At 45.9% G+C, this 69551-nt stretch overlaps 1 protein-coding gene across 1 annotated transcript; it reads right to left on the bottom strand.

Annotated features, from left to right (window-relative positions):
- Window positions 1–36399: 36399 nt before the first annotated feature.
- SPRTN (SprT-like N-terminal domain) lies at window positions 36400–69105 on the bottom strand. The gene is made up of 5 exons (XM_088474462.1): window positions 68728–69105; window positions 57568–57667; window positions 54600–54728; window positions 51233–51500; window positions 36400–37181 (listed from the first exon to the last, which is right to left on the bottom strand). Exons 1-5 carry the CDS (start codon window positions 69018–69020, stop codon window positions 36565–36567), a joined length of 1407 nt encoding a protein of 468 aa, XP_088330588.1. The 5' UTR covers window positions 69021–69105; the 3' UTR covers window positions 36400–36564.
- Window positions 69106–69551: the final 446 nt, after the last annotated feature.

The raw sequence follows: 69551 nt of genomic DNA, 5'->3' as shown, positions 1-69551 counted from the left end.
TTATTTCCGGACATCCACTTCAAAGGGCATGGTCAGTGATCAATTTGAACTTTCTTCCAACCAAGTAGTACCTGAGAGCCTCTAACGCCCACTTTATGGCCAACGCCTCCTTCTCCACTGTGGCATCGGGTAGGCATCGAATTTTGAAACACTGTTCAACTTTCGGAAGTCATTGCAGAAACGCACACTCCCGTCGGGCTTTGGAATCAACACAATGGGACTTGACCATTCACTATGTGATACTTCAATAATAACCCCTAACTCTAGCCTAGTTTGAATTTCTTTCGACACCGATGCTCTTGGTGCTTCTGGTAACCTATAGGGCTTTAGATTAACTTTAACCCCTGGGTCAGTGATGATGTCATGTTTAACGACCGAGGTTTTCCCAGGTACGTCAGAGAACAGCACCCTATTTCTGACCAGAAACTCCTTGACCTCTTGTTGTTGAATTGCCGACAGGGTTTTTGCCACTGTCACTTCGGGAACTAAGGGCTCTGGACTTACTGGAGGGGCTCGGACGGCCGACAGTACCGTTCTATCTTTCCAGGGCTTTAACAGATTTATATGGTATATCTGTTCCGGCTTTCTTTTCCCCGGCTGGTAAACTTTGTAATTGACCTGTCCCACTCTTTCTAAGATTTCAAAGGGCCCTTGCCATTTAGCCAAAAGTTTATTTTCCACAGTGGGAACCAACACTAACACTCTGTCCCCAGGAGCAAAGCTGCGTAACCGAGCATTGCGGTTGTATACCCTCTGCTGTGCCTGTTGAGCCTGTTTCAGGTGCTCTCTCACTACCGGCACCTCTATAATAGGCAATGGAACTAGTGGTCCCTTAAAACGTGGTCTGGGAGTATGATACTGACACTCAGGGCAGGATGCGCAAAAGTCAGATACCTCTTTATGAAGCCCGGGCCAGAAAAACCTCTGCATTATTTGCTCAGTGGTTTTCTCTACCCCTAGATGGCCTGCCGTTATATGACCATGGGCCAGATCCAACACTGTTCTTCTGTAGGCTTTGGGAACTATTAGTTGTTCCACAATATCTTCCCCCTTCTTAGTCACCTGACATAACAAATCCTGACACATTACCATGTGGGGATAGGACAAAGGACTATCAGGGTCTATGGGTTTACCATCAACTACTTTTACATTCTCCCTGGCTTTTACCAAAGTAGGGTCATTCAACTGCTCCATGGCAAAGACCTCTCTTCTGACCTCTAAATCAGGCAGACGATCCACTGGCCCAACAACAATTCCCACCTTAATGGGAGGCACATCAGTTGGCGGGAAACCGTCACGCTCCGCATTCTCTAGTTCGCCAACCATAGTAGGAAAAGGGAATAACTCTGACTCAGAAGAAACTCCCTCCTCCACTATATCGACAACCTTCTCAAGTGGACCGGGGTTGTTCACTTCTGGAACAAAACGGCTTTCCCACAATTTCCAGAAGTGAGCAAAGTCTCTCCCCAATATTGCATCGTACATCAGACCAGGCACCAAACCCACAGAAACTATAGCAGAGCCACATGGTGTCTGGATGTTCACCTCGGCAGTAACAATATCGATTATCCCCATGTATGCAGATCACACCAACAGTTTTCCCCTTATGCCTCAAGGGGTTCACCAGCTCAGCTTTTATAAGTGTCACCAAGCTACCAGAGTCTAACAGTGCCTCTACTCGGTTGCCATCTACAGTGAGTACACACATGTGCTTATCAGTCTCAGCCTTCCGGTCAGCCGTACAGGCTGTCTGTGCAAAGAAAGACCCCCTGCGGTAGACATGAGCAGTATCACATTGCATAGGTTCAGTTGTAAGTGAACAATTAGCGGAAATATGGCCGAAGTCACCACACCGGAAACACTGAATCATATTAATGTCTAGTCATTTACGGGGCAAGAACCTTCCTGGCCTGGCAGGCCTGTCTCCAGGTTCTACACCCTCAGTCTTAGGTACATCCCACCGCCCAGCACCCTTCTCCCCTGGAACAGTCTTACCAGTGTCTGTGGGAGTTCGCCGGTGCGCCATCTGGGCTTGGTGGGGCATACTCAGCTGCCACGTACCTCTCCACTAGCTCGACCAACTGGTCCGCGGTCTTAGGGTCTGCATGGCTCACCCACTTGCGCAGAGTCGCGGGTAATGATCGCAGGTACCGGTCCATCACAACCCTTTCCACGATCTGTGGCCCCGTCAGCGTCTCGGGCTGTAGCCATTTTGAGGACAGATGGACGAGGTCATGCATCTGTGAACGTGGAGGCTTGTCCATATGGAACTCCCAGCGGTGAACGCGTTGGGCACGAACAAAGGTGGTGACTCCCAAGCGAGTTAGGATCTCCTGTTTTAGTTTGTTAGTCTCCTGCTGAGCCCTGGTAGCTTCCTGCTGAGCTGCTGTAGCTTGGAGCAAGGCCTTAATAATTTCCTCCATTTTGTCCTGGGGTGTAGATTGGAAGCTGAACCTTGCCTCTCTGAGCATTGGCTGATGCCTCCTCTATGGGACTCCAAGGACACAGTGTTATTTCCACTCACAAATTGGGTGTCTGTCCCTTTAATTTTTAAATGGAAACTTTTCCTCTTGCTGCAAGTTCAGTGTGTGTGGGTGCCCGCATTCTCCACCATATTGTGACAGTCAGATTAGGGGTTCCCTCTCCTGGGTAGAAGGACTCCTTTCTTACACACACCCACAGCAGCAGGGAAGCAGCACACCAGTCTGGATGCAAGTACAAGCTGGTCGGCGCCAGTCTTTATTGTACAATGTCAGAAACAACATAAAGAAAACATAAACATAAATCCTAGCCCTGTCAGGGCACTAACTTCACAGGTAGTTCCCTCACTACCAGAACCTGACAGGGCCTAATGCCCTCACCAGCAACCAAGGCACAGCACAACACTTACAGATAGGTTTTCAAGTGTCTCTGAGCAAACTCCCTGCCTGCTCTCCCAGGTGAGACAATCAGCCCTCAACACACTAGGCTTATATTGGCCACTCTCAGGTGGAAACCCTAACAACCTGTTACCAGGCTGCGAGAACCAAAACCTGGAGTGGCTGTGGGTGGAGGTCCCAAACCGGCTTTTCAAAAAAGCCGAGACTCAAGCCTGCTACACTGCAGACTTTCTCCTGGGGATTTAAAACACATAAGACAGGAATCTGGGATAAATATCCCTGTCACAGACCACTTTACCAGTGATCCTATCACAATATATATATATATATAATATATTTTACAGTGTGTAATTTATAGTCTCAATATAGCATTTAATGTAGGGACGGGCAATTAGTGGATCCCCAGCTGTTGTAGAACTACACATCCCAGCATGCATTGCCATAGTTTTGCTATTTGGCCATGCTAAAACTGTTGCAAGGCATGTGATGTGTAGTTCAGCAACAGCTGGAGGGATGCTTATTGCCCACCCCTGATTTAATATGGTGCAACCTGGTATTATATGGCAGATTGTTTCTCCAACCCCATCTTTTTTTATTTTTGGCTGCAGGAGGAGTGTCTCTGTGATAGTACAGAGCTTCACGCCTGTAATCAGGGTTGCTGTCTATCAATTGTGTGCTCAGTTGGTGAGGTCACACTGGAGCTGCACATATCCGTAAAGTGACTAATAGTGGAGGACGCATGAGCAGGATATAGTATGTGAGGAGATACCACTGGGATCAGTCATGATACGTTGGATATGTTCCTGTAGCAGTGGGGGGAGTATGATGACACCTCAGAGCATCATAAAGGAAGTGATGGGAGCCATTAGCAGGGGCTCCTACTCTCACTGCGCATGTCAAGGACAAACATTTGAACTCAAAATTATAGACTTCCAGCTCTATTTCACTCAACTTTGTCTTGGCCTCATTATTAGTCACAATTTTCAACAGAGTAGGGATTAAGATGCATTCACTTTTATTTAATAAGTTGCACTTTTGCATTAAATGGTATGACTTATAATGTCTGCTTCTTTTAAGAGATGTATAAAAACAGTTTCTTCAGGGTCCACAGGAACTACCTTGGGGGATATGTGGTTTGGAGGAAACCTGGCACCAAACAGTCAACTCTTTCCGATCCCAGGATGCACTGGGTCCTCCCCCATACATACCCCGTCTCCAGCCACAGGTCCTCAGTTTGTAAACAAGCCCATTGGCAGGAGAATGAAATTGGAGTAGAAAGTACATATTACACTAGAAACACTCATACAATAATGAGGGAATTGGTGACAAGAAGGAGCAGATCTCACTGAAGCCAGGTGCGTCAGGGAGGGTGCTCTGTGGACCTCGAAGAAAGAGTTATCAAAGGTAAGTCTACAATAACTTATTTTCTTCAGGGTCCACAGAAACTACCTTGGGGATGTCCTAAAGCAGTTCCCTTTAAGGGCGGCTACGCTCCTGAGCAGACAAGAGGATCCACCGCCCAAAGGAAGCATCCTGGGAGGCAAAAGTATCAAATGCATAGAATTTGATAAAGGTATGGAAGGAAGACCAAGTGGGTGCCTTGCACAGCTGTTCAGCTGAGGTACCATGCCTAACCGCCCACGAAGGTCCTACAGACCTAGTTGAATGTGCTGTCACCCTGCTGGGAACAGGGAGATCAGCCTGCATATAAACTTGAGAAATAGTCATACGTAGCCACCGAGCTAGAGTCGTCTTGTTACCTGGCCAACCACATTTGTGAAAGCTATACAAAACAAAAAGTGCATGTGATTTCCTGATGGAGTTTGCACAATCCACGTAGATCCGAAGGGCCCCATCCACACGCAATGAAGCTTCACCAGCAGAAACACCTGAAGACTTGAAAGCCGGTACAAAAATGTCTTCATTATATGAAAACAGGATATCACTTTTGTAAGATAGCCTGCCTGCGTACAAAATACAGCTCTATCTTTGTGGAAGATCAAATATTGGGGTGACACGAAATGCTGCCAAATGAGACCGCGAGCTGAGGAAATAGCGAGGAGAAAGTGTCTTCGCTGTCAACCACTTGAGGTCCGCTGTAGTCAAAGAGGGAGGGGGAGCCTGTAGCACCCTGAGAACCAAAGACATCCCACCGTGCCACCGGAGGAATAAATGGTGGTTGCAGATGGAGAACACCTTGCAAAAACATTCTAACATCCAGCAAGGGAGCAATTCTACGCTGAAACCAATCTGACCAGCGCAGAAACCTGTACTCTGTGACCACATGGAGACCAATGTCTAAACCAGCATGGATAAAAGCCAGAACTTGAGAGACCCTAAAAACTTTATGATCAACTTTTCTATGGAAACACCATAGAAAGAAAGAGACAAATTCTGTAATAGTGCAGGAGACGCAGCGTTATAACAGCGGGACTGACGCAATCCCAAGTTTTCTTTCTTTTTACTCCATGAGTCTAGTAGCAGGGCGTCTGTGCTGCGACTCAAATCTACCCCTTCCGGTGCCGCAACACCAATAATCTGTGTGGCTTGGTGATTTCGGCAGGGTCATGGCAGAGCTTGCTAGCTGCGATGCTGTGACCTGGACTGCAACCAGAGGACACGGGGAAGTCTGGTAAGAGCGAGGCAATGGGAGATGCAATGGAAGCTGCTGCAGTGAGCCCGGTTCTGTCCGCTCCCAAATTAGACCACCAGGGCCATATTGCCTGGCGATGGGGACAAGCTTCAGACACATTCTGTTGCTGGGAGGCCAGCATTCCTGATTGGTTGTGCAGCATAGGGGAAGTAAGCTCTCACCCCGGCAGCCCCGACCCAGGCACTGGGCTATGGGTTGCTCCGCCCACCTTTGTATATGAGACGCTCACTGAACACGTTTCTGTGCCCTGTGAAAACTGTTTGGTCTCGGGAGGTGTTGAGATGTCCCTGTAAACCTCCCCCCAGGGGCCAGGTATAAAACGATCTATATCCTGTCAATCAACTCTGTTAGGGTTTTGAGTAGTTGATTCAGAGCCCATTTGCAACTAAAGGTTGTATCTGCATTGTATGTGACTTTGTGCTAGCACTGCTGTGTTCTACTGTCAGTTATTTCTATCACATGATTTTTCCTCATCCCTCTGCACACATGGTGGAGTTGGTTTTCTATGAAGTTTCAATATCAAAAGGAAAAAAGTCGCATTTGCATTACTTTGTAACTTTGCACCTTATATGTCTAAGGCCAAAGAGAAACATGAGGCCCCAGTGCTGGTATCATGTAAATTTTGTCAGGCTGGCTTGTCTCCTCAGGATTTCATACAGGATGGTTTGTGTATTTCTTGTTATGAGATTCCATCACATCAACTTAGTGTACCAGCTCCTGTGCAAGAGCCACTGTGGTTATCCTCTTTTTTTTGTAGGTTCCAATGCATTTAGTGGACCATTTGGTGACACCTATACTGCCTCCTACTATGGGATTTCCACAACAGTTGCAACCTGTTGTGTGTACCCCCTATACATCCATCCTAGGTGGATGCTTATGCTCATTCTTCATAGTATGGTTCAACAGTTCAACCTAGACAAGCGGATAGATTGGTAACCGCTAAGGTTCAGGGACAGAAGAGGTCATCTCGTCATTCCGCCCAGCCTTTAGACTCAGATGCATCATCCGATGAATCGGATGTTGCACATGGTTCCTCCTCGGAATCTATCTGAGGAGGAGGATTGTCATGCCTCCATGGATGTTCCCTCTCTGGTGAGAGCAGTTAAATCCGTATTAAATTTAGAGGATGAAAAGGCACCTAGGTCTAAAGCTGTGCTCTATAGACGACAGAGGGTGGTTAAGGATGAGTTCCCTCAGTCTGAACAGCTTTCAGAACGCATGGCTTGAGGCATGGAGTACTCCAGATAGACTGTTCCATGCTACAAATAATTTATCCTCATATCCATTTCCAGTTAAGTGAATGTGATAAGTGGGAGGTCTCTCCTACAGTGGATGCTCATGTGTCTCATTTAATTAAGAGTTTCACGTTGCCCATTCCGTACGCATCCTTTCTTAAGGATGCTACTGATTAAAGATTGGAAACCTGTTTGAGATCAGTTTTTTCTTAATCTGGTGCAATTACGTGCCCGGCTATGGCAACAGCCTGGGTAGCCACGGCCATGGATGGCAGCATTAGAAGAGACTATGCCAGATGCTACAAGAGAACTATCATCTTATTTCTCTCTTATGCGGGAGGCAGCATCTTACATTGGGGATGCGGCATTGGACGCAGAAATTATGGCGTCTAGGGCATCAGCAGCCTCAATTGTGGCACTCAGAGCTCTCTGGTTAAGGTCCTGGATGGCGGATGTGGGTTCCAAGAAAGTTCTGCAATCCCTGCCTTTGTCGGGTAAAAGATTGTTTGGTCCAGAGTTGGAGTTGTGGCTACATTTGCAGCTTCAAAATCTGCTGGGTTGCCATCAACAAACACTTATAAGAGGCAGTTTTCCTTTTGGTCCTTTCGCCCTCAGGGAAGGGCAAAAGGGACAGTCCTTTTCCAGGCAGTGTAATTCCCATAGGACTACCAAGCCACAACAAGGGAAGAAGTCATGGTTAGTCAGACGTCCAGCTGCTAAGCCGGACGACAAACCTTGACGGGGCAGGCCTTCCCCCGGGGGACCTCAGGATGGGGATCTGACGACTTTAGTTTTGCGACACCTGGCATCAGACACAACAGATGCCTGGGTCAGAGAAGTGGTCTCTCAGGGATATTCAATCACCTTCCGTGGACATCCTCCCCAGAAAATATTTTGTACAAATCCCCCATCAAGCTCTGTCAAAGCCCTGGCCCTCCCGGAAGCTATTCAGACTTTGCTGGATTCAGGTATTATCATTTCGATTCCCTTGGCTCAACAGGGAAGCTGATATTATTCATATCTGTTCTTGATTCAGAAACCGATTGGGTCTCATCGCCCTATACTGAATCTAAAGCATCTCAACAAATTGATTCATGTATCCAAATTCCGTATGGAAGCCCTACAGTCAATTTGTGCTGGCAATGGAACCTAGGGATTTTATAGTTTCCCTAGACATTCAGGACGCATACCTGCATGTGTCTATAGCAAAATCCCATCAACGGTTTCTATGATTTGCTGTTTGTCAGCAACATAACCAATTTCAGGCTCTACCCTTTGGTCTGTCCACAACTTCTCGGGTGTTTACCAAGATAATGGCAGTCGTGACTGCTCATCTCAGACAACAAGGGTTCAGAATACTGCCATACTTGGATGATCTAATATTGGCACAATCTCAGGATGTTTTACATCATCTCCAACTGACAGTGGCCTGCCTAAAGGAGCACGGCTGGATGGTCAATTGGAAAAAGTTGTCACTTTTTCCAACTCAGTGGATGATACATCTGGAAGTGTTCATGGATCTTTTTTACCAGTAGAAAAGATTTCAGCTCTACATTTGCTGGTGCACAAATTGCTCCACAATCAGAGTATCAGTCTACGCAGCAATGCAGGTCCTGGGGTCCATGGTTTCCACCTTCGACATGGTGGAATATGCCCAGTTGCACTCCAGGCCCTTGCAGCTATTGGATTCCGTCTTGTTGGAGCGGTCAGTATCAGTGGATAAAGTCTCTCAGATGATAATTCTCTCCCCAGAGGTTCGGCTCTCCCTGGTCTGGTGGCTTCAGACTGCTCCTCTAAACCAAGGTCACCCACTGTGGATCCCAAAGTGTGTACTCCTCGCCACGAATGCCAGTCTTCAAGGATGGGGCGCGGTGACAAGTTATCGCACTTTCCAGGGAAGGTGAACGTCTCAGGAAAGTCACCTGCCCATAAATATCTTGGAACGCCGGGCAGTATACAAGGCGCTAGTTCTAGCACGAGGCCTACTTCAAGGCAGACCTGTCCAGATCCAGGCTGACAATGCGACCGCAATAGCATACCTCAACCATCAGGGGTGGCACGCGAAGCCAGGTAGCCATGCAGGAAGTGAAATACATTCTGACTTTGGCTGTCTGTCATCTTGCGGCAATATTTATCCCATGAGTACACAACTGGGAAGCAGACTTCCTGAGTCATCTGGACATACATGCCGGAGAATGGGCTCTCCACCCAGAGGTCCTCCAGCTCTTAGTGGACAAGTGGAGACTACCAGATGTGGCTCTCATGGCCTCACGGCACAATTACAAGGTCCCCAGGTACAGGTCCAGGACAAGAGACCCCTCAGCTGCCTTCATGGATGCGCTGGCAGTGGGGTAGGATTTCATGTTGACTTACCGGTTTCCTCCATTCTCTCTTCTACCAAGAATTCTTAGAAAATTCAAGCAAGAGGGCGGCAGGGTGATTCTAATAGTTCCGGCTTAGCCCAGATGCCATTGGTTCACCGACCTGATGTGTCTCTCCATAGATACTCCACTCACACTTTCTCTACGACCGGATATGCTAATGCAGGGTCCCTGCCTACATCCGGACTTACCTCGTTGCTTTGACGGCTTGGCTTTTGAGTCTTCCACCCAAAGGGTTTACCAACTCTGATTCATACGATGCTTGCGGCAAGAAAGCCTTCCTCTGTCCACATCTATTACAGGGTTTGGCATTCCTTTTTTCTATGGTGTTCCCATAGAAAAGTTGATCCTAAGGTTTTTAGGGTCTCTCGAGTTCTGGCTTCCCTCTAGGCTGGATTAGACCTTGGTCTCCACCTGGTCACAGAGTACAGTTTCTGCGCTGTCAGTTTGGTTACAGCGTAGAATTGCTCCCTTGTTGGATGTTGGAACTTTTTTGCAAGATGTTCTCTATCTACAACCACCTTTTTGTTCCTCTGGTGGCACCATGGGATTTGTCTTTGTTTCTCAGGGCGCTACAGGCTCCCCCCTCTGAATACAGTGGACCTCAAGTGGTTGACAGCGAAGACACTTTTTTCTCCTCGGCTCGCAGAGTCTCTGATTTGGCAGCACTTTCATATCACCGCCCCCCCCCCTTTATTTGATCTTCCACAAGGATAGAGCTTTCCTTCGTGCGCGGGCAGGCTATCTTCCAAAAGTGGTATCCAGTTTTAATAGAAATAAAAAAAATGTTGTAGGGGGCGTGGCCTGGCAGCTAACCGAGCCGGACGTGTGGAAGAGTGGCTCCAGCTGAGTACTGTGGAAAAGCTAGAGACGCCTGGAAGTGCCCATATATACACAGGAGACCTGGCCCTGCTGATCGGACATACATTCGGAGCCGGGCGGCGTATTGTTTAGCCGTCGCAGGCTGAGGCCTCTACATCCAGGGAAGCCGGGACCTCAATTTCCGCTGGCCGGATCCGCGTCTGTCTGGTAGGGACGCGCTGCACAGCAACGTTGCCGGCGTGAGCCATCCGCTTACCCCGCACGCCCGCTCACCTGCTAACCCGCTCACCCGCTTACCTTTATCTCCGGATCTCCGGTAGGTCTGGAGAGCGGCAGGCATCCTCTGGCATAAAGATTGATTACGGATCCTTGGGGAGCGCGGCGGGTGACGTCATCACGGGAGCTGAGACCCGGGCTGCATACCCAAAACTGGGTGTGCATATAAGGGGACAGAAATTTCATTAAATATTCCCCTGTAATTTACAGCAGTGGAGAAGAGCAGTGTTCATTTAAGTCTTATCCTCTGCTGGCTTTACTCACCATTGTTGATACTCCGGCTCCATCTTGTGGCTGATAGCTATTACTACATGGTGCATTGCTTCTATTATTTACCTTATATTTCTACTGAATGCAGAGGATTTAACCCAATACTATATGATCTAACTACTTTGTTCAGTGGCGGATAATTTCCTCTCAGTGAATTTTCAGATGTAATAGTGCTATATGCATAATTCCCCCCACTACTCCATGATGTCTTACTGAATATCATCGTATGATCGAATCATATAGTTGGTGCCGCCTTTCGTGTTGAGAAGGATAGCGAAATAGGAGATTGAAGTGGTGGCGATGGGTCCTAAACGTCAGAAAGTCCCTACGAAGGTTCCGCAAGTGAGTTTTTTCAAAACGCCTTCCCCGGCACAAGGTTCTAAACATCTTTCCAGTGACGGGGGTCCTAAAACTACCTCCACTACCGAACCAACCACAAAACCCCCGGCACAAATCTCTGCAAATGGGGACTCGTTGGGCGATGATGCACCCCTGACAGTGGGAACCATGAAACTCCTTTTGGCATCCTTTAAATCGGATATATCCTTGGAATTTAACTCTGCACTCCAGACCTGTCAGCAGTCAGTGGATAGCTTGGGAGAAAGGACGGATCACTTAGAAAATAAATTAGAAGAAGTGGTCAAGTCCCACAACGATTTAATTACGCTAAACGAACAACTTCAATCAGAAGTGACTACCCTGAGAGATAAAGTCGGAGACATGGAAGATAGATCCCGACGTAACAATATCAAAATCAGGGGTATTCCAGAGTCCGTGACCAACTCAGATCTCAAAGAGTATGCCACTGATTTGTTTACGAAGCTTCTTCCTACAGTTACCATAACTGACTTTCTGATAGATAGGATTCATCGACTACCCAAATCCAGAAATGCCCAGAGGGCTCATCCAGAGATACACTCATGAGACTCCATTACTTTCATATCAAAGAAGCAGTATTACGAGCAGCAAGATCTTCCGACATCGCAGGACCGATTGTAGGCGACCTTCAAATCTTTGGAGACCTATCAGCTTTCACATTAGCTAAGCGCAGATCTTTTTACTCAGTTTCAAGGGCTCTACGACAAGCTAGTTTCCCCACCAAATTGCTGATTGCTCAAAATGGGTCAACCACAGTAGTGTCATCGCCGGAAGATGGTATCCAGTTGATGGTCGCTTGGAACCTAGAAAATATTTCGGCATCGTTGGTCAAAAGTCCAAGAGTCGAACGTGAATGGACTTAAGTAATATTACAGTATTTGTAATTTTCTTCATATCGCAGGGTGTGTCATAAGTTAATCTAAGAGGCTATGGCGTTTAGTGCTTTTAGATATATAATATATCGTCTTTCTCCAGTTAGTCGGCTCCAACAATATCTGGAAATGTTAGATAAATTGATAAGTATTTCAATTTATTGATAATAGCAGATTGATATTTCCATTTTGAGTGTTTATTATGGAGTGGTGGGGGTGGTCGCTACCCCCACTATATACCTAGTATGTGCCACCTCAGGAGGTGGTCCCAAATAGCTCCCATAAGGTGCTATATTTTTCCTCCCCTAATTTGTTTTCTCCTCCTTTTTTTGCTTTATCTATACAGTTGTTTTTCCGCCTGTTTTGGAAGCGCAATTATTTTTTTATTTTATTTTACTTCTTGCTTTAAAGGTACTATGTATATACACCAGATGTTTTACGTGGTTAAATATGGCATAAGTTATAAATATGGCATTGTGACTCCATGGTTAAGCTATTGTCTTTAAATGTTAAAGGGCTAAACTCGCCCAACAAAAGGCGATTGGCCCTTAACTTTTTCCATAAACATAAAGCCCATATAGTTGCTATCCAAAAGACCCATTTTATTTGCTCAGCTCCCCCGAAATTCACTAATTCTTATTACCCAATAGCGTATTTGTCCAATGGCCCACAAAAAAAAGCTGGGGTGGCTATATTATTTGCAAGCTCCTGTCAATTTATATTAGAGGACCAAATTGTAGACCCGAATGGCCGATACCTTATCTTGATAGGGAAATTAGAAAACAAGATAGTCACATTAGCCACGGTATATGCCCCAAATGCTAAACAAAATGTATTCTGCAGAAAATTCTGTGCCATTCTCCAACAACATAGCAAGGGTCAGGTTATTTTAGTGGGAGACTTTAACATGGTGCTAGATCCTTCTTTAGATAAATCTTCTCCCACTAATAAGCTACAGCCACAGCAGGTTCTAAATCGCTCTAAAGTGTTTAATTAAATAATATCGGAGTATGATATCTATGATATATGGAGGGCAAAAAACCCTACAACCAGACTACACATTCTACTCCCATGTGCATCGATCCTATTCAAGGATTGACTTAGCGTTATCAGATAAGTGGACATTGCGGCAATTTAGGAAAGCTATTATATTGCCTGTTGCATGGTCAGACCACTCGGCCATTGTCTTACATTGGGATGTTGAGTCATATAGGATTCCGCCTAGACCATGGCGTATGGGTGCCTACCTTCTGAATAACCCCACAGCTAGACAGACCATTATGGAATCTACTAAATTGTTCTTGGAAACAAATAACCCTGAAGACACCTCTTTGGATAATCATTGGTGCACCCTTAAGGCGGTGGTGAGAGGATCAGCCATCCAAGCAGCGGTGAGACTTAGGAAAACTTCTATTAAGACTAGAATAGATTTAGAGGTAAAATTAGCTGACCTGAATGCCACACATAAAATTTCACCTCTTAATGATAAAATTTATCGAGAACTTTTAAAAACTAGAGAGGAGTGGAATGTGCTGGCTTTGGAAGCTGTCCATAGAAATATTTTTAAATTAAAACAGAAATACTATATCCATGGCGACAGGGCGGGAAGAATGTTGGCAAGGAAATTAAGGAGCAAAATAGCTAAAGAACGAGTTAAGATGATTTACAATTCCAAAGGAGCTAAAGTAACCGATCCTTTTGAAATAGCAAACGCCTTTGCCGACTATTATTCTAAATTATATAATTTAAAAGATGATCCGTTAACTCCCCAACCGACCACAACAGATATTGATAAATTCCTGAATACCCTACGACTCCCTTCCTTAGATGACACAGCCGTCGCTTCCCTGAATGAGTCATGGTCGATCAAAGAGGTAGATGAAGTGATTAAATCTCTACCCTTAGAAAAAGCTCCGGGACCAGATGGGTTTATCAATAAATTTTATAAAGAATTCAGAGAGTTGCTGAATCCCATATTGGTAAATCTTTTTAATAAAGTTTCAGAATGCGGCTCACTACCCAAGGAAATGTTGGAAGCCAGATTAGTGGCTTTTCCAAAGCCAAACAAGAACCCCTCCCTTATTTCAAATTATCGCCCGATAGCATTATTAAATACGGATATTAAAATCTACGCAAAATTGATTGCAAATAGATTGAAATTACTTTTACCATCCCTGATTCACCAAGATCAAGTGGGGTTTGTCTCGGGCCGCCAAGCCCCCGACAGCACCAGACGAGTAATAGATTTGATTGAGATCTTCTCCGATTCGGGTGAGCCATTGTTGGTGCTTTCCCTGGATGCGGAGAAGGCTTTCGACAGACTCCACTGGGGCTATTTAACGGCGGCGTTACATCGCTTTGGAATAGGCAATAGAGCCTTGTCCTCTATAATGGCCCTGTACTCTAATCCCACAGCCAAAGTGTTTTCAAATGGTATGCTTTCCAATAGGTTTGATATAACTAACGGCACTCGCCAGGGCTGTCCACTATCCCCGCTAATATTTGCGCTAGCTATTGAACCATTGGCAGAGTCTATCAGATCCACATCGGATATTCAAGGACCTATCGTTGCAGGAGTACACAATAAAATATGTTTATTTGCAGACGATGTGCTATTGACCCTCATACATCCCATCTCTAGTTTGTCAAAGCTCCATGACTTACTAGTGAGTTATTCGCATGTATCATATTATAAATTAAACACATCCAAGACTGAAGCTCTCCCGATTAATATTGAACCAAATTTGCTCGCCTTGCTCAAGGCATCTTACTCATATGTTTGGAAAACTAGGAGCATTAAATACTTAGGGATCCAAATTACACCCCAAATTTCTAATATAATATCCAGGAATTACCTCCCTCTATTGAATACGTTATCTTTATTACTGAAAGATTGGATGCTGCAGGAGATTTCTTGGCTGGGACGAATTGCTGTATTAAAAATGATGCTTCTGCCCAAGCTGATGTATCTTTTTAGAACAATTCCGGTGCTGGTTCCAAGATATATATTGGATAAATTTCATAAACTATTTATTACATATGTTTGGAATAGTAAGAAGCCTAGAATAGCTAGAAATATTTTGTCCTTACCAAAACGGAATGGGGGATTGGCATTTCCAAATTTGCAAATATATCAATTAGCCTGTTTGATGAGCCAAATTGGAGATTGGTTCGAATTTGATAAGCCGAAAATATGGGTTATGTTAGAGAGGGACGCAATACTCCCACTACCTTTGACTGATATGCTATGGTTGCCTCAATTCTGTAATATCAACAGTCCAAAGTATTTAACAGCTATCATGTCCACTAGGAAGGCTTGGCTCGAAGTAGTTTCTAGACTGAATGACTTTTCTCTTCCCACTACTAACCTCTCTCTTAGGGGAATTGCGACCCTTATTCCGAATTTGTGTTTTGATAATTGGATAGAAAGGGGGGCACTTTCCCTTGGTGATGTAACTGCTGAAGACAAGTTGAACTCCTTTGCTCAGATTTGTGAGAAGTTTTCTATTCCGACAAAAGATTTCTTAAAATTTTTACAATTACGTCACTGGTTATATAATGTAATTAATGCCCCTCACCATATTAGTAAAATTCCTCAATACTTAAAGAAAAGAATGGATACAATTACATATAAGGGTGGCATAACATGGTGGTACTCTCTTATAACGGAATCCATAAAACCCTCTAAATTCTCCTCCCTGATCAAATGGGAATCAGATCTGTCATGCTCTTTGACTGAAGAAGACTGGCAGTTAGTTTTCCGTAATTGTTTTGCACTCTCAAAATGTGTTTCTCATTTAGAACAGTACTATAAATTACTACATAGATGGTATCTAACCCCAGAGAACCTACATAAGATTTGGCCTTCGGTTTCCAATCTCTGTTGGCGACATTGTGGGATTGTGGGTACACTACCACACGTGTTCTGGACATGTCCCATGGTTCAATCACTTTGGAACCAAGTATTTAATCTCATAACCCGGGTTTTGAAGATTTCTATAGATCCGGATCCTTTAATAGCTATGTTCCATATATATCGGGGTCCCATATCCAAAAGTGATCGTTATGTTTTGGGACATATATTGATCTCTACAAAATTACTAATAGCTCAGCAGTGGAAATCTAATATTATTCCTAATTTACAAGCTATTGAAAATAAAATTCAGGCCCATTACGAATTCGAAACGGCAGGGGCCAAATATTCGTCATCAATCTCTAACCCACTGGTCCGCTGGTTTGTATGGACCGAATACAGAAATCATAAAGGTGGACAGGATGACTGATGTGAATTAAACAATACAATAATATTTTCTAGATTTTATTCGATATAATTTACAATAAGGTTATATGGTAATATTGAGTATTGAGCTGAGTATGGAAAAGCTATTGGATAAGGAAGAGGTCACGACTATGTGAATGAATGTTCCTCATATCTGTACTATATTTTTGGTATTTGTATTTAAGAAGTTATACGGAGGCAAAGATATAATTATACTGTATGTACCTTTCTAAGTGGAGTCAGTTGTTTATGTAATGTAATCTGTTTTTTTTTTTTATTTTATTATTATTAGTTATTATTGTGTTTTTTTTGTTTTTTTTATTATTGTTTATTTTATTTCTATTGTTATTTTGTATTTTTTGTCTGTTTTTATTATATATATGTCCAAAATTTCTCTTTGAAAATCAATAAAAATTGAATATTGAAAAAAAAATAAAAATGTTGTATCGGCTTTCAAGTCTTCAGGCCTTTCTGCTGGTGAAGCTTCATTGGATGTGGTTCGAGCCCTTCAGATCTATGTGGATCGTACCAACTCCACCAAGAAATCAGATGCAGATTTTTGTTTTGTATAGCTTTCACAAACCTGGTTGGCCAGCTAATAAGACTCTGGCTCGGTGGCTGTGTATGACTATTTCTCAAGTTTGTATGCAGGCTGATCTCCCTATTCCCAGCAGGGTGGCAGCACATTCAACTTGGTCTGTAGGACCTTCATTGGTGGTTAGGCATGGTGCCTCGGCTGAACAGCTTTGCAAGGCAGCCACTTGGTCTTCCATCCATACCTTTATCAAATTCTATGCATTTGATACTTTTTGCCTCCCAGGATGCTTCCTTTGGGTGGTGGATCCTCCTGTCTTCTCATGAGCGTCCCCGTCCTTAAGGGAACTGCTTTAGGACATCCCCCAAGGTAGTTTCTTTGGACCGTGCAGAAGAAAATTAGTTATTGTAGACTTGTCTTTTGATAACTCTTTCTTCGAGGTCCACAGGGCACCCTCCCTGACGCACCTGGTTTCAGTGGGATCTGCTCCTTCTTGTCACTGATTTCCCTCTTTATTGTATGAGTGTTTTTAGTGTAATATGTACTTCCTTCTCAACTTTCATTCTCCTGCCAATGGGCTTGTTTACAAACTGAGGATCTGTGGCCGGAGGCAGGGTATATATGAGGACCTAATGCATCTTGGGACCAGAAAGAGTTAACTGTTTGGTGCCAGGTTTCCTCCAAACCACATATCCCCCAAGGTAGTTCCTGTGGCCCCTATGGACCTCGAAGAAAAAGAGTTATCATGTGTAAGTCTACCATAACTCTTATTATTTCTGGTATGTACAGGAATTTTTGTTAAACTGCTGTGTGGCTATATAAAGGTCCAACCAGATACCCTATTTTGTTTCCAAAAGGTGCTATGATCTATATCTGTTCGTATAGAGACAATGAACTTGACTGCAGCATCAGACTTGCTGTTGTGCCGGTCAACCCATCGATCATTCTCTCTGGAAAAGACTGCTACAGGGTAACATGGAGTAGGGCCTGGGGTGTCCTGCTTCTAACATAATCATGCCCTTCTGTTATTTCAAGTGTGAACCCCTTTGATCATCTTCACTCTCTTTGTTGTAAAGGATCCCAGCTACATTGTAGAATTATTTATCTTCATGCTTAACTTGCAATTTATGGTATTTGTATTTTAGTATAATTTTCCTAGGAGTTTTTACCTCTAAACCTAATTAAATAGATGCAGACACAAAAAAAGGAAAGGCCATAAATTAAGACAGGTGCACACCAACAAATTAACATGTGTCTGTGTTTCCTCAAGTTCTCTGACTTCTCCAAGCTAACTACATGAGGAGACCTGTTGTACCATGTTATACAAGGGAACAACCCTTCAATAATTAGGTACCCAATCTGGTCCAGTCATATGTATCGCAGCTGCAGAGAGTCATTAGCTTATTGTCTGGATGCACTTGTCTCAGAGCTATAGCTCTGCGCTGTGGAAGATTGAACTAGTGGCATGTATAGAGTGCTACCTTTTGTTAACATGACCATAATTTATACGGCTGAAGAACCAAGAGCTTGCATGGACTTCACTTTACTGATAAAGTCCCAAATTATATGGAACTCCACGGTTTGAGTTGCCATGGCTGTGGAACAACTGAAGGAAATCCACACAACCAACATGATCATGGACAAGTGTAAGTAGAGGTATTGGACCCCACCCTTCAGTACTGGGCATCCCTTATGGTTTGCTAGCTGCAAACTCTGAGCTACCATATAACATGACTGGCCACAGTTTTGACTTGGATGTAGACAAGTTGAGTTTAGAAGGGCTCAACAGACTGACTCAGCTCATCGGTGCAGCTGACAAACCGAGATGGTTGCACCAGTGGTACTGTATTATGTGGGAGAATAGACTTCTGTACAGGGCTCATCATAAGCCCTGGACCACAACCATTCAATTTGTGCCTAGGAAGTTTTGAGCACAATTGCAAGCATCAGACTAATGATCTCCCAGTAGCTGGCCCCTCTGGGATGCACCAAACCAGCATATGTTTGCAGTATAGTTTATTTTGGCTATGGGTTGCAATGTGTGCCAGTGTCTTTTGCAACCAACAATTATAATTGCTGGGCTTGTTTCACAGACACTGATGGACCTCTTTAGTTTGGTAGGTTTCTCACTGGAAATGGTTAATGGCCTGGGGTCAGAGTTCCTAATACAGCTAATGGAACTGTTTGGGTTAAGACCATTGGGCAGGATCTCTTACCTTCAAGCAGTTGCTTCAAGCATATGACCACACTGTTGGGGATTTGTATCAAACCTTCAAGAGAGATAACTTTGCTCATAGCAACAATTTAGCGTCTAGCTATTTTTCAAGCGCAGTTTATAAAATGACCAGATGATTGGTTGCTATGGGCACTCTCTCTGAAAGGTTTAATATATCTCCATTTGAGGGAGAAGACTGCTGCAGCAGCTTTGTATGCTCTTTGAACTGAGGTGCTGAAGTTATCCACAATGTTCTTCTCATTCTATTGTATGGCCGGAGGGCTTATTTAGTTGATGGAGTTCAACCACTTCAGCCTTCAGGTACCACATGACCAGTGGAAAGATAGTTAGGATAGGTGATCACAGACCTGCAAATTGCCAATAGACCTTTAAAATTAAGTTGCAGGCTCCTAGCTTGGACTATAGACCAATTACACAACGCTGGATACGGCTATACATATATTAACCAGATGAAAACATAACTGGATTTCAAGGTACAGGCAATGGTATTCTGCTGGCTGTTTACAGAAGAGCCTGACACTATCAGTCAATAGGTCAGACAGGTAGACCAAGTGAAGGATACTGTTTAAATAGATGTTGTCTAATCAGTCGCAAAGCAGTCAGATGGGGGAAATGTTAGAGGGCCGGGTCGACCCCCCCCCCCCCCCCTTCCTCCAAGGCACTGTAAATGATTAAGGAGGTGGATGTGATGCTGTCAACTGTGATATTGTGCCTTCATGTAACCTCTGGCAGCAAGTGTTGTGCCAGTACCAAAGGAGGAGACCAGACCTCCTGGATCTTCATACATTACCACAGACTAATTACAGTGAATGCTTATGCAAGGGGTTGCAGTTTCAAACCATCGTACCAGCCAAAGTTGAGGCTGTCCTGGCCCAGACAAAAGTCTGAGCCTTTCTAGGGACTCTGAGTGGCACGATACACACTGATAAACCCTTTGATAAAGGGTGGAATGTTGTATTGTGGCTGAGAAGCATGTGTATTGAGTTACTCAACAAACAATTGAGTGATACCAACTGCTACAAAACAAAATTATTTTAACCCAACCCAAAATTTCCTCAGACAGTGCCAGGTTGGGAGTTTTACTGCCAAACCGTAACGCAGGTGTCCTAAGGCGAGCTCAGGGAGGACAGAAACCTCCCGTGGAGCAGAAGGGCTAAAGCTTGCATGGGCTTCACTTTGCTGATAACAAGGTCCCAAATGAGAAAAAACACCTGTAAACTACACTCAGCTTGTCAGTCTTCATGACAAATATGCTGAGAGGGGTTTACACATCCTAGGGTTTCTCTGCAACCAATTTGGAAAAAAACAGAAACCTGGGGATGAAACTAAAATAAAAGACTTTGCTGCATCCTACAAGATAGAATTTGAATTTCAACAGCCTTTAACCACTTAATTGCCAATTTTTTTTCCCAAAAACCACTCAGAAATTGTCCGTTTTTTATTTATGATTGAATTAGGTCAAGAAGATCTGTTTAAAACTTATCCAATAAGATTTTATTAAAAAAATAAATAAAAATGTTTTATATATATATATGTGTGTGTGTGTGTGTGTGTGTGTGTGTGTGTATATATATATATATATATATATATATATATAATACCAAGGAGAATCTGCGGCACTCCATTCTCCGACTAAACTGCCAACTGTTGGACCAAACAGCGAGCTGAATTGAATAGCTCCGAGAGCATCCTCCCATTGGCCTCAACAGGAAAACAAAAACACACATTGGCCTCAACAGGAACACAAACACAATGGCCCCCTTAGGAAAAACTAAAACACACTGGCCCCGACAAGAGAAAAAGATTGGCCCCCATGGGGAAAAAAACACACAACAGCCCCCAAAGCACACACATTGTCCTACACAGGAAAAACTAAAATACATTGATTCAATGATTGCCCTCACAGGGAAAACAATAAACAACACAAACATTGATTCCCCCGAGGCCCTCAGCACCGCCCTAAGCCCTTGTAAACTCATAACCATCCTCAGCCCCTCAGCACCAACTTCAACCCCTCAGCACCATCTTCAGCCCCTCATCACATTCCACAGCCCCGTGTCTCTTAACATCACCATTCCCCAGCCCCTGTCTCTCAGCCTCTCCATTCCCCATACTCAACATCCCCAGGTTCCCCTCGCCCCCTGTGTATCCAACTACCCCCCCCCCCCTTTAACATTAGTCGGACAGGCAGATTTATTAGATAAAGTTTACTTACTGACTGTCACATTACTGTGACACAGTCAGAATTGACGGGCCGGCGTTGGCTCCTGCTCCTCCTTGACTTCTGTGTACACCGTGGGCTGCTGGCTGCTGCTGCTGTGCGTGCAGGGAAGACTGTGCTGCACTGCAGACGTAGAGGATGCTGGAGGCAGAGCAGTCAGTGGTGTCTGACGGCTCCGCAAAGGCTTATGGGAGGAGCTGCTGTGGGTGGGCACGAGCAGCAGCTCCCCCTTTGGCCATTTTTCTTCAACTACAGTAGCTGCTCGATTGGAGCTAAGCTCTGATCGCAGCAGCGGCCAGCCAGGCCAGCGGAGAAGAGCACTGGAGAATGAAGGGTGGCCGCACAGGGACCGGCGGCCCAATCCACCCCTGGCGGTGAGTACTCGTCAACCGCATGGGGGAGGAGTGGTGCCGCTCGCCACAGGGGGGGCTGGCGAATCAGGACACAGTGCTTTAAAAAAAAACATTTACCAACTGGCCGCTGCTGCAGGGGAGCTGGTAGGCCCCTTGAAGCTTGGGGCCCTTGGGCAACTGCCCAATAAGCCCAATGGAAGAGACAGCCCTGCCGGCCATCAGGTGAGCAATTTATCTGTTCACTCTCCTTCAAATTTAAGTTTATCAGCAGGCTATAAAAGGAGATATACATACATGGGGAGACGCCATACTGATTGACCCAGCCAGATCTCCATTAAACACTGGGACTATATGTGGATCTATAGCTGCATGACATCAACCAGCTTTGAGTGCCCTCAGCCAGCGATCCAGTGCTTAGAGACGGGAACTTTAGTTCCCCTCTAAGTACTTTTGCCATGCTGGGAACTGTGTGCCTGCAGAATGCAGATTGCAAGGCATTCTGGGGCGCAGCAATTACATGTGATGTCGGCGGTCACAGACCGCCGACATCACAGTCCGTCACTGTAGTCTCATACATGGTGTACTGGAGTCCATGCTTGCCGGGAGCATTAACAGATCGGCCGAGGAGCAAAGTCTGCAGTCACAAGGGATGCAGCTGCGGCATGGAAATGGTCCGGCTGGGGCCCTTAACAAGTTGTGGTGCCTGGAGCGTGTGCTCCACTGGCTCCGCCCTTGCTGCGCCCCTGGTTGTATCTGATACGACCATGCCAGGCAAGTGGTTAATAATGGGAACATTTGGAAAAATATATTTGATTTTCTGAAGACCGATAAACCAAAGATACCTACACTGTACCTTCTCCCAAAGATACACAAAGATGATAAAATACAGTCAGACAGACCCACAGGAGCATATTCAATTGGGTGCGAGAATAGCAGGTTTTTCCTGCTGGTGCGGGATTTTTGTTGCTCAAATCGGTGCAGATTTTTTTCTATTTTTACGTGCCGGGAGGATTTTATTCTCGCACCTCCAGAGCAAGTATTCTAAAATTGGGTGCGAGGGACATGAGGTTTTTTCCTCGCCAAACCTCACGCCCAATTGAATACGCCCCATAGAGTAAGAATTAAAAAAATGGGAGAGTTTAGCAGTAATCTCTCACATTGGTTGAGTTTTATCTTCAAAATGGGAAAACATCTGGATGAGAGTTTAAATCGTGAGAGTTTTCTGAGTCTAAAAAAATGCGAGTTTGCATGTTCTCGGATTCTATTACATTGGCCGAGTTTAAAAAATGTCAGAGTTTACTGCTAAACTCTCACCCTATTACATTTGGCCCATAGTCTCTGGTGTAAGGGCTAGAATCTATATAGACCAACACCTACACAAACGTACTCACCTTGCCATCTTATAGCAGAGACCCGATGGACGTGCTCACCAAAATTGGATGGATGGATGTTTAATAGCAGATCACTAAATTCACATATCTCCAGAATATGTTAGATAACATGTACCCGTATTCAATTAGCCGCGAAAAGTCAGAAAAGTTTAGTCTTTCCATCTACATTGTGTGTTTCGGATGCAAAAACTTATAAGGTGTGCCCCCACTATTCGCCGTATTCCATTCCAAAGGACGCGATAACGCATCCCGGCGAAACTTTAATAGGCGAAAAGATCTGTCAAAAATTGGGAAATCAGCCTGACACCCCCGAAAAGATGCACTACATTGGGGATCAATATATATGTCCCCAAATAGCCCTAATGAAGGTATTTGGGGTACTTAAGTGCGGTCAATTGCTTCTAAATAGTGTCTATGCACAAGTGGTGAAGAATAGCATTAAACAGTTTTTTGTGTGAAAATAAGTTCTTGCAGACCCCCAAAAGTCTATTTCGCTACTTTTTATGTTTGTATCCCAACTTTGTACTTTTTCGCCCCCATTTTCAAAGTCATTTTTGGGGTGTTCCTCAATTTTTTTTTTAAAGATTTTTTGATACAGTTATTCTCTGGGGGACTGTCCCAATGGTGCTGAGTGGTTTCCCGACGTTTGCACCCCAAAACTCCAATTCTGTATTTTTTTCCACCTGCTTTCAGAGGCAAATCTTTTCCACCTATTACTTACTATGCATTGACATTCCGCGTACGCGAAAAGTCTTTGAAATTCAATACGGAGATAAGTTTCCGCCTGCCGAAATTACGTCTTTTCGCGTCTAATTGAATACGGCCCATAGTGAGAAGGGGTTACCAAACAATCTTACATTAGACACATCACTGTCTTTTAAACTCACCTTTCTTTATTTTTCCAATAAAATGCTTTATGTCCATGGAAGGGGCAGCAAATATTGGCCTAGTGGACAAATGCAAATAAATTGCCCAAGCCCTTCGACCAGTTTGCCACAATAAAACATGGCGTGATGAAAAATGTAAAGACATGGTTTGTCTTATGTAGGAGTGGATTTTAAATATATAAAAAGAGCTATAATAAAATACAAATGATGGATGGATGGAGTTTTCCTGCAGGTGCAGGATTTTTGGTATTCAATTAGGAGCGGGGTTTTTGATTTTTTTTGAGCGCTGGGAGGTTTTTTTTTTTGCAGACCTCCAGAGCATGACCAATTTTTCCTAAAATCTACAATTTTAGGAAAAATGGTGGGGAAATGCTATGGGACCCGGCGGCATCCCTCCTAATGACTAATTAAGCAATTGGAAGTTTCCAATTAGCTTAGTCAGTAATACTCACCTTCCGAAGTGCTGTCTTCTGCATCCAGTGTCAGGGCCCGGTCTCCTGCAGCAGCGGTGAGTATGTCAGTGTGTGTGTGTCCCCAGTGTAAGTATGCCCCCTCTGTAATGGGTGCTGGGAGAACTACATATCCCAGCAGATCTTGTGCCTCCCTGCAGCCTCCGAGACTCCCAGCAGCTCACTCCCCTGTGAGAAGATGGAGGGGAGGCCACCGGGAGTCGCATAAATCACCGGAGACCACTGGGTGCTGGATTGTGTATAAAAGTGTGGTGCAAAAAATAGATGTAACAATATTGACTTTTGCTGGTGAACTACAGATTCCAACAAGCCTCCCCTGCATCCTGGTACTTGGAGAACCACAAGTACCAGCAATGCGGGGTATTAAGGGCTTCTGGTACCTGTAGTTCACCTGCAAAAGAAATATTAAAATAACCACAAGACACACATACACACCGTGAAAGTAGTTTTATTAAAGCATACATGCACACTCACATTTACACTCACATTCATGCATACTCACTTGTAATTCCTGTAGCCATTCATGTCCACTTATCCAGTAGAATCCACGAAACCTGTAATAAAAAATTCCATACACATCTATTCCTAGCATAGATCACGTCCTCTTCATTCCATGTAGGCATCCACGGTGTTAAAAAAGAAAGTATACCCGAAACCAGTGGACAGGAGAAAAGGTATGTGTTTACACATACCCTTTCTCCCATGTGAGTCCTGTCATCGTAGGAGCCGCCAGCCTCTCAGCTGGCGCCTCCATAGGAGCTGCTCGCTGATTGGTTCTAAGCAGTCAGGCTGCCTGTCAGACCGGATGTAGTTACAATGCCAACCATCGGCATGCCGGGTAATGAAATCCTGGCACTGGAATCCCGAACTGGGGACAAGACACCGACACCAGACAAGAGGTGAGATGCTGACACAGCCGGCATGCCGATGGTAAGTACAGCGGGAGCCCTTAGGTCTTATCCACGGGGGGGGGGGGGGGGGGTGTGTGTTAGGTTTAGGCAGCCCGGGGGGTTTAGGGTTAGGCTACGGGAGGGGGTGAGGTTAAGGTTAGGCTACGGATGAGGAGGTTAGGGTTAGGCACCACTGGGTGGGTTTTAGGGGGGGTAGGTTTAGGCACTAACCGGGAGGGTTAGGGGTTAAAGAGGGAAGATTAGGGTACTTACCTCTCTCCTGTCGTGATTCTCAGCATTGGGATACCGCTGTCGTTCTTTTGACAGCTGGCATCCTGAGTGCCGGGATTTCATAACCAATCCTGTCAGACTTTCCTCCATAGACTGTTAGCCACATTAAAAGGTCTGAGTTTTCATGGGAGAAAACTCACCAAGACTCGCATAATGTAGTATCCTCGAACTCACAAGTTCGCAGGCTATTACATTTGGCCAGTTGTGAGACAAACTCGGACCTTTAAATGTGTGAGAAGGTCCGAGTTTGTCTCACACAAAAAACTCGCACCCTATTACATCTCGCCGTTTGTCTTTGGTTACTGGAGAGACTGTATGGAAGGTGTGTGGAATATGTGGGATTTGGCATGAGGAAGTATCTTGTTGAATAGTGTTAATTTTGTCTTTGAGAAAGTAGGTAAAATCATAGCCCATGAGGGAGGAAGCAGGGAGGAAGTGCAGATGGGCAGAAAAGCAAGATGAAGATGGCAAAAAGTAGATGGGGGTTAAAAGAGTTAGAGAAGCGCAGTATGTAAGTGAATGGGCAGTACTGTAAGAAATAAGGATGATTTAATCGTAGAAGTCAACATAGGAGCGAGATTTCTGCCCATAGCACTCAGCACTGCGGTAGGTCTTTTGCAGGTATTTAATTTTTTTTTTTGTGTGCCATGGAACCGGTTTGGTTTGTCAGAGACTATGGGGCATATTCAATTACCCGCGGGACTTCTCCCGTGAGTAATTGAGGGGTGAAAGTCCCGCGGCGCGGGGTTAAGCTATGTAATAGAATAGCTTTTTCCCTGCATCAAAAAAACAGGACTTTCACGCGAGAACACACTGATTCCGCGAGAACTGCGGAATCAGTGTGTTAGTCATGCTCACGCGAGGTCGAATAGGGTGGCCTCACGCTGATTTTACCTCGCACCTACATGAGGTGCGAGATGAAATCAAACAGCAGGGACTCTCGCGTGGGGACTCAGGGACACCCGCGCGTGGAAACCCCGCTAAATGAATCCCGTCCAGCGCGCCAATTAGCCGCGGGGTAAACCCTGCGGCTAATTGAATATGCCCCAATATATGGTGACTGAAGCTGAGCTGTCTAGGATTGAAGCAAATCTTTTGTAGTAGGAATAGGCAACCAGATCACAACAAGGCATAGTAGTCATAGGTGACTGTATTGAATCTGCGAAGTGGATCGTATCAAGAGTATTTAGAAGTCTGTGTGTGTGTGCATTTTGAACCTGGAGGGGGTATTAAGTAAGGTGAGGGTGAAAGAAAATAGCTTGTGTTCAGAGAGCTGAAAAGCCAAGATGGAGAAATTAACTGTGGGTTGGCATGAAGTCTGCTGGGAGGTACCAAAGGAGGAAGTCAGTGGCAGCAGGGACAGTGAGGTTAACAATCAGAACATTGAAATCCCCAGTATGATACTAGACAGGTCAAAGGATAAGAAATAAGCAAGCCTTTCAAGCAATTGGGACATTGAACTTGGAGGGTGATAAACAACCGGATGCAGGAGAGAATAGATCAGAGGTTCCCAAACATGGTCCTCAAGGCTCCCCAATAGTTCAGGTTTTAAAGATATCCATGGTTGAGCACAGGTGCTTTATTTAGTACAGCAGTCAATTTGACTTAATCACCTGTGCTCAACCATGGATATCTCTAAAATATTAGCTCTTGCAGCCTTTCATCTTTTGGGGCTATTCTGAGGTGTCCCCGCGTTCATCGGCAATCGCCCTGCTGTCTGGGCAAACACCTTATCCAACGGCTCCCTGCCACTGACATTTAGGGTTACAATTACGCATGTCTCCTCACTAGAATCCTGGAATGGTCGAGAACTGACACGCGGAAGCAATGGGTACAGATTAAAATTCAGTCATTAACTGTCCCTATTTTCATAGCTCCGTGGCTTCCCACACACCCCAGTTCGTCCCACACTACCATTGGGCCTATGTTGTCTTGTTTGGAGTCTCTCCAAAAGAACCCTTCCATTTCATCACAGATTTCCCTGTATTTGTCTTTCTTGTCTAATATTCATTTTCCCCCTGTGTTAGATTACAGAGCTTTTGTTGGCTAGATAGGGGTCTTTTTTGAGTCAGACAGTTGATGAGTGGGGACAAAGTTGCATCCTTTGCCGACATACAAGGCAATGGGAACTTACCTCAAGGGGAATTTTGGTGTTACCTACAGGTTCGCCACTTCCTTCACTCACTTGACCTTGCTGGTACCCTCCATACAGCTCCTATACCTTTTGAACTCCTTTGTGCCGGTCCCTGTCCCCCTTCTCATACTATTTCTCTGATTTACAACCTTCTGACGGAGTATGCGAGTATTCATCCTTCACATTTTACTAAAACATGGGACCTGGAGTTGGGTGAAGTGGTGGAGGAGGCCAACTAGTTTAAAATATTTTGTCTAGCTCATGTTTACTCTCCTAGTCTTGGTGTTCGGGAGACCCAATACAAGTTAATATCTCGCTGGTATAGCTCTCCAGATGTCCTGTCCAAGATAGGGATTGGTGTGCCAAATACTTGTTGGCGATGCTTAAATGCCCCTGGAAACCCTATGGGTGCCAGTGCTCTCATCTCCATCAGTTTTGGTCAGAAGTCCTTAAACTTTCTGCAATCAATTTAAGGTGAGCCAGTTCCTTCTGATCCGTTGTTCTGGCTGTTTCACCTATCCACCGCCCATATTTCGAGATATAACAAATCCCTATTGTGCCATTTAAATAATGCTGCTAAGTCTGTTATCCCGGTAAAGTGGCACTCCTCCTCTCCTTCAACGGTTAGAGATTGGTTCGTTAGTATCAATTTCTATATGGAAATGGAAGATATTTTACAGACGATAACTAAAGAAGATACAGAAGATACAGACGATAACTACATAGCTTTCAGAGATACATGGTTCAGTTGGATGGATTACAAGGAATCGAACACCGTTAAGGATATTTTTGCATCCAATTTCTCCTCATTTTCTTGTTGGGTCTCCGGTACCCTTGAGGTCCATGGTCCTTTGTCATTGATTGGGGTTTTGTTTCATTTGACCGGCCTGTGGATTTGATAGAGTGGAGTCTATTTCCTTACTTTTTGCCTTTGCTGAACCCGGAGTTGTATTATTTATTATTTATTTAGATTTCCTCTCTCTCTCCCTCTCTTTTTTACCATTTGCCCCATTGTTTTTATTTTTTTGGTTCACCTCAAAACCTGCAAGTTTATTATCTTTTTATAAATTTATTTATTTATTAGTACTGTAAGGTTTCGTTTTTTTTTTGTTTTCTGCGATTTTATTTTGCTTCTCTATTTTACACAAATGAATCAATAAATACAAATTTGCACTAAAACATGAACTGTTGGGGTGCCTTGAGGACCACGTTTGGGAATAGAGCAGTGGTTCTCAAACTCGATCCCCAGGACCCCACACAGGTTAGGTTTTCCAGGTCACCCAGCAGGTGCACAGGTGTAGTCAATACTCACCGACACATTTTAAAAGATCCACAAGTGGAGCTAATTATCTCACTTGTGATTCTGTGAGGAGACCTTGAAAACATGCACTGTTTGGGGTCCTGAGGACAGGTTTGAGAACCTGTGGAATAAATGAATAATGTAGACTTCAAAGCAACCTGTAGGAGGGAGCTGCAATGAACGGATGCAAGTTAGGTTTTATCAGGGAGTTTTGAGCAGTCCCAAATTGTATTACTAATGCTGGACATACACTATACAATTATCTGTCAGATATCTGTCCAATCTGACTGGTTAGAATGAAAACCTGGTAATGTATGGAAGCAAATGACAGTTGATCATATGGTCTTAAACATCTTTGCTCCAAAATTGAGGGAGGATTGGGAGTCACACCAGGGCATGGATTTATTTGTATTTTCTCTATCGTAAATTAAATGCTTAGGAATACATTATATTTCTGGATAGGTACTATAGACTGTCTTATGTTATACATATAGTTAGAAGTTCAAATAAAATGCCCAAGTCACATTTCCATGATACCGCATATGAATCCAAAACTCGAGCATCATATGATAAATTAGAGACTGTTCCCGAGTGCCCCATGGAATATGTAACAAAAACATTCATTAAAATGATGTGTAAATAAGCACATATTATCCAATACGAATTGGGAATGTATGGAGTGTTGAATACGTTGGTATCAGAAGTAAAGAGACTACGGTATTCCACATTTTTCGTCCATGGTCGCAAAAATTTTGAAGATCTGGGTAAAACATTACATTTTAATAGCTTTGCTTCTAAACCAAGAGCTATAAAATTATTTCTTAAATGACATTCAGAAGAGGGTGTACCTTGCTTGGAATAACTGATGGTGCTCCCTAGTAATCATGGAAATAATATATAGTAGAAATGTGAAGAGAGCATATGAAGCCCACCTGACCTCCCATCTCACCCAGTAATGTACACAGGCCCTGATTCAGAGCTGGATGCTCTGAAAGAGCGCTCGCTCTGAATCAGAGTGTTTTGTTTTGTTTTTGGAGCGGCCTCCTGGCCGCTCGCATAGCTGTGGGTGACCAGGATGATGGTCGCGATGGTCAAGATTGTGGTAGGGTCTCGTGGCCGCAAGCCCCAGAGAGCTTCTGGCTCTAATAAAGCCACGCCTCAAAAATGGTGCGAGCTGTTGATCGCTAAACGGGTCCCGCGCATGCGCACGTCGGAGCCGGCTCCAGCGTGCGCTTGCACGGTGGCCTACCATCGACCCGCTCACGAGCGCATAGCGCTTGCGAGCAGGTCTGAATCAGGCCCACAGTGTGGACCTGATTGAGTTTATGCTAAAAAGCTCCCACAGCAGTGATTTTTGCAGCTGTGGATATGCAAAGGTATTCTAATGCAACAGTGGCTGGGACTTGTACTGAGTACAGATACGCAGCATCGGTCACAGATCAGGCAAATGACTTCCTGAATGACTCCATCGTCACTTGGAGTGGGCGGCGGAGCCATGTTTCCTGTATACAGGATCGCAGTCTGCGGCTGGTACATGCCCCAAAACCTGTTACACCACGCCTGCGTTTTTCTCCCCATTACATCACACAAAATGCCCCTTCTGTCATTCAATTGGAAATAAATCCTGTGAGCCAGTGTATTCATTTTTAATTCACCATGTGTGCGCACGGCGGCTGTCACTCGTGGTGTTTAATGTTTTTAAATGTCACCAGAAAAAAAAAAAAAAAGGAGAGACCCACACGGGAGGGGTGGGTGGGGGGGGGGGGGGGGGTGGAGAGAGAGAGACAGACACACGGGAGGGTTGGGGGGGGGGGGAGAGAGAGAGACAGACACACGGGAGGGTTGGGGGGGGGGGAGAGAGAGAGACAGACACACGGGAGGGGTGGGGGGGAGAGAGAGAGACAGACACACGGGAGGGGTGGGGGGGAGAGAGAGAGACAGACACACGGGAGGGGTGGGGGTGGGGGGGAGAGAGAGAGACAGACACACGGGAGGGGTGGGGGTGGGGGGGAGAGAGAGAGACAGACACACGGGAGGGGTGGGGGTGGGGGGGAGAGAGAGAGACAGACACACGGGAGGGGTGGGGGTGGGGGGGAGAGAGAGACAGACACACGGGAGAGGGGGGGGAGAGAGACAGACACACGGGAGAGGGGGTGAGAGAGACAGACACACAGGAGAGGGGGGGGAGAGAGAGACACACGGGAGAGGGGGGAGAGAGAGACACACGGGAGAGGGGGGAGAGAGACACACGGGAGAGGGGGGAGAGAGAGACACACGGGAGAGGGGGGGAGAGACACACGGGAGAGGGGGTGAGAGAGACAGACACACAGGAGAGGGGGGGGGAGAGAGACAGACACACGGGAGAGGGGGGGGAGAGAGACACACGGGAGAGGGGGGGGAGAGAGACACACGGGAGAGGGGGGAGAGAGAGACACACGGGAGAGGGGGGAGAGAGAGACACACGGGAGAGGGGGGAGAGAGAGACACACGGGAGAGGGGGGGAGAGACACACGGGAGAGGGGGGAGAGAGACACACGGGAGGGGAGGGGGGGAGAGAGAGAGACAGACACACGGGAGGGGTGGGGGGGAGAGAGAGACAGACACACGGGAGAGGGGGGGGAGAGAGAGAGACAGACACACGGGAGAGGGGGGGGAGAGAGAGACAGACACACGGGAGAGGGGGGAGAGAGACACACGGGAGAGGGGGGAGAGAGAGACACACGGGAGAGGGGGGAGAGAGACACACGGGAGGGGAGGGGGGGAGAGAGACAGACACACGGGAGGGGTGGGGGGGAGAGAGACAGACACACGGGAGAGGGGGGGGAGAGAGAGACAGACACACGGGAGAGGGGGGGGAGAGAGAGAGACAGACACACGGGAGAGGGGGGGGAGAGAGAGACAGACACACGGGAGAGGGGGGGGGAGAGAGAGACAGACACACGGGAGAGGGGGGGGAGAGAGAGACAGACACACGGGAGAGGGGGGGGAGAGAGAGACAGACACACGGGAGAGGGGGGGGAGAGAGACAGACATACGGGAGAGGGGGTGAGAGAGACAGACACACGGGAGAGGGGGTGAGAGAGACAGACACACGGGAGAGGGGGTGAGAGACAGACACACGGGAGAGGGGGTGAGAGAGACAGACACACAGGAGAGGGGGGGGAGAGAGACAGACACACAGGAGAGGGGGGGGGAGAGAGACAGACACACGGGAGAGGGGGGGGAGAGAGAGACAGACACACGGGAGAGGGGGGGGAGAGAGAGACAGACACACGGGAGAGGGGGAGAGAGAGACACACGGGAGAGGGGGGAGAGAGAGACACACGGGAGAGGGGGGAGAGAGAGACACACGGGAGAGGGGGGAGAGAGAGACACACGGGAGAGGGGGGAGAGAGAGACACACGGGAGAGGGGGGAGAGAGAGACACACGGGAGAGGGGGGAGAGAGAGACACACGGGAGAGGGGGGAGAGAGACACACGGGAGAGGGGGGAGAGAGAGACACACGGGAGAGGGGGGAGAGAGAGACACACGGGAGAGGGGGGAGAGAGAGACACACGGGAGAGGGGGGAGAGAGACACACGGGAGAGGGGGGAGAGAGACACACGGGAGAGGGGGGGAGAGAGACACACGGGAGAGGGGGGGAGACACACGGGAGAGGGGGGGAGAGAGAGACACACGGGAGAGGGGGGGAGAGACACACGGGAGAGGGGGGAGAGAGACACACGGGAGGGGTGGGGGGGAGAGAGAGACAGACACACGGGAGGGGTGGGGGGGAGAGAGAGACAGACACACGGGAGGGGTGGGGGGGAGAGAGAGACAGACACACGGGAGGGGTGGGGGGGAGAGAGAGACAGACACACGGGAGGGGTGGGGGGGAGAGAGAGACAGACACACGGGAGGGGTGGGGGAGGAGAGAGAGACAGACACACGGGAGGGGTGGGGGGGAGAGAGAGACAGACACACGGGAGGGGTGGGGGGGAGAGAGAGACAGACACACGGGAGGGGTGGGGGGAGAGAGAGACAGACACACGGGAGGGGGGGGGGAGAGAGACAGACACACGGGAGAGGGGGGGGAGAGACAGACACGGGAGAGGGGGGGGAGAGAGAGAGACACAGACACACGTGAGAGGGGGGGGAGAGAGAGACACAGACACGGGAGAGGGGGGAGAGAGAGACAGACACACGGGAGAGGGGGGGGAGAGAGACAGACACACGGGAGAGGGAGGGGGAGAGACAGACACACGGGAGAGGGGGGGAGAGAGAGACAGACACACGGGAGAGGGGGGAGAGAGAGAGACACACGGGAGAGGGGGGAGAGAGAGACACACGGGAGAGGGGGGAGAGAGAGACACACGGGAGAGGGGGGAGAGAGACAAACGGGAGAGGGGGGGGAGAGAGAGACACACGGGAGAGGGGGGGGAGAGAGAGACACGGGAGAGGGGGGGGAGAGAGACACACGGGAGAGGGGGGGAGAGACACCCCCCCTCTGCCGTGTGTCTCTCTTTTCCCCCCTCTGCCGTGTGTGTCACTCTTTCCCCCCCCTCTCTCCTGTGTGTCACTCTCCCCCCCCTCTCTCCCGTGTGTCACTCTCTCCCCCCCCCTCTCTCCCGTGTGTCACTCTCTCCCCCCCCTCTCTCCCGTGTGTGTCGCTCTCTCCCCCCCACTCTCCCACACAGGAGAGGGGGGGGGGAGAGAGAGACACACACGGGAGAGGGGGACAGGGAGGGAGAGAGACAGGGAGGGAGAGAGAGAGACAGGGAGGGAGAGAGAGAGGGGGAGAGTAATTATATATAATTTTTTTTTTTTTAAATATCTACCAATAAATAAAGGGGGGGGGTGGAGGGTATGTCATCCACAACACTTAGCGACCCAGCAAGCACATGTGTTACCCCCACCAGCCACAATAAGATAAAAAGAGATGCAGGGGGTACAGAAAAGACAGAGGGGAGAAAGGAAAAGGATGAGGTAAGAAGCACAGAAAAACAGTAGTAAAAAGGGGCGGAATAGGGGAAGAAATGGAGGAGACAGAAGGAATAGGGAGAGAAATGGAGGAGACAGAAGGAATAGGGGAAGAAATGGAGGAGACAGAAGGAATAGGGGAAAAAATGGAGGAGACAGAAGGAATAGGGGAAAAAATGGAGGAGACAGAAGGAATAGGGAGAGAAATGGAGGAGACAGAAGGAATAGGGGAAAAAATGGAGGAGACAGAAGGAATAGGGTTAGAGAATATGAGAAGACTGGAGGAATAAGGAATGAGGGGAGGAGGGGAGGAATAAGAGCAATAACAGGGGGAGACTGTAGGATTAAGGATAAGAATAGGTGGATATAGGAGGAAAAGGTGCAACAATAGGGAGAGACAGGAGGAATAAGGGAAGATATGAAGGTGGGAAATATCTCCTCCACCTTGTGTCAAATAAAAAAAGTAATTCCTTATTTAATGCAGTAGGTTGTCTAGTTTTTAATATGTCCTCTGAAGATCCACTTCTTTATCAAAGCCTTCCAGCTCTCATCCTAACCCACTGTTTCATACTCCTTGCTTAACACTTAGCGACCCAGCAAGCACATGTGTTACCCCCCACCAGCCACAATAAGAAAAAAAAGAGATGCAGGGGGTACAGAAAAGACAGAGGGGAGAGAGGAAAAGGATGAGGTAAGAAGCACAGAAAAACAGTAGTAAAAAGGGGCGGAATAGGGAGAGAAATGGAGGAGACAGAAGGAATAGGGGAAAAAATGGAGGAGACAGAAGGAATAGGGGGAGACAGAAGGAATAGGGAGAGAAATGGAGGAGACAGAAGGAATAGGGAGAGAAATGGAGGAGACAGAAGGAATAGGAAGAGAAATGGAGGAGACAGAAGGAATAGGAAGAGACAGAAGGAAAAGGGGAAGAAATGTTGGAGACAGAAGGAATAGGGGAAGAAATGTTGGAGACAGAAGGAATAGGGAGAGAAATGGAGGAGACAGAAGGAATAGGGAGAGAAATGGAGGAGACAGAAGGAATAGGGGGAGAAATGGAGGAGACAGAAGGAATAGGGGGAGAAATGGAGGAGACAGAAGGAATAGGAAGAGAAATGGAGGAGACAGAAGGAATAGGAAGAGAAATGGAGGAGACAGAAGGAATAGGAAGAGAAATGGAGGAGACAGAAGGAATAGGAAGAGAAATGGAGGAGACAGAAGGAATAGAAAGAGAAATGGAGGAGACAGAAGGAATAGGAAGAGAAATGGAGGAGACAGAAGGAATAGGAAGAGAAATGGAGGAGACAGAAGGAATAGGGAGAGACAGAAGGAAAAGGGGAAGAAATGGAGGAGACAGAAGGAATAGGGTTAGAGAATATGAGAAGACTGGAGGAATAAGGAATGAGGGGAGGAATAAGAGCAACAACAGGAGGAGACTGTAGGATTAAGGATAAGAATAGGTTGATACAGGAGGAAAAGGTGCAACAATAGGGAGAGACAGGAGGAATAAGGGAAGATATGAAAGTGGGAAATATCTCCTCCACCTTGTGTCAAATAAAAAAGTAATTCCTTATTTAATGCAGTAGGTTGTCTAGTTTTTAATATGTCCTCTGAAGATCCACTTCTTTATCAAAGCCTTCCAGCTCTCATCCTAACCCACTGTTTCATACTCCTTGCTTATACCGGGTACACAAGAGTGTACATGCTTTTACATGTTTTTATTTTTGTTCTACTTTAGTTTGTTGGCGTTTACATTTCTTGTGCAGTTGCTCAAATATAGAATTTACACTGTACTGACAGATAATATAACCTGTATACTCAGCACTTTCTCACTTATCTCAATTACCTGCAGACTTGTTCTGTAAACTAAGAAAGCAGCTTGTTAGAAAAGGGAGCGGTTAGGTTATAGCTTGTGGGCACACGCTAAGACAACATGTCACTCGATCTGGCGGATCGGACAACATATCGTCCACATCAGCCAGTGTGTACCCGCTATGTCGCCGACGATGTGCACTCCTGCTCCCCAAATACAGCATGACCCCCGCTGTCGCTCCCAGCATCGGTAAGTGCGTACACACTTTGGATGGTGGATGGGCAACTAGTTTTGCCCAAACTTGTACTAAGAACCTCACTTAAACTCTACAATTAAAATTGAGTATATCAGTATTATTTTGACATTCATTGTTCTTAGTACTCAGAGTGTGCACCGGTGTTCTTTCTCCCCTGCATTGTACTACAAGTCTCAGCATGGTAGCACATCTTATGTTTAAAATTAGGGTGTGCAGTCTATTTGGGTATTCTAACTGCTGATGCAGCAATCTTGTCCATGTTCTGTACTGCAAGTAACTTTTTTCCTGTTTTGTTAATACGGTTTCTGTACTTTGTAAAGTGCTGCGGACCCCTTATGGTGCCATATAAATAAAGGATAATACTAATAATAAAAGAGAGGGGAAAAACTCTGCAAAATAAGATAGTGACCCGGCAAATGATGGGTCAAAAATACTATTTGCCAATTTTTTGTTGTATGAATTTCACAGCATCTATAAAGGTTGGCCTCATGTCTGCAAAGGACAGTTCAGCATTTACAAAGCAATTGTTTTTGCCTTTGTCCCATACTAATCTACTCCCCCAAAAATCCTGTCTACATCATTGTCTGCGAGGGTAGAGTGCCTGTTGTTAAAATGACCAGCTGAACATTCCATTATATTTTATTGAAATATACACTTAAAAACAACAAACATCCCAATTAAATATTTAAATACAATTCGATCTGTTTTAGATAAAATTATAAAATAAAATCAATGCTATTAAAATATTGATACAAACATATTGCCCTGAGAAAAGTTGATAAAACACTTTATTTTCCTAAGCAACTGTCTAGATGGTCATTTATTTTATGTTCCAATACCTCCAAGTGACATATAGGACAGTTCACTTTCCGTTGGTCATCATTTATAAGTATGACTGGTTTATCACCTGTGGTGTTTGAAAAAAAGTCCTTAATGTTTTTACCATCCAGCCGAGGCCTTTTGGGAGGGTGGCCATGAGGTTTTCCAATGTGTGATCCCTGTAGTGCAGGCGATGCACCCTGAGAGGAGCTGGGCATTTCTAGTACATCGTTACTAAAGTTACCATGTTTCCACATTGGAGAAACTGGTTTTGAAATTTGCTTATTAAGTGGAAGCTTTACTGGGGATCCACTGACATTTATGAATGCCTTTGTATTTGCAACCGACACTTTAGGCATGCTGGGCTTGGAGGCCTTGTTTGTGTTAATTGCATTTGATGAAAAGGTGCTATAGCTCAGAATTGTGTTTTTGGGAGTATTATTTGGCAAAGACTTGGCTGCTGTACTGGAAGAAGTAAAGGCTCTCTGGACTTTCACAGCCGTCGGTGTTTGACTTGATTCCCCAAGTTTATATCCTGTTCCACCAAATGGTATAAATGTACGGATATCAACTCCTTCGCTTTTTCCTGCAGAAAGAAATAAAAAGGATTTATAATATATAAAAGTGTAGAGGCTGCAGATGACTAAAAATAATCCTTTATTTTAAAATATGGGGGTTCAATAATCCTATAATACACAAGTTAGATGTAGCAATTAGACACACAACAAGCTGCTTGTATAAGAGGATACTCATATCCATGGGGGTGATTAGTCTTTTGTGACATTTACACAACACATGGAACAATTTACTCAGGGGGTATTTTGTTATTTGTTTTACACATATATGTCTTACTTCCATGAATTACTTATCTCACACATTGTAACCTATGTAGTGTGCCCAGTAGCGGCTCCAGGCACGGGCAAGCCGGTCTGTCGCCCAGAGCACCATGGGATCCGGCAGGCGCAGAAAAAGCCCTCCCTCCACACGGCGCTATTGTGATAAATGCCCAGGGGGAGGGAGTGGAGGAGGGAAGGGGTGGCAACACAGGACAGCGCTGGGTGTAGCAAAGTGTGCCTGAGTGTGCCCAAGGTGGTACTCTCATGGATAGAATAAACAATGCATGGGTCAGATGTTTTTGTAAAGACCTTCTGTCTCGCTTTAGTATTCTGTAGCTGCCTCGTGATGTATCATCTTGTCCAGGCATTGCCTATTCCGCCCAATGTAACCTATGTAGTGTGCCTAAGATGGCTGCTTTATCTGGTATCTTCGTAGATAGGATGAATAATCCTTGGACTTTATGACCAAAATGGCTGCCTCAACTCTAATATGTTCACGGTATTCTGTATGTTCTGCAAATCTAATCCTTGGTTTTTATCTTCATGGTTTCTTTAAAGCGAACCCCTGTATTATGTATATAGTTTCTGTAACTTCTGCAAAGCTAAAAACCACTGTAATATGTACAAGATTCTGTAAAGCACCTTGAGCCCTTTGGAGTAAAGTGTTATATAAAACAAGAGATATGGTAAGAACTTACCTTTGTTATCTCTGTTTCTACGAAGTCCATAGGGTCCACAGGGTTGACCTTGGGGTATAGGTTGGGAACCAAATCCGGGCACCACGCAGTTAAAGCTTTTAGCTCCCAGGATGCACTTGGGTCCACTCTCCCTATAACCCCGCCCCCCAGCCAGAGGCACCTCAGATTGTAAGTAGCCAAAGGCCGGAGGAGGAGAGAAAAAGAGAGAGAAAACTGGAACACTCTAGAACCATACTCACAGAAAAGGAGACGGGAAGCCGGTGACCAGTAACACAGCCCATATGAAGCCAGGTGCGTCAGGGCGGGCGCCCTGTGGACCCTATGGACTTCGTAGAAACAGAGATAACAAAGGTAAGTTCTTACCATATCTCTTGTTTTCTACTTCAGGGTCCATAGGGGGTCCACAGGGTTGACCTTGGGGATGTCCCAAAGCAGTTCAACCAAGGGTGGGGACGCTCCTGTGCTGAGAGGAGAATCCGTCGCCAAAAAGGAAGCATCCTGAGAGGCAAAGGAAACCAATGCCTAGAACCTTAAAAAGGTATGGACAGAAGACCACGTGGACACCTAGTAAGGCAAAACAGCCGAGGCGCCACGACGAGCCGCCCACGAGGGTTACACGGCCCGAGAAAAAAACAAGCCTCAACGACAGAAATGCCCACCCATGGGTAGGCCCCTGAGGAAGACATACGAGGCCATCCAGTCAACATTTCATTATAGGCCGGCCATCGTTTCCTGTTAAAACCAGAAACCGCAGACCACCAATAAGGAGTCCGCTTACCATAAGGAACTTGAACGGATCACATAAAGCCAAAGAGGCCGGACCACAGTCCATGAGGCCACAACAGCCGAGAGGACTGGGAACTGAATGGCCATACCATAAGTTCCAGAATAATATGGAACCTAAAAACCACTTTAAGAAGAAACACAGGGCGAGAGCAACTCACACCCTGACATGATGCCCTCCAGAAGAGGGAGCCACATGAGAACGCTCCCCATTCAGACACTCTCCTGGTTGATTTAAACACCCTGAGAGAGAGAGAGAGAGAGAGAGAGCTTAAACAATAGACCATGTAATGGCTATCACAACCAGCGGTTCCATTGACTGTCCCCGGAGGGAACAAAGAACCACTACTAACTCCCCAGGAGTCCCTAGGGAGGATAAGTGGAGACATAATCCAGAAAACACTCCAAAGGATGAACTGGATACCAGAGCGGAGCAATTCCATATCTTAACCATACCGACAGTGTAGAGATCCGCACTGTCAGGAAGGCCAGGCCAAGGGTGAAACCCAAGCCAGCTGGAAGGAATGCCAGAATATCTGGAAATCCTGGACACCGGAGGATCGTATCGACAGGTACGATACCATAAGAATTATGTATGCCACAGTCCGTGGCAGATCCCAGCAAAGTCTGGCCTATCTGCTCTAAACATCTCAATGAAGACAGAGCCAGGGAAGCCCGAGGACCACAGTAGGGGCGCAGTTAAAGACAAGCGATCCAGATCCAGGGAAAAACAAGGACCCTGAGACAACAGGTCCAGATAGTGAAGCAGTAGGAACGGAGCATCGAGGAGGAGACTCCGAAAATCTTAGTACCAGTGATGTCTGGGACGACCTGGAGCCCCCAGAAGGAAAGCCCCTCCGTCTCGAATTAAACTTCCGAAGACCTCGAGGAAGAAGGGAGACCGGAGGACACAGGTACACAAAGTGGAAGGACCACTTCACTGACAAAGAGTCACTGAAGGTAGCTTCAGTACTCCTAGAGCTGGACTGTAACACCGGTAATGTGTGATCGAGTCAGAAGGCCATGGGGATCAATCCCCTCAGGGAGGCCCCCTCTGCTCACCAGGAGTTGAAACCTCTCTTGGAGAAGAGACTAGTCCCCGGGATGCACGCCGTGACGGCTGAGGAAGCCCGCTTCCCAATGGAGAGCTCCGGGAATAAACACCGCAGAGTTGGCCAGGAGAAGACCCTTGGACTATGTCAGAATGGGTGACATTCCTAACATTGCCACCCAACTACCAGTGTTGCCTAGATGGAAGCCACTGTTGTGACACTGTCGGACTGAACCTATTCAGGTTAACCGTGACAAATGGGTTAGGCCAGAGTGAAAGTCCAAGACAGCTTAAAGTATCAACAAGGTAAGTGGCAGGGCAGAAGCGACAGACGTCCAACTGCCCCGAAATGAATGCGGACCAGACACTGTCTTTAGCAAAGAACACCCTGGACGAGATGGCCATAGCCACCCGGACAGAGACCAACTCGCCTCCGTAGAAAGTATCATCGTTCGAACAGTGATCCGATGGAAAAAACTCGATCCATCTGGAGGGGAGTCAATTATGGCAAGGCCTGGAATGGAACTGAGCACATTCCACCCTACCAAAAGGTAGACACTCTGGTAGACCGCGCATCACAAAGAGTAATGACATATGTCGACTGCGTAGATATCCGCACCCTCGAAGTTGAAGAGTGGAGATCTTGTCTTACGCCAGAAAAATTCTCAGATTCTGAGAATCCAGCAGTGCTCCCAGATGAAGAAAACCCTGTGAGGGATGCAGGGAGGACTTTTCTGTGACGAGAAGAAGCCCCGGTTATCCTGACCTGGCGGTAAAGTACCTTGGTGATCCTGCTAAAAGTAGGAGACCGTCCAGAGAAAGGAGCATTCGGATACACTGAACAGGTGAACTGTCAGAAAATCCATAAAGCTGGTAAACCCCGGTGGAGTTGAGGACAGCCCCAAAAGGCAGAGCCCGAAACTTACAAGTGTTGCTGTGGCACAGCAAACCTGAACCCATGCTGATGAGAGGGCTCTGTATGTACCCGTAGGTACGTATCCTGAATACTCGGATATACCATAAAATCCCCAGGTTCCAAACATCGGATGATGGAGCATGGACGATTCCACCTGAGTCAAGGCACCGTTGGAATCTGATTCAGGGATTTGAGACAGAGTATAGGCAAAGGAGGACCAGTCGGTCACCGCCCCAAAAAGAAAGTAGAACAACCAGTCCCTCACTGAGATAGTGAGGTTGGCCGAAATAGCTCTGCTTACCACAAAGACTGTATAGCTTTCTGGGATTGTAAGGCCCTGATCAGTTCTGAAGAAGGGCCCGTGTACCAATGCCTGTGAGGAGGCTGCATGAGCAATGAGAGGCCGTTGAGAATCAGTACCTCACTCTGGAAATTCCCCAGATGTAGACCTGTCCCGTCAGGCTGAGGGTATATCCTCAGGTGTAGAAACAGGGTCGTCCGGAAGTCCAGGACTGCTCGGTACTGGATATGGTGGCCCCCGTGGAGGCCGACAGCCTAGGAAAAAACAGGCCTTTAGGCTGACCCTGAGGACAAAAAGACTTAACAGAGTTAGTCCGAATGTAGTGGGAGTAGCTAAAGACGGTATCTCCCCATTAGTGATACTGCCAATGATGCAACGATCTTGTCAAGGTCAGGACCAAACAAGAACTTCCCCCTGGAAGGAGTGTGCACCTCTGCTTTCCCATAACGCAGCCATAGGGTACTGCGGCGGATACAGATGCCGCCGAAACCCTGAAAGTTAGAAGACCGGCATCCCATGAGGTAATCCCACATATGACCACTGCATATTTTGTGAGCGGCAAAAAGATATTTGAACCTCAGACGTGTTGGAGGGGAAAAACGTCACAAAAGCATCACCATGCGATGGCCATGGTAGGACGGGCAACAGGCCCTGAAAACGAGTACATTGATTTCAGGCAAAGTTACCACCTACGGATCCGTAAAATCCGTCCAGGCCGGGATGGGAGGCGTATTAATGCCTGTAACCCGATGATTAACATACAAATCCATCCCAGAAGGGGATTTCCATTACTTGTGAGGACCCTCAGGGAATGGGAAACAGGAGGCCTTTGTGACTCCTCGTATCTGGGGACAGCCAGACTCCCGCTATGAGATCCACCCGCTGGGCAGAAAACGGGAGATGTATGATACAGGTGCAGGATCGACATTCTCTATATCCAGAATGAGCCTGGCTACCAGCCCCAAAGCAGGGATAATAATACTTGAGATCGGCTCCCCCCCATGTGAGAGGGAAAGAGCCGAATATACCATCCAGTTCACGGCAGAGCCACTGGTCAGTAACCACAGGGCGTATATCACGCCAATTAGTATTTCGTATAAAACGACATCCACCAGGGTGGCCGTTGTGGTAATCCCTGCAAGGGGAATGACAGACCGATGTGGTATCGGAGGTAATTCATGTACTGTGAAAAACCCCGGCAGGGAGCGATAGTCTGTGACACAGGGGTAAATTGCAAGAAATTGCGAGATACCCCGAGTTCAAAAGGGCAGTATGGTGAAGTAACTCCAAGCGAGTGACGACAATGGGGCCCGCCCGGCGATCCTCAAAGGAGAGGATCCTGAGAAACAACGCCCTTTAAGGGGGTCGTGCAAGGGGCCCGGCACCAGATGGTGCCGCATACGTAAACCTTTCTGAGTTAAAATCCTCCGCACTAATTCCTGCAGGCTATGACTTGCAGGATAGCAATAATGGGTGCAGTATCGTGTGCAATCTCCTGGTCAGATATATCTGACTATCTTGACGGAAATATTAAGCAGCGCCATACCGGTCCTGACTGACGCTAAGATTAGCTGCAGGAACCCATTATCAGCGTACGCAACTCACAGTTCCATCTAAAATATGGCAACGTGCAGCACGCAACAGTATGTGACAAACCTCACAGATATTAACAAATATATATATGTGAGGTCTCAGAACCACCCCAGGTACACCTGTATTAGGGCAGATAAAGAAAAGGGATAGATATACACTGACAGGTGAGAGAAAAAGCAGACAGTCAGCACTAGCATAAGTCACATACAATGCAGAAAAATATATATACATACATAAGCATGACATATAATATACTGCACAATGTCGCTACATTCAACTGCCCAGATTCAGTGTCTGGGAAGGCTATAGCGCTGTGTACACTCACCCAAAATGGCCAGGTACGCAGGGGGACTGGGCTCACTGACATCCTAAGAGTTCTGCAGCACCACAGAGAGAAAATGGCCGCTGGAGACCTCAGAAGAAGCGTGGCCCGCGGAGGAAGCAGCTCAGCGACGCCAGACTGTATTATTGAAAGGCGCGCTGAGCTGAGGGGAGGAGCCGCTAGACAGGGAAGGCTTCCTCCCCTGGCTAGCAATTAACCCCCCGGGATGCCGGCTCCCGCTGCCGCTATAATCCCTGGTGGGCTGTGGACACGCGGGGTATGCCTCCATGGAGGGGGAGCCCGCCGCCACCGCTAGCGCCTCCGGTCTGTCCCCAGAGACCGGAGGCATAAGGCTGCATGTACACGCGGGTCACCGCAAGCGGTGACCACGCGACTTACCTGTCCCCGTCGATCCGGCAGCAGCCCAGGGATTCCTCCAGAGCCCGGCTAGTACAGACTCTGGGGTCCCGCTGCGATCCCCAGATCTGTACTGGCGTCGCAGCGCCGGCGGGGTGTAGGAGCGGCAGCTCAGACGTCCATTGGACAGTCTGATGCTGCCGCTCTGAAGAGTAGTAAAAAAAAAAAAATAATAAAATAAAACTCTTTTAAGCTTAGGGGCTGCTAAGCAGCCCCCCTGCAGTAATGGTGACCCGACTCCGGCCGGGCACCAACTTAAACTGAGGTGCCTCTGGCTGGGGGCGGGGTTATAGGGAGAGTGGACCCAAGTGCATCCTGGGAGCTAAAAGCTTTAACTGCGTGGTGCCCGGATTTGGTTCCCAACCTATACCCCAAGGTCAACCCTGTGGACCCCCTATGGACCCTGAAGTAGAAATAAACATATTACTATACTTCATCATGGAACACTTCTGACAGGGCTCATGACATCACAGTTCAATATTTTACATATATTCATGACACTTGTGCTTACTGTATGTATATATATATATATATATATATATATATATATCTATCTATCTATATCTATCTATATCAGGCTCAGGGCTAATGTTTTAGCATATGAACAAATGCAGATTCCACTGAAAGTTAACAAAAAAAAAAAACAACAAACGGCAAGTAGTAATTTTGCTTATGATTCGGTGATGGTGCTCATCAATATCACATCTTTTGCCATGATTGCTGCATTATCTGTATAACTCAGGTAAAGTCAAAACGTGAATACAATAAGGGGATACTGGAACACCAAGGAAAAGGGATAGGTGGAGAGGGGGTGCACCCAAATTGAGCTCAGTATTAACTTATAAATAGTAATTTCCTTGGGACATCTGCCTTGCTAACAAACTAGAAGGTGAAAAGCAGCACGGTACAGGAAGAGGAGGGCACAGATACTGGAGGAGGAATGTGGCTTGGCAATGTGTTAGAACCACTGACTCCATTTAACCAGTGGAGACGATAATGATGTTGAGCACCTGAATCCCAGAGTCTTCATATCAGAGCTTCACTGCACATAGGGGACAATTCTGGAAAAGGGGAAACGAGTCAAATTCTTCTAGTACGGAGCAATAAGAGCTCTAGTGGCTACGAGTACAGGACCCTTTAAACATCTGAAAACCAGGAGGGGTAATGCTTCCGATGACCGATTCAATCAGCTGAAAAACATCCAACCACAAATCCTGGAGAGCAGAATAGCTCCGAAATACAGCCCCACCATAGTTCCTCCAGCAAAACAGAGGGGGTGACATGTAGCTTAATAACAATTTTCAAAAGCATTTGTGTGACTCACGCAGACATCCTAAATATGTTATGAAAAATCAACTCCCAGTTTTTGCTGACAAAATAATTCCCAGGTTCGATTCCCACTTAGTTTAGACAGCTAATTAATATCCTCATTCTGGGACTCTATACGATGCTGTAATGCAGGCCCTAGCTGCCTATTCAACTGAGCTTTGTTTGCATCATCCTCTCACCTTTGGGTTATTATTCAATGTGTATGTTACATACCTCCATTTGGGGTCTCCTCTTTCCCCTTATTCTTCCTTACCTTCTTCCCCATCTCCACAACCACATTTCTCTTATTACCGTTTGAGTTATTGTTTTATCTCTGTACACAATTTTGAAAATCAGTAAAAAAAAAAAAAATTGAAAATAAATATTTAAAAATGTTGGATATTAAAACCCATTCAAAATCTTCATACTTTATATTTTGATGGACCCATCTCAAACTTTATAAATATAACATGTCGCAGAAAGTAAGGGTTTGGGTTTATTGATGGATCTATCGTCACCAGACTAATCAGTATGGTTAGATTTAGACAAGGATTAGTTTATTCAATCTTGACCATTCTGACTTTTAGAAGTTAGCCCAAGATCATCAGTATACAAAATCTTTGGGGAATAACCAGGATAATGCCTTCTCAAAATCACCTTTTCTATCCATAATGGGTGAAATACATATAAAAAGTGAAAAACGGGCTTGCCTTTCAAGCAACACAAATATCCACCTAAGCAAGCCTTACACTACAATATTTCCTCAGATGTACCCACAATAAATAACAGGTTCCACATAACAGATTATGACATTTTGCATACATATTGTTTCGAACACATATAGAATTTGACAGGAGATAAGAACCACTTGTCCCATCTAGTCTGCCCCTTTAGATAGATATGTGATCAATAGATACGTGACCGATAAATAGATATGAGATGGACATATAGATAAATCATACCATCCAATCCATGGGCCACAGTGTCCCATAATGAAAGGGGAGCAGGGGGGGTTGGCAAGCCCCACCTTACACGCTGCTGTGCATAGCAGAGCAGCGGTGAATAGATGTAAAACACTGCAACCAGAGTATTACATAATTATATATCTGCAGATCACATCCAGATATATGGTAAGAACTTACCTTTGTTATCTCTTTCTTCGAAGTCCACAGGGAGACCTTGGGGTTTATCTGATGGCAGGACATCCAGGCACCACGCAGTTCATTTTTCTCTACCAGGATGCACTGGGCCTCTCCTTATACCCCACCCCCAGGCACCTCAGTTTGTAACAAGCCAAAGGACGAAGGAGGACAAGAGAGAGAGAGAAGAAAGTCTGGAACACTGAAGAATCACATTCTCACAAAGAAGGATACGGAAAAACAGGTGACTACAACGAAGCCCATCTGAAGCCAGGTGCGTCGGGTGGCTGCCCTGTGGACCCTATGGACTTCGAAGAAAGAGAGATAACTATGGTAAGTTCTTACCATATCTCTAATTTTCTTCTTCAGGGTCCATAGGCTCCACAGGGAGACCTTGGGGATGTCCCAAAGCAGTCCTTTTAAGGGTGGGGATGCTCCTGTGCTGAAAGGAGAATCCGCTGCCCAAAAGGAAGCATCCTGAGAGGCATAGGTATCAAATGCACAGAACCTTAAAAAAAAGGTCTGGACAGAAGACCACGTGGCAGCCTTACAAAGCTGAACAGCCGAGGCTCTATGGGGAGCTGCCCACGAGGGACCCACAGACCAAGTAGAATGAGCGGTAACACAGGGTGGAACAGGAAGGTCCTCCTGAGTGTAAGCCTCAGAGATCGTCATGCGCAGCCATCTAGCCAGTGTGCTTATTGACTGGCCACCCCTTCTTGTGAAATCCATAGAGGACAAACAAGGAGTCTGACTTCCGAAGAGAACTGGTACGGTCCACATAATTCCTGAAGGCCCGCACCACATCCAAAGAGGCCTCACCTGCTGAGATGTCCGGAGACTGAAAGACTGGCACAACAATTTCCTGATTAATGTGGAAACTGGAAACCACCTTAGGAAGGAACCCAGGGCGAGTCCGAAGCACTGCCCTGTCCTGGTGAAATATCAGAAATTGGGAGAGACAGGAGAGTGCCTCAAACTCTGACACTCTTCTGGCAGAAGCTATAGCTAGAAGAAAAACAAACAAACAGTCTTAGCTGTAAGCCATTTGAGATCCACTGAAGCCAGGGGTTCAAATAGAGTGCCCTAAGTACCAAAGCCAAATCCCAAGGAGCCACAAGAGGGACAAAGGGAGGCTGAATCCAGAGAACACCTTGGAGGAAGGTCCAGACATGGAGGTAGAGGAGCAATTTCCTCTTAAACCATATGGACAGAGCCGTGACATGCACCTTCAGCGAGGCTAAACAGAGACCAAGACCCAACCTTCTTGAAGGAAGGCCAAGACTCCGGATATCCGAAATGTCCAGGGATCATAACCTCTGGGATAACACCATTGGAAGTAGGTATGCCACACTCTGTGGTAAACTGGCAGAGGCTGGTTTACGTGCTCTGATCATAGTATCTACAACAGAGCTAGAAAAACCCTTTTAGACCTTAGGAGGGATGTCTCAAGAGCCACGCCGTCAAAGATAGACGACCCAGGTCCGGGTAAAGGCAAGAACCTTGAGAGAGACAACAGGTCCAGACATTGAGGCAACAGCAATGGAGTGTCGATGGAGAGACTCCGCAGTTCCGAGTACCAGTGCCGTCTGGGCCACGCTGGAGTCACCAGCAGGACTGTGCCTCCTTGTTTGAACTTCCGAATGACTCGAGGAAACAGGGAGGCTGGGAGGGAACAGGTACGCAAACTGGTAGGTCCACCATACCGACAGAGCGTCCACCAGAATTGCCTCAGCATCTCTTTTTTTGCTCAGTGCGCCCCAGTACTTGTCCCAGGCTGGTCTAGGTGGAAGCACAGGTTTCCGGGCCTGGCTGTCCGCTAGTAGATTCCAATCTTGAAAATCTTCAGGGGCTGTTAAACAGCCTCACTGCGCAACAGTGACCCGACTCCGGCCGGCCACCAAACAAAATTGAGGTGGCGGGGTATAGGGAGAGGCCCAGTGCATCATGTGTGAATTCCATACAACTTTAAGATACATTTTTAAGTGACCAATAGCGCAAAAAAAATTGTGTAAGTACACACTTTATATATAGACTACGCAATGTTGTCTTTTCTGTGTTTGTATTTCATTTAGCGCTGGATCCACCAGAATCTGTGGTTTAAAGGTACTTTCCATCTGCACAGTAATACACAGTGGAATCAGAAAGCAGTGTTCAGGTGGACTTTTAACATATAAGTTTGGACTATCCGGGTATGAATCACCATTTTTTGAATTTCTACCTATTGATGGAACGTGACTGAGCGCCATTATTTGCATTTGTTTTCAGCATATTATTTACAGACATTTTCGCAGTATTCCTTTATGCAAGTGGCTGCTAGTTTTTGAGCGCCTTGTTACTTTTCCATTTTTTACTTTTCGGATAATTTATTGACGTCAGTACTTTGTAGGTCCACCACGTGCAGTGATTACTGCAGACACCCTTCTTGGTAAACGGTCCACAAGTTCCTGGATAACAGCAGGTGGTATGTTTTGCCATTCCTCCTTAAGTACAGTGACCCACTGTGACACTTAAGTAGGTCGAGTCGGCCTAAAACGCACCCGATGCTCCAATTCATCTCAGAGGTTCACAATGGAGTTAAGATCTGTAGTCTGAGATAGCCAGTCCATCCAGGTTACCTCATTTTCTGTATACCAGTCCAGCGTCGCCATGGAAACATGACAGATGGCATTGCTGTCCTGATAAAAACACATTTGTGGCTTCGTAGGACCGCAAGGCGTCCCTACGAAGTGTTCTTGTCAAAACCGCCAAATTAGTGGCCATTGGAACTTGTGTGCAATGGTATGCATTTCAGTGGTGTCATCACTTTTGTCTACATAGAGTGTGCGCAAGTGTATATATGTGTATATATATATTAGAAACAAAAAAGGTACCGGCGCCAACTTAAGTCAATAGATAAAATTAATGTGGATAGATTTGTGCAAAATTATGGGTGCTACGTTCTCCCTAAATATCAAGGGTGTCAGCTGGACCAAATAGAATGGAGCATTTGGGATTGCACCTTAGAACAGTATGTGTAGGTATATTAGGTCTTAGCGACTGACGTATATAAATAGTGCAAATCAATAAGTCACAAGAGATAAATAAATGTTATAAGAGTGCTGTATAAATCATATAAAACAAAGTGTGTGGAACTAATTTATTACATAAAGCATACACATAAACAAATAGTACGTAATAATTAGCCTGTACGTGCTAGAAAAGGCTCTAACAGTGACCCTTAGGTCTGTAGAAGTACAGCAAGTGTATTTATTGAAGTGCAAAGGTGCTTATAAATAGTTAAAAACTGTCCTTAAGATACACTAAATAAATACATATATAATTCAGAGTTAATATAGAAATAAAAAGCAATTGATAGTATGAGCACAGGAGAATAAATAAAACTTCAACAGGTGTTCTAAAAACACACTAAAAAGGTATAAGAGGTTCTCAAAAATCATATGGTGCTTATCTTAATAGTTTATTAGGCAAGAGGCAGCTTTCCAACACGTTTCATCCACCAGGGACCCCTTGATGAAGTCCCTGGTGGATGAAACGCGTTGGGTTAACTGCTTCTTGCCTAATGAACTATTAAGATAAGCACCATATGATTTTTGAGTCTTTTATACCTTTTAGAGAGTTTTTAGAACACCTGTTGAAGTTTTTATTTATTTCTTCATCTATTATTCTCCTGTGCTAATACTATCAATTGTTTTTTATTGCTATATTAACTCTGAATTATATATGTATTTATTTATCTAGTGTATCTTAAGGACAGTTTTTAACTATTTATAAGCACCTTTGCACTTCGATAAATACGCTTGCTGTACTTATACAGACCTACGGGTCACTGTGAGAGCCTTTTGTAGCACATACAGGCTAACTATTACGTTATTATTGTTTATGTGTATGCTTTATGTAATAAATTATTAGTTCCACACACTTTGTTTTATATGATTTATACAGCACTCATAACATTTATTTTTTTGTGACTTATTGATTTTCACTATATTAGTCAGTCGCTAAGACCTTATATACATACACGTGTATGTATGTGTATATATATGTGTGTATATATATATATATATATATATATATATATACACACATATATATATATATATATACACACATATACATACACACACACACACACACGCATACACACATACATACACACACACACGCTGGTCTCACAGTGCGGTTAGAGCATACATAGGCCCCGTATTCAATTTGAGCTCAGCCGTGATACTTTTTCGCCTCCCGCACTTTTCGCCTGTTTTGCAGGCAAAAGTGTATTGTGCGCGTGCCCGCGTATCGCTGTATTCAATTTGAAGGTAGGCGAAAATAAAACCTGGCGAAACTTAAACAAGCGGAAAGTACTGTCAGTTTTGGGGAAATCAGCCGGAGACCCCCCCCAAATGATGCTCTGACATGGGGGTTCACTATGGTACCCCCCGATTTGGCTTGCTGAAGGTATTTGGTGTTTTTAAACGGGCTCAAAGTGTTTTTAAACGGGCTCAATAGCTGCTAAATAGTGTTTTTGTACAAGTGGTGAAGAATAGTATTCTGGGGTTTTTTTTTGCAGAAAATAACTTATCCAAGCAAATTTGGGGTACTTGAAATGGGGGCCAGCATATTTTAAAGTTGCTAAAGCTGAAAAAAATCGTGAAAAATCCACCTGCCGCAAGCACCTGCAATGATAAAAACACCTGGGGCATACTTGGGGACCCCCCCAGAGTCAAGTTCGCTAGTTTTTATTTGTCCCCCAACTTTTTTTTATTTCGCATCGCCCCCAAATTCAGTGATTTTTTTGGGGTGTCCTTAAGTGGTTTTTTTTTTTTTTTTTTTAAATTTGACACAGTTTACCTTTGGGGGGACTGTCTGAAGACTGCACGGGGGTTCCTGCAACGTTGCACCCCAAAACCCCAATTCTGCACTTTTTTCCTCCTGCTATTCATGGGCGAAACTTTTTCGCCTAATACATTGCATTGAATTTCCGCCTAGGCGAAAAGTCTTCCAAATTGAATACGGGGTAAAACCAAAACAGGCGAAAATGACGTCATCAGCGAAAAGTTTTCGCCAAAAACACGCGAAAACGGCTTTTCGCTCCAAATTGAATACGGGCCATAGAATTCTTAGCAGAACAATACTATAACATTTTACACAGAATACACAATACAATTCCTAAATGAAAAAAAATAAACGCTGAAAGGGTTACACAATCTATTATTATCTTTCATTGTGTGTGAACTTTTCAATATTCAAAAGTTTTAGTAAAAATTCTTAGCTACCTTTAACATCCATTGATTTCATGGGCTGAGATTCATTTTCATTCGTTTTCTTGCCTTTACGAGAAGTGTTTTCTGGCTCTTTCACTTTTGTGAACGTTCCTCCACAAGTGCTTTTGTGCTCAGCCCACCACGGGTCATTGGATGATGGTGCTCGGTTCATTGCACGTTTTACATATCCAAAGTAGGGTTTTCTTTTCTGACAGGGCCCATTACAGAGCCACCAATGTTTCCTGTACTCATCTACTTCATCGTGGAAACTGTGATAAACCTATTTAAGAAAAAAAAAAGTTGAGAAAATAACTCACATAAAATAATGTCATAAAAAGGGACAAAGTCCATAAAGATTAAAAGCAGAAATGGTAAACTACGTTTTTGAGATTGGTTGCATGAAAAATCTATCTCAAGGGCTCGGTAAACTGCCTATTTTGTCAGTCAGTCAATGCCATACCCATTGGTTTTTCATGGCATTACACCAACTTGTGTTGAATTTAAAAGTAGACACAATGTAAATACCATATAATAGACTGCCATGTGACTTGTATAATAATAATAATAATAATAATAATAATAATAATAAAAAAAAAAAAAAAAAAAAAACTACTCACAATAAAATTCAGTGCGTAGTTGAACATCTGGAGATTACCAGCAAGCTACTATCCATCTCTGCTAAGCTTTCTCAAATTACTAAGGACCTAGGTTGATCTAAGTTAACAGAGAAAAACAGAAATTGCCAGACCAGTACTAAAACAGGACCATTCCCAGATAATGTGTCCTATTAGAAAACAAGTCATATTCATCAATAAAAATACTGTAAAGATCTCAGCTATACCAGTTTGTCCTGAATAAGAGTTCACATAGGATTCATTGGCCTCTTCTCAGTTCTCTTGGTTAAATTTAGGAAAACAATTTGCCATTTGGATTGAAAGTGAATAACAACATCATAATAAAAGAAGATCATGAAGATTAGAAAATGGTGAAGTAAACCCCTTCTAACAGGAGACTAAAGAGAGTAAAAATATAAGCTGGGTACACACTAGACGATAAGTCGTATGGTCCCGCAGATCGAAGCGACATATCAGGTACATAGTCTAGTGTGTACCCATGATATGCGTGCTCCCACGGGTCATTAGCTACATCCCCCATCGGCCCTACTGCAGGGATGACAGGGATGTCGCTAACGATGCCATGCGGCAGCATGGCACACCCCTCCACCCGTCAGACCCGGTTTCAGCAAGTGCGTATGCACTTGCCGCATGCTGGGTCCAGTCGTCCGTGACGTCAGGTTGGGTACACATCATCTGATGTGTACCCAGCTTTACATAAAAATGCACGTGTGGTAGTTGGAACAGTGGATACTTTAGGATAGGGAACAGGATGCTGAGCACTAGTGGAGCTCTGTATATAAACAATTTATGAAGCTTTAAAAAGGACCTAAGAACTTTTTTCACCATATTCCAATTCACAAATTAACCATGGTGCTATATAAAAATATTCTAACAAATGGCAAGTCTCAGGTTAACTCTGGAACATCATTTTACAAACGTTATATCAGCTATAGCAAAAATGTTCACTACCATACTTCAATTGTCTGGGTCAAGTTTATCAATCATATACCTATTTAGAACATTAAAGAATATAGGACAAAGGGACGGTTTGTGTGCGATGGTTTGCGCACAAGTCTGATTGAGAGACCTGCATATGCACAGTGCAGAAACTGCGCATGAGAGGTTTTCTATCTGTGAGTACGCTCGCAGTGCCTCAAAGCCACAGACGTTTAGGGGCAGGGAATGGGATGGCCGACCAGCATTCCAGAAAATGGGGGGCATCGTCCCCATTTTCTGGGAGTGGCAAGACCAGGATAACTGAGCAGTTCTAGCGGTCATTCTGAGAGAGCTTAGGCTTACTCAGACAGCCGAATCAGATCTGCGATGCTGTCAGGGGACATCTTTTCTCCTCAGATGCCTCCTGCAGCATTACAATATTTTCCGACAAAAAAAATAAAATAAATTAAATTAACCCTTTATGTTGCTGGAATCACTGGTGCGGTGTAACATCTTTACTTCACCAGGTTAGAAAATACATCTTAAAGGGGCAGTTTTATGTAGGAACAATAATGCTGGCCAACTACACTAGAACCACGACACCATCAACACCTACCCACATATTATGCAACCTAATAGGGCATTCCCTGTGCTCCTATACAGACTTTTCCAATCAATCTCAGGACCTGATTCAGAAATGCTAAAGTAACAGCCGCTGCGTCTTTGTATGCAGCGTCTGTGCTAATATATGCAAAAGCCACAGGAGAGGTCTTGTGTAAAAAGATAACCCTCTTCTGCGTCCAAAGAACATCGGACATCTCAGTAACCCTCAGGTTATTCAGGATGTCCAAGTAAATCACGAAGATGCAGCTACTGGTTTCAGCACGCCCATAAAATGGGTCAGACGCCCACATTTTCTGAAACGCTGCCCACAGCAGCTTCCAATGGCCAGCAGCAGGTCAATCATGCTGCAACTGTTGTGGCACTGCGAGATTTTACATACATCCCTGAATTAGGCCCTCAGAAATAGTCATGGACCAACCCAGTTTGCAGATTTATGGTCATGCCTTTATATGCTTAGACTTACGGAAAATAATAGCTCCTGAACACCTATGACAGTTATAATGATATTACAGGTTGAGCCTCCCATATACAAATATTCCGAAATACAGAATATTTTTAGCATGACTGAGATAGTGACACATTTGCTTTTTGATGGTTCAATGTACACAAACTTTGTTTAAGGCACAAAATTATAAAAAAAAAAAAAAAAAAGATAAAAAATTACATGTAAAGTGTATATAATACATAAATGCATTCTGTGTTAGATTTATATCACATTCCCAAGATATCTCATTATGGTATGCTAATATTCCAAAATACGGAATCTTCCGTTATCCAAAATACCCCTGGTCCCAAGCATTTTGGATATGGGAGACTCAACTTTTAATATATATTTAGTTATCAGTGATCATTTGTCAATCTGTCTGAGAATATAAACCTTTGAATGATTTCCAGCTTTAATTTTGCTGAAATCTGCTATCCAAATAGCAATCGGATGCTTGTGTGCAAACATATGATATCTGATATATAAAAGCGCCTTTCCTGGGAGAACACTTACAGTAGGTTGAACAGAATATGTCCTACTGTTTATCTTGTAGAGTTTCAGTGGTGTGAAATAAACACTAAGCGGTATGAACAGCTATGTTAGCATACATAAACGGGCACACAGGCTTTCAGCAATTTAAGCCCAATATTCTTTAAGATTTCTACTTATATCTCTAATTTCACATACATGTATCCAAAAAGATGGCGTACATACTTACAGATATCTTAGCACCAGTAACACAGTTTATGCGATTCATATGTTTGCAGAACTCTGGGCCATGGGAATCACGGTCTCTATTGTTGTGCGTAACAAACAGAAGAGCATGAATCATCTCGTGCAGAAGTGTCTGAAATGCAAAAAATAACCAGCCAGTTATGATAACCATTACACAGACATTAAACACAATTCTTTTATAGACAATGATAGTAAAGGGCCCAGCATATGGTGAGTCACCTCAGTGTCTGCCTGGCCCCATAACCCACCTCGGTTCTGACCCCCTGCTCCGCCTACCGACCCCTTATAATATTCTGGTGGGTAACAAATTAAAAAATTTCCCTCTGACCCACCCTGGGGTCTGTATAACAGATTAGGGAGAGGAAACACTGGCAAGATATGGTGGGCAACAGATGCCCGTGTGGGTGAGGGGAAACTTCTAAATCTCTAACCCAGCTATTAGATTTATTGAAGAGCTTGCAATCTAGATTATTAAACAGATCTATAGTCTCTCTAACTTAACTTTATGTGCAGTAAAGAAAAAGAAATAAATAGTCTGGTCATTACAGTGGATGGGGCCATGTAATATTAAGATTTGTAGATTGCTAGCCCCTGTCCATAGTACAAGTGCTCTTTAGAAAAAAAGAGGCAGAAAAAAGTACATTTGCAAGGTGACAACGGGCTCTTTGAGGGAAGGGCAGAGATGCAGGATAGAATGATAAGGCTGCAGAAGTTTGGCAGATACACCCATCAATGGAGGCCTGTAACTTGGAATATTTCATTCAATACCTAGCAGTTACTGTCATTGTTTTGTTAGCAGATATGGTGCATGTGATAAGGTTATATCTGCACTTACCAATACACGTAGCATTGGACCTTAGTGAACATTATAATTTTAACAGGAGCAATATAGCCAGTAGCAACAATCATGCCTAATTCTGTCACAATACTGATGACCTGTGCTGCAACATGCATGAAACAACAACTGCATTTACAGTGCATCTTCGCACATGTGTGATTAGCCCTTCAACTTATGTGCAATAAACATAGAACTTGGACTAAATTTGCACCTTGAGAAAACATTTATTACCAGACTGCTGGTCTGTAAAATTTAAAGGCAATGACCATTTCAAACAAATATCCCAATATGTAGTCTTACAAGCATTAAAGGGGAACTACAGTTAATATCCTATTTTAATGTCTCAACATCCCCTTCCCCAAACACGTGGGTATAGCATGCAAAGAGCGGACTGGAGATGCTCCCTACTTCCATCATATATAACCCTGTTATGAATCTCTAGGAAGATTCACAGTAAGAATGGTTTATCAGGAATAAAAAGCTCATAATTTGAGGTGTGGATCAATTGATAAAGAAACTTTGGAGGACTGTAGTGTATTTGGCTGGAATGTGGCCTGGTGACCAAGTTGCAGCCTTGACAGCTGATGTATACTTGACTGGAGTGGTGACCTTGTGACCAAGTTGCAGCCTTGAGGGCTGAGGTGTACTTTGCAGGGATGCGGCTGAGACAGCCGTGATGTAATAACTAAAGTCCACTCAGACACAGCAGTGGAACTGATACAGCAGTAAGGTTGGTAACAAAGTCATTTCAGATGCAGCGGTGCGACTGGGACAGCAGTAAAGTTGGTAACAAAGAGTCCACTCAGACGCATCGGTGCGACTGAGACAACTAAGTTTGCAAACAAGTAGTCCACCTGAACACTGCAGTGAGGCTGAGCCTGTTGTGATAAATAGATATTAACTTCCCTCATATGCAACAGTACGGTAGGGATGGACAGGATACAAGCTAGACAGGAGAGACTGGAACACACCACGAGGATGATACCACACATGGAACCGGAAGCCACGTAATGAACGCTATAGACGACATCCTAGCAGAGACTCAGCAGAGGTAAAAAAGGAGAGGGATCCAAACGGGACAGGATGGAGATGACGGAGCAGCCAGATAGGAGGACCTCACAGAGTGACAGCCCGGCATCCCGGTCTCTTAGCAATGGGCCTGAGAGACCCGCCCAGAGCACTATTGTCAGACAAGACGCAGCAGCAGCTTGTGACAAACCCATGATTCTCAAAGATACCAACCTGGAAAACTGTGAGCCATCCACAAGTTTCTCCCTGGAGTCCTGGATGTACTAAAGTATTGCAGTAGTTAAAGTGTACACCAATACCCTACTCCACCAAAGCAAACAATATGCTCTATATACAGACTTCAAAAAGACCTCATTAGTAGAGTCTCTTGTTTCCAGTATTACAGTGGCTTCAATTAGCTTATCATAGAATGATAAATTAACTGAAGTCACTATAAGATTGAAACTAACATTATCTATTAGTCTGGTCAGTTTTTTGTACCACATACATTATAAACATCTTAATAAAAAGGTTTAACTTATGTAAGTTTATATAACAAATGTAGGCAATGAAAGATCTAGTGCAACTGTAAGTGATTGAACATTTTTGTTCACCATTTTAGAACAGCTGCAAAATGAGGATGGACCATTCGAATTGGTCCTCCTGCTTAAACCCCCTTTACAACGTCACACAGTCCCAGCTGAAAACCAGGGCTGTGAGACCAATTACAAAGCCCAAGGAAACTAGAATGCTATGCTCCCTCCCTAGGTGGTAGCGCAGCATGTATTAAGTGGGGTGTGATATTATTAGTGCTCCAGTGTGTCCTAGATTTCTAGGACAGTTCCTCCTATGGCTACAACTCTGTAGCATTGCATTCCTATTTCCCGAAAATTCAAATGACTACTCAGATTAAAGCTTACCCAGTATTTGCTTCCCAAAAAGGATGTAAGGGGTAACTTTTAGGGTCTTTTAAATATTAGTCACATGAATGTGATAAGTTTCTATTTCAAAATTCTGCAATCATGTACATTCTGGTGTGCAAGCAATGATTTACACCGATCCATCCTTCTAGCACAAGCTTATTTAACAGCACAAATAAACCTACCTCTACAAGATCTTTCCTTGGTCTTAACATCAGGAGAGGTTTGCTAAGACGTATAGAACACAAGCCTCCTCTGCCTTCATAACAACAAACTCCTGCACATCTGGTGAATAAACACAAATCACATTTGAATTACGCTCACTTTTATTTAACTGTATAAGAGAAGGTGCAAAGTGCTCATTTTAAAGAGGACACAAACATGGCGTGTATTCAGTGCTGTCAGAAAATCATCATACCCCTTCAGTCATGTACAAATGCACTGCTCCTGGACTTCCCACTTCATTTGTGATTGCCGCTATCTGTGTTGAACTAGTTGATTCATGAGAAAAGTGTGTATATGTATTTCACGAATGTTATTTTTTGTGTGTAAATCTTCCTTATGTTGGACATATACTGTTTTATCGGACCGATCGATGATAATCTGATCAAGCCAATCGTTGAACGGTGTATTACCGTGACCGAAAATGTCCAGAATGTCTGAGAGAGCAGATGATTGGTTGGATGCATTGAGCAGTGTATGCGCTGCTGCGGTTACCCGCTAATATTTTCCATTCCTTCAGAGGAGGAACGCAGATATTGTGGCTATATACTGTGACGTATCTCACAGTACATGGCCACAATATCTGATGGTTTCAGCTTGTCAGATAAAATGTCTCTTTGTGTATGCCCAGTATAAGTAACGGAATTCTGGCATTTATTAACAATATCATAGACGTTAGTCCACAAATTTTACTTTATTATTAGTTTGATACAATACATAAACATTCATCCTATAGATTATAAACTTGGGAGCAAGGTCTCCCTAAGGGGTTAATCCTTCTAGGAGTGAGTTCCCTCGTAACACAAGTGCGGCTGTGTACAAAAATCTGCAATTTCGGAGCAAGAATGGGCTGCGAGGGGCCCCTCACACCCTAATATGATTAACCCCTTTGTCAGTATCTTATTCCCCAGTCTCATTTTATTACTTTATGTTCACAATTGGAAGGCACAACAGAATATGATAGCACTATTATGATGGCACTATACAACAAAAAGTTTAATAACTGACATTGGTACCCTATTCAAGTGCTGAAATTTCCATTTTTATTTCTTTGTTTTTGGTATTTTGTGTTGTAAAAACATTTTGTATTACTGCAGTCAGGATCCTGTAGGTAGTGTTTATTAACCTTTTTTTGTACCTTTTCCACTGCCTAAAAAACCCGGGTAATTGCAGAGGCTACCCGAAACTTGGCTCAGTGGAAACGGCACCAAGGAAAAGATCCCGGGTCTACTGACCCAGGATTACTTCCCAGGTAACGAGCAGGGCTTTTAGTAACACTGCAGTAGAAACAGCTCTTAAGGTGCATACACACTAGACGATATGCTCCCTGAGCGATATCGTCTAGTGTGTCCCCGGCAGGCTGTGCTCAATGTCGTTTATGACATTGAGCACAGCCGCTGAACGATATCATTAACGATATCGTTCAGCGCCGGGCTCTCTCCCCCATTCCCTGACATGCAGCAACCTGACGAGATCGTCAGGTTGGCCTGCATGTCAGCCCGATGAACGATGATGACGAACGACCCGCGGGAACGCGCGTCATCTCCCCCATTCCCTGACATGCAGCAACCTGACGAGATCGTCAGGTTGGCCTGCATGTCAGCCCGATGAACGATGATGACGAACGACCCGCGGGAACGCGCGTCATCGTTAATCTTTTTGGGCTTAAAAATGGACGATAAAGTGGACGACTGAACGATAACGTTATCGTTCAGTCGTCCACTTTATCGCCCAGTGTGTACGCACCATTACTCTGGTGTTTTGACCCAGGTAATTGCAAAAGTCCTTCCAGGGTGCTGGCTGCTGATGTAATCACCCAGAGACCAGCGGAGACGCCTGAATAAAGGAGGTCATTAAAAAAGGTCATTAAATAAATAAAATAACTAATAAGAATTAAAATAAATAAAAAAAATTTATTATAATAAAAATAATAATAAAGGCCATTTTTAATGACATCCACAGGTTTTGCTGGGCCTACCCGGGTTCAGTGGAAAATGAGGCCACCCGGGAAAAACCCGGGATGAGGGTGCAGTGGAAACTGAGTCTAAGCCAGGTAAAAAATCCCGGGTCAGACCCGGGATTTTGGTGTAAAAGGGGTATAAGTAGCCGTGTGGGTACAAGTACCACAGTCTAAGATGACTTGTTCTAGGTGATTGCCAACTTTAGAATAGAATGCCAATGGCCCTGCATGCCAGATGTTACAGAGTTTGATATACATTAGCAGGAGGAGTAGCAGTTCACTCCACCTTTGTTTTCAGGTCTGCTGAGGTATGACTTGTTTAACATCCATAAATAGTGTGAATTACACAATTACCCAGCAAACACCAGTAATCCGATAGGAAGTACTAAGGGCCTGATCATTACGGATCGCAACTGCGATTGCAATAACGATTACACACAGTAGTGTAATCGCTAATCCACTGAGATTGTTATGCCGTCACAGCACAACATAAGGACGCCCACTTTAAGTTACACACACCCGTAATCTTTAGCAAGACTGCGAAACCATCGTAACATCCGGTACCATCGCAGTCTCATGCACACTTGCACAAGCTCCGTCCTTACTCAGGAATTGCTAACTTCATCGGACGCTCTGAATACTCAAGCTGTGCATGGCATCGCAGTGAATAATTTATGCACGCCCATGCAACGGTGTTCAAACGCACTGGCAAGCCTGCGTTTGACAGACCATTGACCACCATGAGCTCCCACAAATGGCAATTCCTGTCAATCACTCTGGATGGGTCTGCGTAGCCACTGCGATCGCAGTCCCGATCGCAATGGCTGGTTAGTGCATGCGCACTGCGATGCATGCGCTGAACGCAACAATCAGCCGATTGCTTGTGTAATCACATGTGCACATTTGCTACAAAGAAGATTAAACATGCTTAGATATTCAGACTGCAGGTGTGGTATGTTTTGTTGACATTAAAAATGCCAACCTGGTCATGTCAACATGTTCACAATGTCGATATTGACCAGGTTGACATTCATCATGACTAGAATGTCGATAAAACATCCCTGGTGGTGTAGCAGTTGAGTTACCTGGTACAGTGGGTACGATGCCTCCAGCAATGTCTTGTGGGTCCGTTGGTCAGCTGATGAAGACTTCCAGCGGTTCCAGCAGCACTTGCAGCAGTGAGTATGCCTATCCCCTGACTCTCCCCTTAGCACCTAGCCCTATCCTACCCTCCAGTAGCCTAACACTAACCTTCCCTTCCACAGTCTAACTATAATCCTCCACTGCCAGTCCATTATGAACATGTCAACATTATGCACACACCGACATGTTATATGTTAACATTATGCATGTTGACATTTTGACAACATCCCCAGACTGAACTTCAGCAAAAGCCATCCATGCATGGTAAGAATTGAATCTTTGTTTACACTCCCATTGAATAGCTTGATGTGGAACTTTTTATTGTGGATGGTCATGTAAGACTGACTGCGTAGAGGTGCTTATAAGGCACCAGACTCCAGCAAACCGCAATGGCTAATTGCTGACACAGTTGTGTAGCTTTAATACAATTCAAGAAATGGAAACTTTTGACATTGGGTAATTCATTGACATATGTAATATTCCTTTCACACTTTGCTGCAATAACCCAGGTTATTGCACGTGAACTCGCAGCAACCCGGGTTACTGTGCAGTGTGAAAGGGCCTGGTTGAAATAATCCGGCATTTCAACCCTGGTAACAAGCAGGGTTGAACAAGTGTTCAACCCGACTCGCGATACAGTGTGAACGGGTAACCTGGGTCAATGCGACTCGGGTCCGTTCACAGCATAGGAAGAGCTGGTGATCGGAGATGATTTCATCTCCAAGCGCCAGATCAGCATGTGATGGTGGCGACATCCTCGAACCAGCAATAAGCCGGGTCAGGCCAGTCCGAATGGGGTCTCAGCCGGGTCGCACTCAGGATGGATGCGTGAACAAAGACCCGGGTGCGACCCGGCATCGCGATGTGAAAGGGGTATTAGTAACCAGTGATTTCACTTGAGTACAATGGGTGTCATTTCACAGCAATGACCGCAAGATAATACTAATGCTAGGTAAACACTTCTCAATAAATTATTCGATCGCCTAATTATATATAACGCAAGTGCATCGGCGGGTGTGTACACCCGATATGTCTGTGAATGACGTAATTCACAGACATACAGTATCAGGTCGGCCCTGCAGCACAGCCGATATATCTGAAAAATATATCGGTGCATCTGCGTACAGACGACCCACCGACCCCCATACACTGGCTGCAGGGAGGGACGACACTGGCATTAACTAGGTGGGCAAACATAAATCCCCACCCAATTGAGATGTCAGCAAAGACATATTGAGAATCAGATTGGTAAGTGTGTATAGCTTACCAATCGGCCGCTCTGACGTCCGATCGGTCTGTTGGCCAATCTGTTATTGTAGTGTTAAACCAGTATTATACCAGTTTACAGTAGCATCCAAAAAACTCTGCTGCATTATTTTTTTTTACACTATGTGGTGAGGATCTAACAATTCTGTGCCTATGGGCAACATAATGCACAACGTAACAATAAATAAGCAATGTGTCATGTTTGCGGATTGAATTAAACACTCTTAAGGCACTCCAGATTAATAGTTATTTGCATTGTACAGACAAATTTATATTATTTGTTTACAAAGACCTGACATATTACACAGCACTGTACATTGAGATCATAAAAAACTAATGACATACAATTATATGAATTTAACAATGACCGAAATGAGATACACAAAGGTAGCGCAATAACAAAAGATGAGAAAAATATCAGATATGGTAAGAACTTACCTTTGTTATCTCTATTTCTACGAAGTCCATAGGGTTCCACAGGATACCTTGGGGTATAGGTGATGACGTCAGGCATCGGGTACCACAGAGTTAAGTTTTCAGCCTCCCAGGATGCACTAGGGTCCCCCTCCTATACCCCGCCCCCGAGCCAAGGCATCTCAGTTACGTACCAAGCCATAGGCCGGAGAAGGAGAAGGAAGAGAGAGAAAAAAAGATCTGGACACACAAGAATCACAGTCTCACCAGAGGGAGACGGAAAAACCGGTGACCAGAGTAAAGCCCATCTGCAGCACAGGTGTGACTGGGCAGGAGTCCTGTGGAACCCTATGGACTTCGTAGAAAAAGAGATAACAAAGCTAAGTTCTTATCATATCTCATTTTCTACATCAGGGCCCATAGGGTATCCACAGGATACCTTGGGGATGTCCCAAAGCAGTATCCTTCAAGTGTGGTTACGCTCCTGTGCTGAAAGGAGAATCCGTCGCCCGAAGGAAGCATCCTGAGGCGCAAAGGTGTCAAATGCGTAATACCTCACAAAGGTATGGACAGAGGACCATGTGGCAGCCTTGCAGATCTGGACTGCAGAGGCACCACGTCGAGCTGCCCACGAAGGACCCACAGACCTATTGGAATGAGCCCTCACAGAGGATGGAACCGGGAGGCCTTCATGAAGAAAAGCTTCTGTAATTGCCATATGGATCCAACCAGCCAAAGTTTGCTTTGAGCAGGCCAACCCTTTTTACGGAAGCCATAGAGGACAAACAAGGCGTCAGACTTCCTAAACGAAGAAGTGCGGTCAACATAAATCCTTAAGGCCCGCACAAAGTCCAAAGTGGCCTCACCCACTGAAAGGTCAGGTGAGTTAAAAGCCGGCACAATGATATCCTCGTTGATATGAAAACGTGAAACAACTTTAGGAAGAAAATCAGGACGAGTGCGCAGCACTGCCCTGTTCCCATGAAAAATCAGGAAAGGGGGTCTACATCATAGAGCCCCTAAGTCAGAAACACGTCTGGCCGAAGCGATGGCCAGAAGGAAAATTGTTTTAGCTGTCAACCATATAAGATCCACTGAGCCCAGTGGTTCAAACGGCGGTCCCTGGAGAGCCGTCAGGACCACAGCTAAATCCCAAGGCGCCACCGGTGGAACAAATGGCGGCTGAATTCGAAGAACACCTTGCATAAAGGTGCGCACATCAGGGATTGTAGCAATCCTACGATGGAACCAGACAGATAGGGCAGATACCTGCACCTTCAAAGAAGCAAGGCGAAGCCCATGGTCTAGTCCCGCCTGTAGGAAAGTCAACACTCTAGGCAGACGGGACTCCCGAGGTGCATAACCTCTCGGCCGACACCACTGGAAGAACGTATGCCACACACAATGGTATGTTCTTGCAGAAGATGGTTTCCGAGCTCTTAGCATAGTTCGTACTACAGAGCTGGAAAACCCCCTGGACCTTAACATGGCCGTCTCAACAGCCACGCCATCAAAGACAGCCGAGTCAGGTCCGGGTGAAGACAAGGACCCTGTGACAGTAGGTCCAGCCGTAGCGGCAACCGCAGAGGAATGTCCATGGACAGACCCTGAAGGTCTGAGAACCAGTGCCGTCTGGGCCACGCGGGAGCTATCAACAGGAGCGTCCCTCCTTCCTGTTTGAATTTCCGGATTACCCGTGGAAGAAGGGAAAAGGAGGAAAGAGATAAGCAAACCGGAACGTCCACTGGACGGACAGAGCATCCACCAGAGACGCCTTTTCGTCTCTTGTGCAAGACCCGTACACCGGCAACTTGTTGTTGTGCCGTGACGCCATGAGGTCGATCTCTGGAAGACCCCACCTGTCCACCAGAAGTTGAAAGACGTCCTTGTGCAGAGACCACTCTCCCGGATGATCGTCCTGGCGACTGAGAAAGTCCGCCACCCAGTTGAGGACTCCAGGGATGAATACTGCTGATATGGCCGGGAGATTGCGCTCCACCCAGACCAGGATGCGGGACACCTCTACGAGTGCCGCCCGACCTCGGGTTCCTCCTTGCCGATTTATGTAGGCCACGGTGGTGGCGTTGTCCGACTGGACCTGCACGGGGTGACCCTGGAGAACCCGATGTGCCTGTTGGAGAGCATTGAAAACGGCGCGGAGTACAAAGATGTTTACTGGAAGCTCCTTTTCCGTCCATCTGCCCTGGAACAAGTGTGGACCCGTAACCTCTCCCCAGCCCCGAAGGCTGGCGTCCGTTGTCAATAGGACCCAGTTCGTCACCCAAAATGGACGACCCTTGTTGAGATGGGTCGTCTGTAACCACCAGGCAAGGGACAGATGAACCTCCGGAGTGAGCACCATCATCTGGGATTTTAGACTCTGAGGCAGTCCATTCCATTTGGACAGGATCAATTGCTGCAGAGGTCTGGAGTGAAACTGGGCATATTCCACCATGTCGAATACTGACACCATGGAGCCCAGTAACCTCATCGCCGAGTGTACAGACACACGACGACTCTGCAGACAACTGCGCACCCTCAACTGCAAGGCAGAGATCTTTTCCCCCGTCACAAAGATCCTCTGCTGACTGGAGTCCAATAAGACTCCGAGGTGCAGAATCCTCTGAGACAGGCTCAGGGTGGACTTTTGCCAGTTTATCAACCAGCCGTGCCGTTGCAGTACTGTAATCGTCAGATCCAAGTGGCGTAGAAGGAGGTCTGGAGACCCTGCTACCAACAAAAGGTCGTCTAGGTACGGCAACATGCGGACTCCCTGCAGCCGCAGGGACGCGGCCATGACCGCCATAACCTTGGTGAATACACGTGGTGCTGTCCCCAGGCCAAAAGGTAACGCCCGGAACTGAAAGTGATCGTTGCGGATTGCAAACAAGAAAGAAAAGAATAGGGACATGCAGGTAAGCATCCTGTATGTCCAACGACACCATGTAATCCCCAGGTTACAGCGCCAGAATGATGGACCATAGGGTCGCCATCCGAAACCGTGGCACCCGCAAGGACTTGTTGAGGGCCTTGAGGTTGAGAATCGGAAGGTACGACCCATTGGGTTTCTGCACCAAAAATAGATTGGAATAGAAACCCTGGCCCCTCTGGGAGAATGGAACAGGCACTATAACTCCAGCCTGGGGCATAGTGTGCAAAACCTTCCGCAGTTCCATGGCTTTGTTCTGGTCTAAGGGAAGACCCGTGGTGAAGAATCGGGATGGGGGCCTGTGCCGAAAGGAGAGGGCATACCCGTGAGAAACCACCTTGTGAACCCAAGTGTCTGTCGTAGTTATCGACCATTACTGGGCGAACTGCAGCAGGCGGCCTCCCACTTTGGGATCCCCCAAAGGGAGGCCCGGACCGTCAGGCCACAGGCTTGTCATCAGACTTAGGGGCCAGACGTCTGGTACTCCAGGCCTGTTTCCTGGGCTTGGCCGATTTCTTGGGGCCAGCCTGTCGGGGAAAGGACTGTGCTTTAGGCTACCCTGGGCCCTATAAGGCTGAAAGGACGACGTACCCGAACTGGAAGGGACCGCAGCAGACGGGAGACATGCAGACTTGGCTGCCGCCAGCGTGGCCACAATTTTGTCCAGATCCAGACCAAAGAGGACCTCTCCATTAAAGGGCAAAGCTTCCAATCCCTTTTTGGAATCAGCGTCCGCCTTCCAGTATCGCAACCATAAGGTGCGACGAGCAGCAACAGCTGCCGAAGAAATCTGAGATGTGAGGGTACTAATATCCAAGGCCGCTTCATTGATGTAAGTGGCCGAATCCCGGAGATTACCTACCAACTCGGCCTGTTCAGCCGAACAGTCAGAATCCAAAGACGCCTCCAAACTATCAGCCCAGCGCTCCATAGCTCTGGCTACCCAACATACGGCCATAGCCGGTCTGGATGCCCCCCCGCGAGGGAATAAATGGACTTTAGGCAGATCTCCACCTTAAGGTCCGTAGCATCCTTCAAAGAGGACATGGAGGGCATGGGCAATGTGGCACTTCGGACTAGGCTTGTCACATGAGAATCCACCTGAGGAGGGGATTCTCACTTAGAAAAATAATTGTCCACAAACGGGTAAGCCACCGCTAAGAGTCTTTGAGGCAGATACCGATTACCAGGGTGTTTCCACGCCTCTTCTAAATGGTCTACTAACTGACCCGTAAGAGGAAACACTGTGGCGTCCCCCTTAATATCCTTGAAAAAGGCATATTTGGACGTGGACACCAGAGGATCATCATCCTCAATAACTAAAGCTGTGCAGACTGCACGAATAAGGCCAGGAATATACACCTTAGACTTAGTGTCCGACTCTTTAGTACGGAGAGGTTCTTGGTCAGAAAGATCCATAATCTCCCCATCATCGGTCGTCATCCTCATAAGGAGCGGACAGAGACGCCACCGTCCGCAACACAGACTCCCCTTGTAACACGTCCGACAAATGCTGTACAGAACTTGTCAGTGAATTAACCCACGCAGGCTCCTGAGAGACCTGAGGGGAAATAGGGAGACTGTGGGGTACCATCAGTTGTCTCGGGAAACCCTGCATGGGTGACGACATCACTGACTGCTGGGACAATCCCATCTGTGAGAACGCAGTTTGCGGAGCTAACTGGCCCACTAGGGTTGTAGGCGCCTTGGCGAAACAAGCCCATGGCGGTTTCTGTACCGGAGCCGTGACAGTAATTGGTTGCGCCAATAAAAAACACTGTCCGCGTTACCCTTCCCCTCCGCTATTGGTACCTTGCACGTAGTACACAGAAGCTGGAGAGGAAATTCACTCTCAGACATGATGGTAAGTATGTGAGCCCTTCTCACTGATACTCGTTAGTATAGTGGGAGAACCACCCTGCAAGCACCGCACCGCAAGAGCTTTAGCAGAAGAAGAGCAGGGACAGTGAAAAGGCTGACAGTAGAAAGTGAAAGTACAGGCAGCAGACGCTAGCAGAAGTCACATATTATGCAAAGAAATTAATCCCTGCACTATCAGCGCTGATCCTCAACTACGCAGACACAGAGCCTGGTAGGACACAGCGCTGCATACACAGACCTGTTACAACGGAGGAGAGGTATGCCGGGGGACCCAGACCACGATGCCACCGATCAGCAGCTTCCAGCAGCGTTCACCATGCTTCTGCAAAGATGGCCACCGAGGAACAGAGAGGAGGCCGCCCTGGGGGAGGAGCGCTGCCACAGGGCCAATCGGCAGGTGCAGAGAGGGCTGTGTGCAGTGGGGGAGGCGCCGGCTGTGTACAGGGAAGGCACACTCCCCTGGCATGCAATTAACCCCTGGGAAGCCGCAGCGCTACCGCTCTGCTGCGGTCCGCTGTCCCAGGGGGGTAGTGGAAGCGCAGGTTGGTTACCTGGCTCCACGCTGCAGCCAGTCCCCAGGGAGCCCCCTGCCTGGGGACTCTGGACCATGTGTTCAGCGGGGACCCACCGCGGGACCCCATTGCTTACCTGCTGCCCCCTTGAATCCGGCCATGGTCCAAAACATCTGGGGTCACCGCTAGCTGTGACCCCAGATGCTTACCAGCATCCCCGGATCAGTACCGGCGTTCTGGTACCGGCGGGGGTGTAGGGAAGACAGCATGGACGTCAGTAGTGACTGTCCATGCTGTACGTCCAGATGGGCAGCCACAGCTGCCTTGAAGAAAACTTCAGGGGCTATCCTTAGCCCCCCTCTAAACAGGTGCTCCGACTCCGAGCCGGGCACCAACGAAACTGGAATGCCTTGGCTTGGGGGGGTATAGGAGGGGGACCCTAGTGCATCCTGGGAGGCTGAAAACTTAACTCTATGGTGCCCGATGCCTGACGTCATCGCCTATACCCCAAGGTATCCTGTGGATACCCTATGGACCCTGATGTAGAAATATGGACAGCTATTGTTAGTCAGCAGCAGCATTATCAGGCTCAAAGAATAAGAAATAATTAAGCAGTCATATTCATGGAGGACCAGCATATTACACTGCTGCACTTACAATTGGGGGAACAGTAATAAAATGAGACTAGGAAATAAGACAGGCAGCGAGGTAAGAGAGCCCTGCTTACTGTGTATAGGGATTCCTGTGCTGCTCCCAGAGGTGTAAGCAGAAGTAGGGACAGCTATGAAGGTTACTGTGTATAAGGTGCTGGGAATATGCTGCTGCTATACACAGAAATAGGAATAAAGGGTCACAGTAACTCAGCACTCACAGTGTATAGGGGGGATTCCTGTGCTGCTCCCAGAGGTGTAAGCAGAAGTAGGGACAGCTATGGAGGTTACTGTGTATAAGGTGCTGGGAATATGCTGCTGCTATACACAGAAATAGGAATAAAGAGTCACAGTAACTCAGCACTCACAGTGTCATCCTCGGGCTCCACCTCACTTCCACCCCATTCAGCTTCCGCCAGAAGAACGTGTCATTGAACTGCAGGAACAAGGCATGAATGTCGGGACTCGGGTCTAGCAGCTCCCAGGAAGGGTCCACCACTGACATGACCCCAGGGCGGGCTGAGTCACCAGTCTCCTTCCTATCTGGCTGCCAGTACACGGAGCTATAGTCAGGGATAGGGGCCCAGGCAGCCTCTGTCTCCTGCTCACGGTTATACTGCTCCTGCAGCCGCACAGCCAGCTGGTAATCCGCCTGGTCCATGGCTGTGACCGGCACCGGGAACTAGATGAGTAACGGATGTTTTGGGCGGAAATCAGAACTTTCAGTGGCATATGACGTGGGGCGCTCTAATTGGCGGAAATGTATGACGAATGGACTTATAACAGTGCCCTCTAGAGGAGCCTTTAGGTTTTATTCAGGCTGAGTGTTCATCGGCCATATCAGGAACTGGGGCACACCCTAGTGGACGATCTGAAATAGAGCAGCTAGCTGTTAAGCAAGATCTCTATTCGACTGTCCACTATAATAGGGAAAGCATATGCACTTGGGGGCGAGAATAGCAAACATCTCGCAGATAAGTGACATTTTTTAATTTTAATTCTTTTACGTGGCGTAGGGTTTTCAGAGCTGAAAACCCTGCAACCACTTTTTTAAATTGGATACCGTGGGTATCGGAAGCATACCTGCGGTAATCCTAAATTGGGTACGAGGGACACAGGGTTTTTTACCTCGCTAAACCTCACGCTCAATTGAATATGCCCCATAGGCTTAGGCTCTACTGTGTTTGTATAT

Source organism: Taudactylus pleione, unplaced genomic scaffold (genome assembly GCF_031769625.1).
Source record: "Taudactylus pleione unplaced genomic scaffold, aTauple2 ptg000154l, whole genome shotgun sequence".
In the NCBI taxonomy this organism is placed as follows: Eukaryota; Metazoa; Chordata; class Amphibia; order Anura; family Myobatrachidae; genus Taudactylus; species Taudactylus pleione.
This window is presented reverse-complemented; position numbering and strand designations above follow the sequence as displayed.

Coding starts and splice junctions, on each gene's coding strand:
- SPRTN (XM_088474462.1), bottom strand. CDS start 69,020: ATGGACCAGGCGGATTACCAGCTGGCTGTGCGGCTGCAGGAGCAGTAT. Junction 57,668..68,727: donor TGGAGCCCGAGGATGACACT/GTGAGTGCTGAG, acceptor TTTATTCACCAG/ATGTGCAGGAGTTTGTTGTT. Junction 54,729..57,567: donor CAAGGAAAGATCTTGTAGAG/GTAGGTTTATTT, acceptor TTTGCATTTCAG/ACACTTCTGCACGAGATGAT.